The sequence below is a fragment of the Hordeum vulgare genome, chromosome 4H (genome assembly GCF_904849725.1).
Source record: "Hordeum vulgare subsp. vulgare chromosome 4H, MorexV3_pseudomolecules_assembly, whole genome shotgun sequence".
Taxonomy (NCBI): domain Eukaryota; kingdom Viridiplantae; phylum Streptophyta; class Magnoliopsida; order Poales; family Poaceae; genus Hordeum; species Hordeum vulgare.
Window position 1 is genome coordinate 176,873,342 of NC_058521.1, and position 72,089 is coordinate 176,945,430.

At 46.2% G+C, this 72,089-nt stretch overlaps 1 protein-coding gene, 2 long non-coding RNA genes and 1 other non-coding gene across 5 annotated transcripts; all 4 read right to left on the reverse strand.

The window, feature by feature from the left end:
* Nucleotides 1-9,716: 9,716 nt before the first annotated feature.
* On the reverse strand, nucleotides 9,717-12,492 carry LOC123448332. Of its 2 annotated transcripts, XR_006631700.1 has the most exons (5): nucleotides 12,414-12,492; nucleotides 11,736-12,244; nucleotides 11,395-11,637; nucleotides 10,634-11,310; nucleotides 9,717-9,932 (listed from the first exon to the last, which is right to left on the reverse strand). It is a non-coding gene; the product is annotated as an uncharacterized LOC123448332 (long non-coding RNA). The 2 variants fall into 2 exon arrangements; XR_006631699.1 differs by having other exon boundaries at nucleotides 10,634-11,637.
* A 1,218-nt stretch (nucleotides 12,493-13,710) lies between these two features.
* Nucleotides 13,711-48,493, reverse strand: LOC123448334 (GTPase HflX). The gene is made up of 13 exons (XM_045125173.1): nucleotides 48,061-48,493; nucleotides 47,687-47,829; nucleotides 44,397-44,513; nucleotides 43,076-43,190; nucleotides 42,465-42,602; nucleotides 15,688-15,783; nucleotides 15,489-15,602; nucleotides 15,301-15,369; nucleotides 15,135-15,205; nucleotides 14,946-15,039; nucleotides 14,535-14,660; nucleotides 14,353-14,442; nucleotides 13,711-14,031 (listed from the first exon to the last, which is right to left on the reverse strand). The coding sequence occupies exons 1-13, from the start codon at nucleotides 48,445-48,447 to the stop codon at nucleotides 13,912-13,914; spliced, it is 1,680 nt and encodes a 559-aa protein (XP_044981108.1). The 5' UTR covers nucleotides 48,448-48,493; the 3' UTR covers nucleotides 13,711-13,911.
* On the reverse strand, nucleotides 16,029-17,767 carry LOC123448335. Its single transcript, XR_006631701.1, has 2 exons — nucleotides 17,679-17,767; nucleotides 16,029-17,105 (listed from the first exon to the last, which is right to left on the reverse strand). It is a non-coding gene; the product is annotated as an uncharacterized LOC123448335 (long non-coding RNA).
* On the reverse strand, nucleotides 24,877-25,015 carry LOC123451588. Its single transcript, XR_006632426.1, has one exon. It is a non-coding gene; the product is annotated as a small nucleolar RNA Z247 (small nucleolar RNA).
* Nucleotides 48,494-72,089: the final 23,596 nt, after the last annotated feature.

A 72,089-nucleotide genomic window follows, 5' to 3' on the forward strand; every position in this document is an offset into this window, starting at 1 on the left:
GCGGTACTACCGCCAGGGGTAGCGGTACTACCGCCAGGACCCCAATCTACCACGACCTAACTAGGACATTTTTAGGGCTGTCTCAGGGGGAGCAGTACTACCGCCAGGGGTAGCGGTACTACCGCCAAGACCCCAACGGTACTACCGCTGCAACCAGCGGTACTACCGCTAGGTAGCGGTACTACCCCCAGGACCACAGCGGTACTACCGCTGGCCCGTACCCCTTGGACTATATAAAGGAGGGGAGCCCGTTTTTTCCTGCCTCTTTCTTCTTCCTCGTGGCTCCTCCATCCCCAACCCCGAACTCCCCCTATTTGGATCTCTATCCGTGGAGCCCCTTCTCTCCGTTGAGTTAGAGGGTTTGGTCCACTTCTCCTTCCTCCTCCAAGTGCCATGGACCCCGATAAAGCTCCTGCCTTCCTTCTCTTGGTTGATGTTTTCGTGTTCTAGGATTAGGAGCATTGGTGGTTTGGATCCATGTCTTTGATATTGTGCCTTGTTCTTGGATGGCATGAAGGAGATATTCGAGGGGAGTGTAGGTCCTATGAATGTTTGCTTTTATATTTCCATGCCCTAGGATTTTCATGTTTTAGATCAAGCACTTCTTCTATGTTTGGATTAGATCTAAAACTTGCATTCTCTTGACTAGGCATGTCCTTATTTAGATGGTACTTGTGATCCTCATGTGGTTAGGGCTGTGGTGGAGTTCTTAGTGATTATACACAGCCCATGGCCCTCCTAAATTCCATGTAGCCATCTCTATGGGTTCTTTTCATGTTCAGATCTGAAAATCAAACCCCAGCGGTACTACCGCCAGGGGTAGCGGTACTACCGCCAGGACCCTAGCGGTACTACCGCCAGGGGTAGCGGTACTACCGCCAAGACCCCAGCGGTACTACCGCCAGGGGTAGCGGTACTACCGCCAGGAGGGTACTCTGTTTCTTCTATTCATTTGCTTGGCAATGAATGCTTACTTTTATGCCTCTTCTTGTTCATTGCCTTGACTCCTTCTGTCGCTCTTTTTCGGTGTGTGTTTTGTGTCACAGGTGGTGCTCGCCGCTCGAACCCCCCACGGGACACACAGTCAAAGCATTATCGCAATCCAGAGGCTCCAGAGGGTTCCGCCACTTCAGGTCTGCAACCCAAAAAGAAGGCCTTCAAGAAGGCCGCTCACAAGGACAAGGGGGTCAACGTTCGCACCATGCCCTCTAAGGATTTTCTGCGGTTCCGTAACCAAAACCACTATCTCCAAGAGAGGGCTGTGATCAGGAATGTCGAGCATGTTTGGGCAACGGATCACTGCAGGATCTATCATGACATCATCAAGCATTTCAAGAAGAGTTTTGTTCCAGTTCAGTGGATTGACTTGGCTCACCTTCAGCGGAACCTGGATTACTTTGGTAACGCTCTCTCTCTGATTGACAAGCTGGGCATTAAGGAGATCATCTCCTTCAAGAAAGACTTTGACCCAAATGTTGTTGCCCAGTTCTATGTCACCGTTCACTTCTCGCCTGATGATGAGCGCTCCCTGGTTTGGATGACTGGGACTCATAAGATGACAGGGTCCTGGCGTGAATTCATGGAATTTCTCAAGGTTGATTTTCAGGGAGATGACACTCCACTTGGGTCACGTCCTCATGCTGCAGCTCCCACTGATAGGGCCTCCGCCAAGGAAAGGTTGCAGCAACTCTATGTGAAGAAAGGTGTGCTCCCCAGGCATCTGGATATCATGCATCGGATCTTCCGCAACACCCTCTTTCCTCACATTGGCAACTGCGACGAGGTACACGGCTCTCTGGCTGAGATGCTTCTGCTCTGTGAGGAGGCTATGACTAAGGAGTCTGCCCCTCTCGATATTTCTGATGTGATGTTCACTGAGCTCTGGAACTGCATCATGACGCGCAAGGTTCCCATCTACGGGCCCTACTTATTTGCTTATATCCGTCAGAAGTGGCAAGACACCTATCCGCTTGAGGAGTTCGACATTCAGGCTGACTACTTTGTGCACGATCCTATCAAGCTTCGCGTCAAGGACAAATGGGCCAACCCATCAACTTCATCCCAGCACATGGACACTGACACAGAGACTGCTGCTGACAGAGGAACCGCTTCTCAGTCCCGCTCTTCTGCCATGCCATCTTGGGCCATGAAACTGCAGGATAAGATGAAGACTCTCTTCTGTATGCAGGCTAAGGGACAGTATCAGACGCACGTGGCCCAGAAGGAGAATCGTCAGAGGCACAAGCGTGTCCTGAGGACACTTGACGTTGACATCTCCAGCGGATCAGAGGACGACATCACTCCAGAGTCTGCTTGGATGCGGGCTCAAGGTTACCAGTGGTCTGATGTAGAGGAGGAGGACAATGAAGAGGAGCAGGACGATCCGGATGCTACGGACGAGTTTGGGGATGATGAGGATGAGGAGTGACCACCTGTGTCGTTAGGTGTGCCCCTTTTTGGTGTCTTGTGCCAAAGGGGGAGAGAGTCTAGGAGCTCGATTTGCTTTGAGAGTTGAACTTTGCTTAGCTTGGCTTATCTTTCGTGTTTGCTTCGAACTTGGTTTGCTTCTATTTTGCTATCTTTGCTTTGCGTGACGTGAGACATGAACTAGTGTGAGATTTATTTCCATCATATGTTGTGAGTCATATGCTCCTTATTTTCATATATCTCTATCTTTTTGTTCACATGTTATTCACTGTGCAAATCCGGTATTGTCATCAATCCACCAAAAAGGGGGAGATTGTTGGGGCATAGTTTATGCCTAAGTAATTTTGGTGATTGATGACAGTACCGCAAAGGACTAACCGTGTGTGTTAAGATTTCAGATAACACACGTCAACGGCACAAGACGACTCACCCCCTCTTTCATGGAACAGAAGCACGGTGTTCTCTACGATTCTCTTTATTTGAGTCATAGGAAAGCCGTACTATTAAGAGGGAAACCGTAGTGGAAAGATTTGGGTGGAATCAATCTTGCACGCGCACACTACACCTCTTTTCCCCCTTGCCGGCAACTTTGGAGTGGCTCCCGCCTTTGTGTTTCTCTCTTCTTTGCAAATGGTCCCCCAGCGGTAGTACCGCTCGCCCTAGCGGTAGTACCGCTAGAGTGCTAGCGGTAGTACCGCTGCAGCGAGCGGTAGTACCGCTCGCTGGCGGTAGTACCGCCCCTGGTCAGCGGTAGTACCGCTCCAGGTGCTTAGTACCGCCTTCCTAGCGGTAGTACTTGGACGGACCTTTTTGCGAAGACTTTCTTGGCGGTGGTAGTGCCTATGCACTACCATGGGCCTAGCGGTAGTACCGCTGCATCCAGCGGTAGTACCGCTAGGCACGGGCTATGAGTGGGAAAACGGTTGGATTCCCCCCCCCCCACACACACACTATATAAAGGGTTCGTCTAGCTGTGGAACCTTATCTCTTACCCTCCCAAGCTCCATTGTTGCTCCCTAATCTCAAAAGTGCCCGATCTCTCTCCCTAGCCAATCAAACTTGTTGATTCTTTAGGGATTGGTTGAGAAGGCCTAGATCTACACTTCCACCAAGAGAAAAGTTGATTCCCCCACCAATCCCTTGCGGATCTTGTTACTCTTGGGTGTTTGAGCATCCTAGACGGTTGAGGTCACCTCGAAGCCACATTCCATTGTGGTGAAGCTTCGTGGTCTTGTTGGGAGCCTCCAAGCTTTGTGTGGAGTTTGCCCCAACCTCGTTTGTAAAGGTTCGGTCGCCGCCTTCAAGGGCACCTATAGTGGAATCACGGTACCTTGCATCGTGCGAGGGCGTGAGGAGAATACGGTGGTCTTAGTGACTTATTGGGGAGCATTGTGCCTCTACACCGCTCCAACGGAGACGTACTTCCTGTCAAAGGGAAGGAACTTCGGTAACACATCCTCGTCTTCATTGGTTCCATTTGTGGTTATCTCTAACCTTTACTTTGTGTATGCTTATGTTGTTGTCTATCTCTTGCTTGTCTTAGTAGCTCTCGTTGTTAGCTTCATTATGGTTCACCCCATTGTTGTTATATTTGTGAACCCGTATGTTGTTTACCCTAACTTGCTAAGATTATTTAAAAAGTGGTCGTTGCCTATTCACCCCCGCCCCCTCTAGTCAACCATATCGATCCTTTCAGACACGGCTATTCGAATAGTTAATTTTCATCCTAGAGGGGTGCACCACAGGTCCCGTCACGCTCGATAACACTCTGGCCGGACACACTTTTCTGGGTCATGCCCGGCCTCGGAATATCGACACGTCGCAGCCCCACCTAAGACTCAACAGAGAGGCCAGCCCGCCAGTCTAACTCCTAAGCACAAAGGGTTCATGGGTCCAGTTCCCCTTCGCGCTCCTGCACATGGCGTGGGCGGCCGACGTCAGTCCTAGCATCCCTTAATCACAAGCGCGATGCATCTCGGGATCACTCGGGCGCGCGCCGCTACATTGCTGACATCTGAAAAGCTTCGGCTGATACCGCAAGGCCGAGTACCCATAATTCTTCCCGCGTAGCCGGTTAGTGCGAAAAGGTCTCCAACCAACCCAGATCAAATACCCAAATCCATTATCATTTTAATTAGGCCAACACCACAATCTCGCGGGAATCCACCCGACTAACATCTAATCACCAATGATCCGAGTAACATGGTCGAGTAACTGTGTGGTTGTAACATCGGGGGGAATCCAAGGTATCACCCTCGTTGGATTCCGAACGATGTATCCGTCAAGATGGGCTTAGAGGAATCACCCTCGGGGGTCCCACACTTGAGGGGTTGCACGACAAAGGCATCGTCGGGAATGGTGAAAGAGGAATCACCCTCGATAACCACGACCGACTAGCTATTTTACAGACATATCATCAGGAGTACATAGCGAGGTGTCACCCTCGGTACCCGATAGTATCTCTGTAGCTCGTACAACTAAGGGGGTGTATGTGCTGTGTCGGGTCTGGCTCGTAGATCAAGGATCGAGATTTCAAAACAAGCGGGGCAACTGGAGTACGGGGTCAGAAGGGATGACTGCTCCACCTATACTAAGCAGATTAAAGGTACAGTGTTGAAAGTAGCAGTTCATCAAAAATAGGCTATGCATCAGATATAGGAGCTAACTACAACAGTAGCAAAATACTAATGCAAGCAGTAGGAAGAAAGACATAGGCGATATAGGAATGATCAAGGGAGGTTTGCTTGCCTTGCTGCTCTGCGGCAAAGGACTGACCGGCAGGGTCGTAAATGTACCCTGCAGCAGCGTCAGTCTCGGGGTCTACCGGTAAGAAGAGGGGGAAGAAACAATAAATAATAGCAACGGTGCAACACAATGCATGACATGGCAAGATGCACGCTAGACATGAGCTAACGCAGCAACAACCGTCATAGACGGGTCGGAAGAATATCTCACGATATTTTCTAGGTCTCGGGCTACTACTAGTCACATGGAAAACGATGAAAAAGTTCCATGTTTGCTATGCTAGGGACGCGTGACACACGAATGGACCGTGTATCCGGGTTCGTCTCGTTCTGCTAATCAACTTTCATGTTGAAATTATTTTGATCTGACTTATCGGATTATTTTATATTAATTTTTAAAGTTTTATTAATTATTTAGGAATTAAAAACAGATTTAATTAATTTAATTAAATGCTATTATGACATCAGCATGATGTCACGCTGACATCAATAGTTCACTCGTCAACTCACGAGTGGGTCCCATGCGTCATAGACACAAGTTTTTAATTAAGATTAAATAGTAATTAATCAGATTAATTTAGTGGGGGACCCACGTGTCATACTCTAATTATTCTAATTACACAATTAATTAATTAACTAATTAATTAATATATCTATATTTTTTAATAAAACATATTCTTATTTTTATATTTTCATTTTCATTTTTCTTAAAAGAGGGTGTGGGACCTTCGTGTGATAGACAGCGGGGTGGGTTGGCCCCACTAATAAGTGGCTTAGGCCACATACACAATTTACCTACATACACGTATTCATACAATTAACGTATTTCTCCACATACCTACATACATACGTGCATCTCAGACATACAAAATACGTACGGCATCTAATACATACATACGTCTTTTTTTATTTTTCCTTTTCTCATCTCATCTTCTAACTCTCTATGTTAACAACACAGGCTCAACAACAGAGAGAGATACATCTCCCTCTACCCCTACTCGATCCTAACGACATTGGAACGGAGCGTCATTTGCCGGAATGGAACCGGGACGGCGCGAGGAAGGAGGCGGTGGGAGGATCCCGAACAGGGGCTCACCGACGTTTACGAGAGGGTCCGGTGAAGCCGGAGTTCTCGGGAGGCGGAGGAGACGGCGAGGAGGAGGACGAGGCGGTGACGGTGGTGGCGCGGTTCCGGTGAGGATGGGGCCGGTGATGGAGCTCTGGTGGGGAGGGGCCCCGGGGATGGGGACGCCGTGGGGAGCTCCGGCCGGCGGGATGGAGGGGCCACCGTGACGGGAGCTTCCAGGGGAGGGGGTCGTGATGGTGAGGGGTGACGAGCCGGATGGCGGGTACCGGCGGGAGGGGAGGGCCGACGTTGGGGTCAGGGTGGACCGAGGGTAGCGAGGGGGGAACAGGGGCGATTCCGAGGGGAGGAATCGGCAGGAGGGGGCGAGGTGGAGGTAGGCTCCCGCGGGAGGGAACCGACGGGAGGAGCGCAGGGGAGGGGGCGAGCTCGGTGGGGGCAGATCTGGGGCTCGTCGGTGGGATCTGGCCAAGGGGTCGGTCGTGTCGTGGGGTGGGAGGTTGCGGTAGGAGCGGGGGTTCGGGAGAGGGAGAGGCCGAGGGGGTGTGCTCGGTGGGGGTTGGTGGGGGGCTGACCTAGAGAGAGCGGGTCGGGTGGCAGGGGCAGCGCGGTAGGTGGGGATGAGGGGCTCGGTTGGTGAGCGGGTGCTCGTGGGGTGGCGGCGGCCGAGGGGAACGGGGAGGGATCGCTAGGGTTTGGGCGGGTGTGGCCGGCTGGGCCACTTTGGCCCAGTCGGCCAGGGGCTCGGTTGCTTTTTTTCTTTCTTTCTTTTACTTTCTCTTATTCTATTATTATTATTTTATATATATATCTTTCCGTTCTAAATATATAGGACTTTTAATATTATTAAAAATGTCCGATTCACTTTTATAACTTATTAGGGAATTTCAATGACTCTCCCGACATTTTTACTTAACATCACAAAACGTTTCACGTTTGACTTTATTTTTAAATTTCGAACTTGACTTGGTTTTCAACTAACATGAGATCAACGATAGAATTTATGATGACGTGGCTTCATTAGCGTGGGATTATTGTCGCTTGACTACAGGGGTTACTGTAGCACAAATCCGGGGATGTCACAGAATTTCCTTCAATCACTCGAACCCCACAAAATTGTAGCACGGTATCAGGCGAGTCTAGCACTGAAAAAGTCAGAGGGAATTCGTATGGACAGTCTTAATACCCGTATGAAAGATGCCATTCATAATGGTACAAAGGAGGCAATTGGCAAGCGCAAGCAAACACAATCAAAATACTTTTGGTCACCTGACCAGTGGAATGGTAGAAGCAAATGTGTTAGAAAAAGTAAGTTAAAGCTAACAACTTTGTAAATTACTTTCTGGCCTAACACGTGCGTGTAACTAAGCTATTGTATGTGCATTTTTATAGGTTTATTTGGTATAGGAGATGTTATGATTAGCACGGATCATATCACACAGAGGCCTCGAAGGTTTATATCCACACATTATCAAAGTCCTCCAAGCATCGTAGGCAGAATGTGGTTATCATGCCGGGTATAGGAGGGGAGTCGTGTACGGCAGAACAACTTCAAGCCGTCATTGATCATGAGTGGTTGAATGGCGTTGTAAGAATTTGTATTCTTGACTTCCCTATGTTAGCTTATTGTGTTTACTGATTACTCATATTCATATTTGTGTTATGTTATTTTCAGGTTATCAATTGTTATTTGAACCACGTGCATAACCATAGTCATTTTATTGATCGTCACATATTATCGACGTGGGTGTCGCACTTCCTTCTACTTCGCGCTTCAAGAAACAAAAAGAAGTCGAAGAGGAATAGTATTGATCATTTCACAAAAATCAAAAATTGTGTCAAGAGTAATTGATGAGTATTTTGTGAAAGACAAGGTATGTCACTTCAAATGAGCCTTTGCATTACGATAATATTTGTATGTACATGTTCATAACTTTACTGTTTCGTAGGCATATTTTCCTTTTAATTTGGACAATTCACACTGGACAACTGTTGTTATGCACAATAAAAGAAAGAGTTTCCAGTCCTAGATTCTTTTGGTAAACTTAGCGAAACAACAAAAAAAGATTGAGACACTGTAAAGTGTTCAGCCCTCATTTTAAACATACAAATTATTTTAGAGATCAGAAATTGCTAAAGATACGAAGGAGGTAAACTTGTCTATAAACGGGGATTATCCCGATGTCTCCTCTTGGCCAATCAACAAGTATGATATGCCGGAAAAACATGACATGTAAGCTATTTTTTGAATGCATAACTAATTATGTGCCATCATTTTCTGAATCATGTTATAATTTCAGAGTCTCTTGTGGACTTCTCGTGACACAGTGCGTCCTACTCTAGGACGGAGAGGAGTGGAAATTTTTCTTTAACCAAGCGGAGGTTGATTCTATAAGAGGACGCATTGTCGTGGAAACTATTTTTCAGAGAGCAACACAATGGAAAGGGTGAAGGAAAAGATTATTAACATCATGGAGAAGGAATAAGTAACGCCATCGCTACTTTGCAAATTTTGATTTTGTAATGCCGCTTTTTCGGTTTTATTTTTCTACTAAATTATGTTTTTGCCTCGTAGATTATTATGCGTTTTCGGTACTTGATACAGTTTTATTATTGTAATGATGGCACGCTGTTGGTTTTTGCCACATATATTATTATGCCTATGTGGTGATTGGGACAAATTTATTTTCAAAGTATGTTGCAGAATTTTCGTGATGAAATTGCTACTGTTTTTATTTCAACTGATTATGCATGGCTTTAGTTTTGAAGTTATTAAGTCTATTCTGTATAAACAATAAGGCCCCTCTTGCCTTGTACCTTAGTTCAAAATAATGCCCAGCCGATGGCAGCTGGACCCGTAGTAGGTAGAATTATCCACCCAAATCAAGCCTAACTACACGGGCGGTCATATCGGCCCACTACAGGGCCAACAACTCGGTCCAACGGGGGATGGAAGGATGTGTATAGCAAAGGATTTCAACACCACTTCCACGCCCCGGTGTTTAAGCCGGTCCACCGCACCGTCGGCTTCGGAGGTGGGACTAAACTACATGCGCGGACGCCGCGGTGTGCACGGGGCATGCCACGTCCGTGGGCCCTCACCCCCTCGCGCGACGTCTCCCCCGCCAACTGGGTCGGCTCATAGTCCACCCGCGCGGTCGCACCGCCCCCCGCGCTTGCGTCGCACCCGTGCACTCGTTTAGTACCACCTCGGAAGCGGGGTGACACTCCGAGCAGATTAAATAGCCAAGCGCGGTGGAGTTGTTGAACTCCTCTATTACACATCCTTATAGCCCTGTTGGAACGTGCTGTTGAGCCCGTAGTGGGCCTATTTGAATGCCCGAGTCGCCGTTAGGCTTTGATTTGGATGGAAAATTTTAGCTATTACAGGTCCAACTGCTGGTTGAGCCCTTTTTTAAAGGCCCGAATCTGTACAATCAATATATTCATTAAGCATTAACTAACAAAATAAATAGTATATTAAATTGTAAACTCGTTCACGCAAACAAAACACAAGAATATTCAATACACGTCATAGATGTTCACAAGAATGTTTTAAGAAACATAAACAAAACACTTATAAAGTTTTCTGGCACCGCACACATGTTCACACAGATTATTTCGATATGACTCGTGCAAACAAATTTCTACTTCCCGATCGAAGCCACTTCAGATTCCTGAAAGAAATACAAATAACTATGTGAGAAAATATAGTTGGTAAAATCTATTTAGAAACATGATAAAAAAATGGTAAAACTTATTTCTCGTTGAGACTACATCTCGCCTTGTTATGACCTCGCAAATGACACGCACTGCATAAGAAACCACTTTTCTTCTCTCTAAAATCTTTTGGTCTACCATTTTTCGTAACGTCGGGCCCCGCTTTGACCGTCTTTTCTTAGGTGCACCTTTCGCCAAAAAGTTTTCAGGATCAGTAATACCAGGTGCACCTTCTTGCGCCTGAGTAGCCTACTTCCTAGCCATAGCACACCTTCTACTTCCTATAAATTCGTCCTCCGAAAAAAAAAATCTTCGCTATTATGTTGTCCAGACATTTTATCAACTCATCGAACAAGAAGGGATCATTTGATGCAACATGGGCAGCTTCTGCATTTTTATGGTAATTTGACTATACTGTTCCCTCTCAACTGGCCCTGACCAACCCCATCCAAACATATCACTCTTGCGCTGCACAGACAACCCATCTCTCGCATTTTTGAACAACCGATGAAGGACATAACACTTTGGTATTTCAATTAAGTTCAGTTGATGCAGAACAAAAAGAATGTGTTTGCATGGCAGCCCTTTCTGAACCATCCTAAGACAAGAGCATGATATAGTTTCTTCTAAATTAACTGGTTGATAAACAACATTGTACCTGAACTTGTGGTTATCCTTCCATGTCACGATGAATGTCTGACGCTCAATACCCACGAGCGTCTCAAATATCTCCAGTTGTCCCATCTTTTCGAAATCATGTTGCGGGATGTAGAAATTAGCAGGTGTGAATACAGCAGCAGTATGCTCCTCAATGGCCTTATATTCAGTAACGGGCGATGGTACTTTCTGGTTAGCATCACAGTCATCGTGCGCCTCATTCTCACGAAGGTGAACTATACAGTTCTCGTAATGCGCTACTAAATAAACTATTGTCATATGGTAATCCAGGTGAAGGTGAAGGCATGAGTTCAGGCTTTCGCTCCTCTGGTTACTTCGCATACCAAGAAAAAGCCCATCTGAAAGATATGAAGATGCCCAAAGTCTCCTCTTCCTATACATTCTGTTAAGCCAATCTTCAGTTTTATCCATCTTCCATTTATTGACGAAAGCAGTCCATCTCTAAAAGTTTGCTTGAGAGGTGGCATAGTACAAGAGCGACCTGAACTCATCAAGTGACTTGTAATGTAGGTGCTTTTGCATATTTTTCTAGATATACCATGAATAAATACGATGGAACAAATCCGAAAGGACAGTCCATATCGCTCGAATCATTGCAGCGTCACCGTCTGTGATTATTCACTTTGGCTTCACCTGACAGTTTGCCCTCATAAATGTCTGCAGCAACCACACATATGTCCCTTCAGTATCGTCAGAAACAATTGCACAACCAAATACTATGGTGCAACGGTGGTTACTTACACCGACAAAGGGGATGAACGGCATTGCCATATCTGTTCATCTTATATGTGTTGTCAAAGACAACCACATCTCCATAGTCGTGATAGTCCCTCTGTGACTGTGCATCGCACCAGAACATAATCTTTAGTCACCCTTCATTATCAAGCACATACTCAAAAAAAGTCAGGGTCCTTCGCCTTTCTGCTCCTTATAATGACAACTGTCGTCTCAGCATCACCCTTTGCAATGAGCTTCATTTTCTCTCTGCAACACAAATTATAAATGTCCCGCCTGATAAGCCCACACTTATCGTATGAACCATATCTGTTGACGAAGTTGTCCATTATTATATGCTTTCTTACCTCATCCGCTTCCAATGCCAATATCTCTGCCCTCTTGTCATCTTCAATCCGTCTGTGTGACCACAAAAAACAAACCTCGTCGGGGCGAGCCATCGCGTGGTTGTGATCATCCACGAATGACGCGACGAATCAAACTCCACATTCTTTGTTCAGCTTGACCACCATGTGCGCACCACATTCGCAACGAGTCTCAGGTCTAAGCCTGCGCTTGCGGCCCTCCATGGTTATGAATTTGCTATGCCTTCTTCCCGCACTTGAGCAAAGAAACTATCGGTACCGTATAATTCCTGAACCATCTTTCACTCGTTTCACCTTCTATTTTCTGATGCTAAACCCACGCTCTTTGGCCTGATTGTTGTAGAATATGTATGCATCCCCTTGCGATTGAAATGTCATAGCTTTGATCTTCCAATGTGTCTCCAACATCTGTTGTTGCCTTTGAGCATCCTCATTATCCATATCTGCCTCATCGTGATCACCGCTAGTACCATCTGACTCCTCCTACAAAACTACACATGAAACTATGTCAACTATTATCATTTATCTCATACTCCCTCCGTCCCAAAATAAGTGTTTTAACTTTGTACTAGCTCTAGTACAAATTTGTATTAAGCTTGAGACAGTTATTTTGGAACGGATGGAGTACTATTTTGCGTTGTACAACATATATGAACGAACCTGGCTCAAATTATCTCTGAATGATTCCTGAAAACTATTTTGCACATTGTCAACATCCACATCTTCCCGCAAATTAATAAACAAAGACAAATAGTTAGACCTGTTGTACAGTTGCTAATTCAAAAATGAAATCAGAATACACGCCACTTACATTTTCATTATTTGCACCATATTCATTATTACCAAAATCCTCCCAAGGTAAGATATCATATGACGAGCACGAATCGTTCTCACTGGTGTCATCATCTTCGTTAACAATATCGTTTCAGTGTTACTCACCTTATCAGTATAGTTTTCATCCCACATGAATTTTGTTCCTTCCTCCATGCCAACACCTAACTCGCGGAACTGCACAACACATAATGTTCCTTCTGTTAAAATTCACAACCACATGAACTAAATCACTACCATTCATCGTGCTAGGTTTAGATGCCAAACCTTGGTTCTAGCCCGGTGTACACGTCGCCGGTCTAGGACCTTCATGGAGGAGAGCTCCAGCTTGGTTCTAGCCGGTGGCGACGCGGAACACAAGGAAGCCATAGGTTTTTGGCCGGATCCATGACGGGGGACGACGGCGGTCGGTCGCGGCGGGGCACGACCACGGTCGGTCGCGGCGGAGGCGGCGTCGTCCACGTCCGAGGCATCGGGTGGAGGGCGGTGAGATGCGACAAATGCGAAATGCGACAAATGCGAAATGCGAGGAAGCCACGGTTTTTTTTTGGCCGGATCGGTGACGAGGGGACGACGATAGTCGGTCTCGACAGAGGCGGCGCCGTTCAAGTCCGCATCGTTGGACGAGGGCGATGAGACGCGGCGTGGTATGATGAGATGCAACGACGCTGTTGCACGCCTCTGGCGGTGATCGGCCAGTTCGAGAAAATGGACCGGGAGGAGCATGATCGTCAGACGGGCGCAAAGATCACGCACCTCTCTGTCCTGTTTTTCCATGTACGCGGCTGCCCGCGAAGATCATGCAGCGATTTTTTTCATGCGGCTGGTATATGTACGGCGGCCTACATGATGGGTATACATTTCTCTCCTATGACCATTCTGTCCTTTCGTATGACCATTCCGTCCATCTAGGTTTCTTAACGGGGTTTATCGAAACGGAGCCCTAGAAAAAACCATCCCACGTCTCCTTGTTTTTTTTTGTTTCCACTACCAACAAGGTCCACACGCCAAGCCCATCATTCAACCACTCAAACTGGATCAGATTTGGAAAAATATTCGTGCACAACATCAATGCCATGCACACACCACTCAAACATTAGTCTCTGGTGAAAGAAACACGAAACCGTTCCAGAAAAATGTTTACACGGAATATAAAACTGGTTGATGTCGTACACTGGTCTAACTCATATACAATCAACTGTGTATTTTTCTTTATTGTTAACGAAAACTAACTGTGTACTTGCTGCCCAACAAAGGTCAAACGGGAAACAAGATGATCTCTCTTACTTACTCGTACTAAACTTTGTACATCGCCCGCCAACAAAAACTATATGACGGCCGATGATGGACTCGAACTGGAAAAGGGATGCTGCCGCAACGGCGTGAGAAGCCTCGCAAGAGGTAGAGGCACATGTGCTTTTATCAACGTGCCATTTTCCATGTACTCCTGCAGGTAAGATTTTATTGCGCCAGGTAATTGAAATCTCAAAGTTTGCATCATCCTTTCTTTAGAGTTATGAAATTTACATGTTGGGTTTGGATAGCAACCCAAGTACCTATACTGACCCATAATTATAAATAAGTGATGGAATCTTTAAATTATGCATATTGAATTCATGCTCCAGCCAACTCATCCAAAAGTCCAAACTGATGGAGGGAGGCGGGCAATATATTTCAACGACACAATGATCAAGTAGAATTGGATTGACCTCCATATTTAAAAAAACAAGTTGCTGCTTCGCTTTCAATAACCAAACAGGACACTCACCGTTCTCTCAACAATTCCAACCTTATGTATGTCATTTAAAAGATCCCCTTTGTTATACGGAACAAAAGCTTCAATGAGCACCAGTGAGTCCTGCACAAGACGCATACATAGGCGTCATTCACCTCAGATAAATTAAAGACACACCACATGCCTCAAAAGTGCAGAACCGGAACAGCTCATACTTTCAACTTTGCTTGGATTGCATTGCAGAGCTCTTCCAAACCATCACCATTCATGGCGGATATGCAGATTATCCCTTGTTTCGCGGCTTCCTCCTTCACTCTCAATGGGTTATCGGTATTGTCAATCTGCATGCCATACACTTACATTTCGGTCAATTCATGAACATATTAATTAATTCAAAATACTATGTATCCAGATCTTTAGTACTCCCTCCATTCCTAAATAATTGTAGTTGGGAAGAACTAGACTAATTCTTCCCAACTACAATTGTTTAGGAACGGAGGGAGTATATACTAATTTAATTAAAAATGTCTTGGTGCACCAAAATAACATTTGACATTTACTGACACTTGAAATTAGCTTAAATCAATTAAACTGTTGTCAGTACTAGGTCACTTCTAACAACGAACCTTATTCCACACAACCAGCTTCGGAACCGAGTCTATATCCAGCTCTTTCAGTACTTTGTCAACAGCACCTATCTGTTGTTGAGCTAATTGATGGCTGGAACAGAAATGACACAAACGCTATGATACCTAAATAGATGCATTACAATGAATCATAATGACGAGAATATCTCTTATATTTCAGTTGCACACCTGATATCTACAAGATGAACAATAATTGATGATTCTGATATCTCCTCTAGTGTTGCTCTAAATGCTGCTACCTGGACAAGCATCAATAGTTAACGCTCAGAGGATCATAAAGGAGAGGAGGGTCACAATAAAGCTTGTTCACGAAGGTGATGTCTAGAAAGCATACCAGCATAGTGGGTAGCTTCTGAATGAACCCAACAGTATCTGTTAGGAGGAACTCAGTGCCGCTCTTCATCTGCAAAGTGGTGCATCACTTATTAGACGTCGTACGTTCCACAGACACTTAAAATTGCCATATATCTACGTTTCCCTACATATTGAGGTTATTAAGATGTCAGTTTCTTAGCAACATACCAAAACCCTCCGTGTTGTTGGGTCTAGTGTCGCAAATAATTTATCCTCAGCGAGCACATCAGCTCCAGTTAAGCGGTTCAAGAGTGTGCTTTTTCCAGCATTTGTATATCCCACCTGATTTTTTTGGAATCTTTATCTATTAATAACTAATAACAAAAAGGAACTTCTATTAGACTCAACAAGAATTCCATGGTTATACCAGAGAAACAACAGGAATAGGCACCGACTGTCGACGGTTGCGATAAAGCTTTCGATGTTTTCGGACAGACTCCAATTCTTTCCTCAAAGTGCTTATCTACAAAAGATACTTAGGTCGAGAATCATCAATTCCAAAAAAAACAAGAGGAAGTGCAACTAGAGTAAGTAACAAAATTATATACAAGTTTCTCAGGCATTAAAACGAGGAATTCGTCCGTAACTAGTAAATGGTTGCAAATCATCATTTTTTCTACACAACAATGGTCAAAGTGACATGTAATTGACCAATAGGTGGTTACAAAATGATGAAGTCATACACATATTACATTGCTCGTGAAAGAATAGCTGGAAGCGCCGTGCCTTGATCTGGCAGGCGGTTGCGTGTTATATAGCAGGGGCCCGATCCCTGAGAGGCATACAAACTTGGAGTACACGGCAAGGATCGAGAGAGATCAAGATAATGGGAGATAAAGGAGTTCGGTTCTATCTCTAATAGACCAAAAGTTAAACTGAAACTACCCTGGATACGTGTTATAGTTCCCACGTTCCAGGTATAGATAAACTGTGTTTAACACTCTCCCTTAATCACAACTTTGTTAAGTTGAGATTACGTTTAAATTCCTCAAAATTCCTTGTCAGTAGAGCCTTAGTAAAGCTATCAGCCACTTGGTCTCGTGAATGCACAAAACGGATTTTCAACTGTCGATTTGCAACTCTTTCTCTAACAAAGTGGAAATCTATCTCAATGTGTTTTGTCCTTGCATGAAACACTGGGTTAGCAGATAAGTATGTGGCACTAAAATTATCACACCACAAACACAGAGCCTGAGTGCATTTTACACCAACTTCTTTTAACATAGACTGTATCCAGATAATCTCTGCAGTGGCATTAGCTAATGCCTTATATTCTCCCTCTGTACTGGATCTAGAGACAGTAGCATGCTTCCTTGCACACCATGAAATAAGGTTAGGTCCAAAGAAGACAGCAAACCCACCAGTGGAACGTCTATCATCTGGACAGCCTGCCCAGTCAGAGTCTGAAAAAGCACTGACAAGTGTGGATGAAGACTTGTTGAAGGTTAGGCCAACATTCATAGTATTTTTAATGTATCTTACTATCCGTTTAGTAGCAGTCCAATGAGCAGTAGTGGGTGCATGAAGAAATTGACATACTTTGTTAACAGCAAAAGAGATATCAGGTCTCGTGAGAGTCAAGTATTGAAGTGCCCCCACCAGACTCCTGTACCTAGTGTTGTCCTCTTGATTCAAGATCTCCTTCTGCAAGTGACAATTTTTCTGTGCTAGACAAGGGAGTTGATGAAGGTTTGCATCCTTGCAACCCAACCCTTCTTACCAAATCTGTGGCATATTTTTCTTGAGATAAGTGAAGGCCATCTCCATGTTTCTTAACCTCAATCCCTAGGAAGAAATGAAGATCACCAAGATCCTTAAGAGAAAACTCAGCACTTAAGTCCTTCAATAATCCTATCACTACCTCATTAGATGAACTCATGACAATAATATCATTAACATAAATAAGCACAAAGACAGATGTATGTGACTTATTATAGATGAAAAGACATGTATCAGATTTTGAAGGCCTAAAGCCAAGAGCTTGCAGTTTTTGACCGAGACGTGAGTACCATGCTCTCGGAGCCTGCTTTAACCCATAGAGAGCTTTATCAAGCTTACGCACATGAGCTGGTGCATTTTTGTTCTCAAACCCAGGAGGTTGTTTCATGTAAACTTCCTCTTCCAGAATACCATGAAGGAACGCATTCTGGACATCTAGCTGTCTGAGACTCCATCCCCTCGATACAGCAATGGACAAGACCAGATGTATAGTAGCGACAGGACTAAAGGTGTCCTCATAATCTATGCCATACCGTTGCTTGAACCCCTTTGCAACTAATCTTGCTTTATAACGATCTATGGTGCCATCAGATTTTCTTTTAATTCTGAAGACCCACTTGCAGTCAATTAAATTTTTACCTTTCCTTGGAGGAACAAGATGCCATGTCTTATTTTTCTGAAGTACCATATATTCTTCTTCCATGGCCTTTCTTCACTTTGCATCAGCCAGTGCTTCACTGAGAGTAGCAGGTTCACCTGTAGAACAAGCTAGACCAATTTGGTTTTGTAATTAAATGGTTTAAGTACCCCTTTTTGTAACCTCATACGTGGTGCAGAAGATGCAGCAGTCGGACTGGGCACAGAGGATCCGAAGCCATGCCCCGAGGCAGATCCTCCTCGTGCACCAAAACCGGGCTCGGTACGCCCACTGGGATCTTCTGCGGCGCCAGTGCGTAGCAGATCCACCGTGGGGGACGCAAAGGATCCCGAGACAGGTCTGTCGTCGGTGTCGATGTCCGCGGCAGGTGCTTCGGTCGCATCATTGAGCAATGATTGCGCCGGATTGGAGTCAACACTGGTCGGCCCGCCCATGGGAGCCGGTTGGCGTCGCACGTAGGTCTGTGGCCCACCAGACGGCCAACGACTTGGAGGAGGCCGCATGTCGGGTGCAGGATCGGGGCCGCCGCCGCCGTGCATGCGCAGGTACAGGTGACGCGGTTTCTGGCTCCATGGCGTCCTCAGATCCCGGAGTGGATCTTCTGTCCACCTGTGGCAGCGGCAATCCCGAGGGGAATCTGCCTCCCAAAGGGGGGCACATAAAATGCTGCCGAATTTGGAGCAATTTCGTCATAGTTTTGAGCATCCAAGACACCATCGGAGACACCATTTTCTGCACTGGTTGCACCTGCATCAGGACAAGACTCATGCACACGGTTATGAGGATTAGTCAACTGTTGATCAACACAATTATTTTCCCATGATCACTATGGACAAGATTAGGTGGCAGAAGTAGTATTTCTTGGCGAAGGAGAGCACCGGCATTAGGATGAAGGGTAGCAAATGGAAACTTAGTTTCATCAAAGATAATATCGCGAGAGATGGAAACACGGCCGGTAGATACATCTAAACACTTCACCCCTTTGTAGAGGGCACTATACCCAACGAACACACATTGTGTGGACCGAAACATAAGCTTTCGGTTATTATAGGGTCAAAGGTTTGGCCAGCATGCACAGCCAAAAACACGAAGAGATGTGTAGTCGGGTTTGGTTTGAAGAAGTCTTTCCATGGGAGTTTCATAATTGATGACACGGCTAGGCAACATGTTTATGATGTGCACGGCAGTGAGGAAAGCCTCATCCCAAAATTTGAGGGGCATGGATGCACCAACAAGAAGGGATAGACCTGTTAGGAAAGCAACTTATGTTTATTGAAGGCCCAAGGGGCATGTATATATTACACAAGACTTGAGGTGCAAGGAAAGTAAACATAGACTAATAAGGACTGCTAGACTCCTAGACTAATACTAATACTTCCTAACCCCCCCCCCCCCCCACACACACAAATGCAAAGCATATGCAATAGCATTGCATTTGAAGAAGTGTAATACTAACAAAAAATGATAATCCAAATCCGCGTCTTGAGAGTGTCGTCGTAGCATGAAGAGTCTTCAAAACTTGTCGAGTCGCCGAAGGAGATAACGAAGAGATGGCACATCAGAGGTAGACACCGCATCACTTGAAGATACAAGATAAGTATCAAGAGAAGATGGGTTGTCAAAAGAAGATGACACATCAAGAGGAAGACACCGAAGAGATGGCACATCAGAGGAAGAGACCGCATCACTTGAAGATACAACATAAGTATCAAGAGAAGATGGGTTGTGAAAAGAAGATGGCACATCAAGAGAATAAAGCATTGTGCAGAAAATCATAGTCCACGACAACCGTCGGTGAAAGAAGCTCGGCGGATAAGGCACGATGGACGTAGATCGACAATGCAAAAGAAGTCCAAAAAATCCTATAGAAAACAACAAGAGCAAATAGGCCACAAAAGTTGCATAGAAAGGATTAGGACCAAAGAAAAGGCCGACGGACTAAGGTATGGTGGACTCGCATGGCATGAGAAAACACAAAATATCAACGGATTTGGTGGACGCAGCGGAAAAAATAGAAAACTAGAAAACACACACTAGATTAGGGATGATGGCAGCGGAAGAGAAAAAATAATATCATGGCGGCGAAGGCCAACTCCAACCAGAGTGTGCGTGAGACGGTCCTAACTGTTGGAAATATATGCCCTAGAGGCAATAAGAAAATGGTTGTTATCATATTTCCTTATTCATGATAATCGTCTATCGTTCATGCTATAATTGTATTAACAGGAAACAGTAATACATGTGTGAATGAATAGATCACAATGTGTCCCTAGCAAGCCTCTAGTTGGCTAGCTCGTTAGTCAATAGATGATCATGGTTTCCTGATCATGGACATTGGATGTCATTGATAACGGGATCACATCATTGGGAGAATGATGTGGTGGACAAGACCCAATCCTAAGCCTGGCACTAGATCGTATTGTTCGTATGCTAATGCTTTTCTAATGTCAAATATCTTTTCCTTCGACCGTGAGATTGTGCAACTCCCGGATACCGTAGGAGTGCTTTGGGTGTATCAAACGTCACAACGTAACTGGGTGTATAAAGGTGCACTACGGGTATCTCCGAAAGTGTCTGTTGGGTTGGCACGAATCGAGATCGGGATTTGTCACTCCGTGTGACGGAGAGGTATCTCTGGGCCCACTCGGTAGAACATCATCATGAGCTCAATGTGACTAAGGAGTTAGTCACACGATGACGTGCTACGTAACGAGTAAAGAGACTTACCGGTAACGAGATTGAACAAGGTATAGGTATACCGACGATCGAATCTCGGGCGAGTTCTATACCGACAAACAAAGGGAATCGTATACGGGATTGATTGAATCCTTGACATCGTGGTTCATCCGATGAGATCATCGTGGAGCTAGTGGGAGCCACCATGGGTATCCAGACCCCGCTGATGGTTATTGGCCAGAGAGGTGTCTCGGTCATGTCTGCCTGTCTCCCGAACCCGTAGGGTCCACACACTTAAGGTTCGATGACGCTAGGGTTATAGGGAATTGTTATACGAGATTACCGAAAGTTGTTCGGAGTCCCGGATGAGATCCCGGACGTCACGAGGAGCTCCGGAATGGTCCGGAGGTAAAGATTGATATATAGGACGGATGGTTTCGGACACCGGAAGTCTTTCGGGCATCACCGGTAACGTACCGGGACCACTGGGACCACTGGAGGTGGTCCCGGGGGACCACCGAAGGGGGGTGACGACCCCGGGAGGCTAGATGGGCTAAGTGGGGAAGGGAACCAGCCCCTAAGTGGGCTGGTGCGCCCCCCACCCAGCCCATGTGCACCAGAAAAAAGGGGAAGGGGGGGAACCCTAACTAAGGTGGGCCTTAGGCCCACCAGAGGGGTGCGCCACCCCTCCTCCTTGCCCTGGCCGCCACTCCCCCCATCTGGGAGGGCTGCCGCACCCCCTAGGGTGGGAACCCTAGGGGTGGCACCCCCTCTGCCCTTCCCCTATATATAGTGGGCACTTTTGGCCTTTGGAGGACACGGTTTTCCCTCTCCCTCGGCGCAGCCCTGCACTTCTTCCTCCTCCTCTCTGCCGGCGCTTGGCGAAGCCCTGCCGGAAGACCTCGTCTCTCCACCAACACCACGCCGTCGTGTTGCTGGTCTTCTTCCCCAACCTCTCCCTCCTCCTTGCTGGATCAAGGTGCGGGAGACGTCACCGGGCTGCACGTGTGTTGAACGCGGAGGTGCCGTTGTTCGGCACTAGATCGGAATCGCTGCGAGTACGACTCCATCAACCGCGTTCTAGCAACGCTTCCGCTTAGCGATCTTCAAAGGTACGAAGATGCTCTTTCCCCTCTCTCGTTGCTGGTCTCTCCATAGGAAGATCTGAACATGCGTAGGAAAATTTTGAATTTATGCTACGTTACCCATCACTAACTGTGTAGAAGATGGTTGCTCAGTGCGGGAGGCCTGAGTCAGAATACCAGCAGTACCCGTCGAGGAAGAACCTGAAGCAGCGAGCAGACGCTTAAGTCGCAGAATATCCTGCTCAGTCAAAGCGATGGCTGAAGCTGTCGAGGTAGATGACGAAGTCTCTGTAGATGATGATTGCGCCTGGCGCAAGTGTTTCTTCTTCGTGTAGCAGTGGGACTCAATATGACCATCATTGTTGCAGTAGCCACCATGTGGACGGGGGCGACCTGAGCCTCCAGAAGGAGTGGGCAAGAGCGGCGGAGCACTCGAGTGAGAAGGGGTCGGTGCAGCAGGAGGCGTAGAAGTAGCCCGAGCAACGAGCACCAAGGGAACCTCCAGCAAACCAGCACCACGTAAGCGAGTCTCCTCAGCACGAATCTCAGAAAGCGCCTCCATGAGAGAAATACGGCCACGAGCAAACAACTGAGCACGCCGAGGCTCAAACTCCTTACGGAGCCGAGACAGGAACTCGTAGACGCGATGAAACTCCAAGTTGGCCTGCACAGCCTGGCAACAGGGGCAAGTACGACAACCAGCAGTGCGGAGAGAATCGAGCTGGCGCCAGATAGCAGAACTCTGTGCATAGAAGTCATCAACAATAGAGTCATCCTGCTGAAGAGCATGCTCCTGAAGAACCACGGAAAGGTATAAGGCATCACCAGAGGGCTCATAGCGCTGACGAAGGCGAGTCCACATCTCAAATACAGTAGGAAAGCCCAAAAACTCAGAGGCAAACTGACGTAGAACACTAGCAGTGAGAACAGCTGCAGCACGAGCATCATCATCAAGCCATTGGGTGTAAGCGGACAGAGCACCGTGATACACCTGAAGAGCCTCCTCATAAGCCAAGACCTTCGCATCATAAGCACAGATAGCAGCCTCATCAGCAACCTTAGCTGCATCCTTCGTAGTCTGAGGAGCATCCGCAGGAAGAGCAGGAGGAATCGGCGGAGCGGGAGCCACAGGAGGAACCGAACATGACGGACAGCAGACCTCGCCAGAAAGAACACCCCAGAGACGGATGCCACGCATGTGAATGCGCATAAAGCCAATGAACTCGGTGTAGTTACTACCATCGAAGATCACCGAACAACGAGGGACAGCAACATAGCCCGATGCAGTAGACATCTTCTTTTTTCTTTTTCCTTTTTTAATTGTTTTTTTAAATCGCAGTCAACCTCTCGATCTGAGACCGCGTCGATGCGATCTGGAGGCAGGGCGGAGCGAAGCGGCCCGATCTGATGGGAGACGCGTTCGAGGCAGCTCCAGAGCGGCAGCAGAAGGGATCCACCAGCGGCTGGAGCAGTAGCAGGAGGGACCCACCAGCGATTGGAGCGGTAGCAAGAGGGACGCGTTCGAGGCGGGTCAAGGACGCGTCAGCTGGACGCGGCGAGAGAGGATTCGATCCCGAGGCGGCAGCTGACGAGGAGACCGGCTGGAGGCGCGCGAGAGGATTCACCAGCGGATTCACGATCGGGAGCAGAGCCGCCCCCTGCCTCGAGTGGGACCGGCGGGACGCAGCAGACTGGGGCGGGCGGGCAAGAGAAAATCGGCAGTTGTTCCCGTCCTGGATCGATTCCGTCCTGGAGCGACGAGGCAGACGCTGAGCCGGATCGATCTGTTAGCAGGACGCGAGGGGAGCCTCCTGGAGCGATCTGTACGACGCGAGCGGGACGAGGGGAACGGGGTGGGCTAGAGACGCGGCTGCAGCACGAGCACGACGCGGGAGGAAGCGTCAGCGAGAGAGGCTGCAGCGAGAGCGTCATGAAGGAGGAAAAAGCACAAGTTGCGCGTGCGGAAAAAAACCTAGGGCTCTAATACCATGTTAGGAAAGCAACTTATGTTTAATGAAGGCCCAATGGGGCATATATATATTACATAAGACTTGAGGTGCAAGGAAAGTAAACATAGACTAATAAGGACTCCTAGACTCCTAGACTAATACTAATACTTCCTAACAAGACCAACATCAACGATGTATCGATGCTTTCGTTCGGCCGACCCATTTTGTTGATGGGCATGTGGACAAGACACATGGTGGGAGATACCAATCCCTTGGAAGGAGTTCAATTGTTCATACTCCCCTCCCCAATCAGATTGGACAACAAGGATTTTGCTATCGAATTTTCGTTCAACGAGTGCTTAAAAATTAAGGAAGACTTGAAACATATCGGATCTTTTCTTGAGAAGATAGATCCAAGAGTACTTGCTATGGTCATCAATGAAGCTAACATAATACGTGTGTCTACCAACAGAGGAGGGAGCAGGTCCCCACACGTCAGAAAAGATTTGTAATGGCTTTGTAGAAACACTAGTAGATATTGGATAAGGTAACTGATGACTTTTCGCTCTTTGCAGGAATCACAAATTATTTCAGTATCACGCTCTCCAACATATGGAAGCTTATTTTTCCTAAGCACTCGTTCAACTAAAGAAAAAGTTGCATGTCCTAATCGATCATGCCACCTTGATGAAGATAATTTAGTGGCACTAAGAACTTGTTTATTGGATCGCCTAATCTCCGGGATCAAAGGGTAGAGCCCTCGAACACATCTACCTCGATAGAGCACCTTCCTCGTGACCTGATCCTTGATCAAAAAGAAGAAGGGGTGAAACTCTAAGAAAACATGATTGTCAATGGCAATGCGATGAACAGAAAGGAGATTTTTAGAGGCACTAGGAACATGCAAGATTTTTCTAAGATGGATTTTGCGATGAGGGGTTTTAATAATTGAGTGGCCAACGTGACGGATCTTCATACCTTCTCAACTAGCAGTGTGGATGTGGTCTTGGCCACGATACTTCTTCTACATGGTCACCTTCTCTAGTTCACCGGTTATGTGGTTGGTAGCTCCACTATCAACGTACCAGTTCATGTCCACTCCATAAGATCCTTCAGCTAGTCCGACCACCTTTTCATCTTGGGACGAAGTTTCATCCTCATCAAACATGTACCAGCAATCCTTGGCGAGTGGCCAAGTTTACCGCAGATTTGACACTTGATGACGTCGGAGCGGGATTTGTTGGAGTTGGAGGGGCGGCGATCTTTGCTGTTGGTGTAGGAAGATCGCCCGCCATTGCCACCGTTCTGGCCGCGGGAAGAGTTGTTGGTGTTGTTCCCGCCGCCGGTGTTCTTCCCCTGGTTGCGGGGTGGCGCGCGATGACGAGATCTACCGCCGCGACCACGTGTGGCCATGTTTGCGGAAGATTTGACGCCGCCGGAGTTTACTCGCTGGAAGAGGGCCACCCTCTGATCGAAGTTGCTCATCTGAGCAAACAAATCATCGAGGGAGACCATGGTGGTGCGGGCATCGAGTGCGGACACCAGGGGCTAGTATTCCATGTCCAGTCCAGCAAGGATATAGGAGACAAGCTCTTCATCTGGAATCAGCTTGCCGGCTGCAGCGAGTTCGTCAACAAGGGACCGCATCTGGGCGAAGTAGGTCGCCACCGTCTGGTTCCCCCTCTTTGCATTGGCCAACGCAATGCGGATGTTGTTGACGCGGGACAGCGAGTGCGAAGAGAACATGTTCGCAAGCGCCGTCCAAAGCTCGTTGGCCTAGGCGATCGATGTCACCTGCACGAGCACCTCTTTCGACTGGTTATTCAGTAGATATCCAAGTACCTGCTGATCTTCCCTGACCCAGATTGGATGAAGAGGATTTGGGGTAGTTTCCTCCTTCCCATCTTTGTCCTTGGTGACGATGACCTTGGCTGGTTCCGGCATGGAGCCGTCAACGTAGCCGAAGAAGCCAGCTCCTCTGATCTGCGGCGTGATCTGCGTCCGCCGAAGGATGTAGTTGTTGCGGGTTAGCTTCTCGGTGATCTGGCCGGAGAGGGCAGCAGCGGTGGAGCTAGAGGAGGCCATGGCAGGAGAAAGGATGGTGGAGGCTATTTGCGGCAGCTAGATGTAATGGAAGGGAATCTCTCTGATTACCATGAAAGAACAGCTGGAAGCGCCGTGCCTTGATCTGGCAGGCGGTTGCGTGTTATATAGCAGGGGCCCGATCCCTGAGAGGCATACAAACTTGGAGTACACGGCAAGGATCGAGAGAGATCGAGATAACGGGAGATAAAGGAGTTCGGTTCTATCTCTAATAGACCGAAGGTTAAACTGAAACTACCTTGGATACGTGTTATAGTTCCCACGTTCCAGGTACAGATAAACTGCATTTAACAGCTCGAACTACTTAATAAACAAGAAATGGAGCATCTCTGACTATGTTCTCGTTACATATATTGAACTGTATACACACACTGATACAATTTACTTGATAAAAAAGATGTAAAGTGGTAAAAGATGAGATCAGATTCCATGGCACAAAAAAAGGTACAGAAGAAGAACATTATGTTGGCCCAGTCTGCGCTGTCGGCTACTTTCCGACGACACGCCATGACAAACAACAAATGATGATGACGAACGAGCTCGCTGATGAACTCGATGAATTCAGCCGGTTCCTCGACGCATGCTAGAAACCGTCGCCCACTCCTTTTCACCTGTACCGGGTCAAGCGTCCGAAGAGTTTTCTCTAGATATGGGTGGAACACCGACTGTAAAAGTACGGCTCCAGGTGGTGGTGTCCTTTCCTCCATTACTCGTGGAGGCGACGTGTTGTTTTCTGCTGCGTGCGTTTCTTTTGGCAAAGCAAAAATTCCAACCCGAGTTGACCTTCCTGACCTTTCACGTGAACTCGGCACCAATGCAGATTGGCCTCCTCCCTCTGGGCCAGGTTGGGCAGCCTACATGCATGAGTTGCAGCTTCATGGAGCTTCTCTTGATGAGCCAACTCTATCTGTTCCATCACTTAGAGCTCCTCCACGCAGGCCAGCAGCAGCTCCCGCCTGAACTTGGCACTTGCTGCTGTTCTTCGGTCTTTCTGGCCCATCTCTTGAGCTCCTGCCTTCAGGCGTCCCAAACGTAGCACAGGGGCCACGGTTGCCACTGCTAGCTTCTGCGCACATTCTACTTTTGCATCAGCATCAACAAAACTACAATCCATGTCTGTAACATCGAAACAAATTTCAGGATTACGTCTCGCATCAGTAGCTTCGATACGAGTTTCGGAAATACCCCTCATGTCTGTAACAACGTTGCTTTTCCACGGCCGAGCGCATGCATGTCATACCCGTACATGGGTGCGTAGTCGCTGTGGTCAATATGGGCCAACCCAGATGCACATGGACCAACAAACTGAAGCACTTACCTACAAATAGAAGCAACAACAGCCAAGAGAAGGCATCGAACAGAATAGAACCAAGCTTGGTCTTCTTCTTCCACGTCACGTCTCCCTCCCCTCGTGTCCATACGAGCTATTTATCTCTTGCTCTTCTACCCTTGATTCTGTGCTCTTCTCATCCTTGATTCTCTCTCTGGATTGTATCCCCCTTGGTGAACCTTGGTTTAGTGAATCTATTCATACACCGGGAACACTTGTACCCATTGATTTCGATTGTTCGGTATCGATTTGTACGCCCTGATCTAGGGTCGTGACAATTGGTATTCAGAGCCCTTCGATCCACCTGCAGATTTCTCCACAAATCCCAGAAAAATTTCACCAAATTTTGTGTTCCTCTCCTCGGCTCACCATCTGTTCGTCAAAATGTCAATACACCCAGAGGCGAGCAGCAGCTGTGTTTTGCATGTCACCATCACGGCATCACCAATTTGATCTACAAGGTAACAGAGGAGGTACTCGATCAGCTATTTGATGCCTATGGGGTGCACGACCTGTGTGTCTTGCATGAATCCATGTACATGGAGGTGTTTGTGGAGTTCCAATCATGGCTGGAGGTGAGCCAAGCTAAGGCTGCACTCCATGGACGGTGCATCTATGATGGGTGCTGCCTTCTGGATATCCAGCACACCCCACAGTCCATCAGCATCATCACGCTGCCAAACTCAAAATCGATTGTTGTCAATTTCGATTGTGTGGAGATGGCGAATCATGTGGAGCTGGAGCCAGTCGTCTCTGCACCAACTCCATTGGTTTCAACTCCTGCGCGGCACTCCGTAACAATCATATCCATGGCTACCGGTGAGTCGCCACCACACGATACCGCATCATGGACCGTCATCGATGTCGCGAAGACTCCCGAGGCCGAGGCCGTCCTTCCTTCTTCCACCAGTTGCATCAGCATAGTGAACGCTAGCTTTTTGGTGTTATGTCTCCACAACAACTGCGACAAGCTGGCATACACCTTCATGGTCCGTGCTGCTCCAAGTACAACTCGTCAGGTGCAAGTGCATTGGACCACAACTTGGCCATTCCTTTCTCTGGACAGGTGCCTAGGTGATAGTCGTGTGCCACGCCCATTGCCATGGTTGTTCTTCATGTGTGATTGGCTAAATTGGCGAGCTTTTCCATGACCAACACCTAAAGGTGAAGGTACTTTGCAATACTCGCAACCGAAACCACCTTGGATTTTGAATGCACAGTCTATACCACATGTTGCAAATATTTCTAGAACACCTATATCGGTGCAAGTTATGGATAATCACCAAGAGTTTGAGCAGGAGATGGACACACCCAGATGTTTGGATCATGGAGTAAATGGAGATGGATTAGTATTTATTGTAATTCAATCAGGACAAAGCAAATGGAAGCTACTTCTATCAAGAGAGATGCTACAGGGTACTAATGTTGTACTACTCATGCCATGGGATCCTGGGTTGAGATACAGATCTGGTCATGAGCTTGAGAACAATCTTCAGAACACAGAATTCTTCAGTCAGGGAGTGGGTGTGTCATCTGGTTCGGATGTCCTAGAGGTCATTAAATGGGGCCAGGGGAAGCAAGCAAATGGTGGTCAGGCATTCACATGTTTGTCGGCAGAATATTTGGGCTTATTAGCAAATTTCATGTGGTGCTGGGCTGTACTAGTTTATGGCCAAACGAAGTGAAGATGGAAAAGTATGACAGTGAAACTGGAAACTTATCTATTTTCCTATGCCAGCAACTGAACAATGGACTAAAGGCTGGCTATGTGTACATTATGGAGGATGACTTGGAAACACGGTTGCTGTCAGTTTGCCTTGCACCTGTGCAAGTTCTACGTTCATATGGTCTGAGTCTTTCACTAAAAGAAAATGCAGAAATATACATCATGCTAATGGGGATGAATTTACATGATCATGGTAGCATTACACAATATGGAGTGGAGCCTGCGCGTGGAATAGGCAGCAAGGATCCTGATACGGAGCATCCCGTGATCATCCCCATGGATGCACCTCAAGCTACAAGCGGTCCCATGACAAGAGCCCGCGCACGTGCCATCGAGACGCAGGTGACATCCCTCCTTAATGACTATTCCTTTGATACAAAAGGAATGTGGGTGCTGCCTCAAGCGGAAACTCTGTGCATGCTTAGGTACCAGGATCAAGGTCTCCAAGACACTATGAAAATGGACTCGAAGACGAACGAGCGAGAAGACCAATGGAAGGACAAGTCTTCCGGAGACCGGAACTTCCGGCCCATGTGCTGCTCAGCAACAGCGGGCTTCGACAACTTTCTGTCCAGCCCGGAACCCGCCCGGAACCGACCCGGAACATCCGGCCCCTGCTCGTCCCCGGTGCCACGAACTGCGTTAACGCTCGGGAAAGCCCGGAACCAGCCCGGAGCCTGCCCGGAACTTCCGACGACCGGAACTTCCGGCCTGACCCAGAACTTCCGGCCTACCTGCACGCAGTCACTCGGGTCCGAGTGCCCATGTACCCCTTTCGGCCTCTATTTTCGACCTAGACTATAAATACTCTTCCCCTACCTTCGTTTTAGGGTTAGCTCATGTTTTGACAACCTTTTGTTGAGCTTAGCTCCATCTACTATCCTCCTCCCATGGAGATGTCCTACATGTGAGAAGATCCATAGTGATGCCAAGGCCCCTATCTAGGGAAGATCCCCTCGTGGATGCAAAGCCCATCTCGTATGAAAGACTATCTTTACGTGTATCCTTTCGTTGACCTTGGATCGTGTATCCCCATGTGTTTATGTTGATCTAGTGGATGTGTGATTTGAGGATTGTTCTTGAGTTCTTGTGTTTCTCTTGATTTTTTTCCTCTCTTTTCCCCTCCAAGTGTGAAAAGATCGACCACCACGGGTGTGCCCCGTACTATATTGGTATCATGAGCCAGGTTGATTCACACCTTGGAGTCTCATCCCCCACTTTCTAGCCATTTTTTGTTTGATTTGACCTAATTTCGAAAAATTCCCCACAAAAATAGCCATACCAAAATTTCTTGGATTCGTTGGGTTTGAAGAGATTTTGTTGATTTGAATACGTGGATTTTGTTGTGGACAAGTGGATCTAGCTTTCCATCCAGCCAACTTTCATCAATTTTTCTTTTTCATAGCAGGATTTGGGTTTCTCTTCCAGTTTTTCCGCCCAAATCTCAGATCTGGAAATTAGGGTTCATCCCCAGTTTCCCGACACCCGGAACTTCCGCCTCCACTCGGAACTTCCGGCCACCGGACCTTGCGGCAACCCCGAACTTCCGGCCACCAGAACCTCCGGCCAACCCGGACCTTCCGGCCTACGCAGAACGTTATCGCTTCCGCAACCACCACCATTTTCTTCCGCAACCCATTCGCATTTGAGATTTTGAGTCGCAAGCCCCGCCACTTCCTAAGGTGTTTCGGCTAATTAGGAGCGGTTCTACATCAACATCGCCGCTCATCATCGCCCCGGATCTTCGCCAACCAACTCTTCATTAACACCTCACCGTAAGCAAGGACGGTAACTGCGACGACACTCTTGACATATACCCTTGCCATTGCATTGTTACCCCGAGCCTACTTGCGTAACTTGCCTATCGAGACTAGCCATCGAGTATTGCGGGCCACGCTACTTGTGCACATTAGTGATACATACGCCGCATAGCTTCAATTGCATGCAAACACCATAAGTATCATATTGTGGTGTCATCTAGTATCTTCTGTGTTTCAATAGTACTCGCATACATAATTGCTATCTTGGTGTGCACGTTCCGCATACACCAGAAGTCTGGAGAGTGGTGCAATATCTCTTCAAATACAGAGGTTACATATCTCCATTATGAAGCTCAAGATCAACTAGTGTTCGCAGCAGTTTATAGTTGTTGGCATCTTGGGAGCAATAGCATTGAAATTTTTCACATAATCCGGCTTCTCCATGTGCATAACGAGCTATACAATTGCTTGGATTATCTTTCATTGATCCACTTGACAAGCCACCTCCAGTACAAGCAATGGGATCCAGGTGTCGAGCAGGTATTTGAAGCAGGCGTGAGCGCAACAGCAAAGGGTGATTGTGATTGTTCAGCATCTTCGACAGGAGGCACTTGTTGAGCATCAGCTGGAGCTACCACATGAGGCGATCTCAGCAAGCCATTGCTTGGGGGCAAGCAATGTTTCTTGGAGCGGTAATGTCATACCCATACATGGGTGTGTAGTCGTTGTGGTCAATATGGGCCAGCCCAGCTGCACATGGACCAACAAATTGAAGCACTTACCTACAAATAGAAGCAACAACAGCCAAGAGAAGGCATCGAACAAAATAGAACCAAGCTTGGTCTTCTTCTTCCTCGTCGCGTCTCCCTCCCTCGTGTCCATATGAGCGATTTATCTCTTGCTCTTCTACCCTTGATTTTGTGCTCTTCTCATCCTTGATTCTCTCTCTGGATTGTATCCCCCTTGGTTGAACCTTGGTTTGGTGAATCTATTCATACACCGGGAACACTTGTACCCATTGATTTCGATTGTTCGGTATCAATTTGTACACCCTGATCTAGGGTCGTGACAATGCAATGAGCGCTTCATTCGCTCCAGCAAAGATAGCACTTACGTCCATAGCATCGGCGTAAGCTTCGGAATCACCTCTGATGTCCGTACCGTCGACACGAGTTTCCGAACCATGATCTTGAGAGAAAACTTTTTCTTCATGGAGCGTGACAATTTCTTTAGCCGACGCTTGAACAACTGGATTCTTCTCGTCCACGAATTCACACATCAACATCAATGTCGCCTTCATCTCCAAGCTAGGCCATGAGCGCCTTCTCCTTAGGGGAATTCTTACATACCGAGTTGAAATGCCCGAGCAGATTACAGTTGTGGCAGAGGATCATTCTGTTATATCCACTAGATCGACTGGGCTAGAGAGATCCGGTAGTGGAGTGAAGGAGATGGAACATACCTTCACCTTGAGTCGAGGAAGTCCCCGGAGCCGGCCATGGTGACGGTGGTCGGTGACAGCAGAGAGATCGACGGCAAAGTTGCTGGCGGCGCCGGTGGGCTTCCCAGCGCTTCCCTCTAGATCGGATTAGGGTTAGGAGTGGTGAAACAGTGGCAGCGGCAAACCTCGTCTCATGTGCCATGGTCCCCACCTCCTCTAAATAGCACTGCGCGACAAGGGCCCACCAGCCTTGCTTGGGCTGGACGCCCCCGATCAGGGCGTGAGTCAAGGCTCCAATGGGCCGTTGGGCCCATTGGGGAAGAGATCAATCTAACATTCTCCCCCTTGATCTCATCATATACTTTTAACTTTACTCGTTTCATAACAGATCAATACATAGGGCATTTTTCATCGTCACAGCTCAATTGCCGATAGAATCAAACAGCCACAACATACCTCTCTGTTTTTGAAACAAATTCTTTAACCTTGGGCCCTTTATTGTCCGGAAATCTTAGACTATACCATAAAACCCATGTCGACTGTGTGTTCTCCGAACACACTGGGCGGTAAGCCTTTAATAAGCAGATCTGCAAACACTTGTCTGTTGCTTTTATGCTTCAAGCATTTCTACATAATTCCAGACTTTCTCCTTTACAACACATAACTCTGTGTCAGTGTGTTTGGCATCAACACTTGACTCGTTGTCATAGGAGCGAAAAACTTAAAATGGTTATCGCTGTTGTCAACCATTATCAACTCCGGGTACAGGTCTCCTTAACCATTTTGCCTGTCCCTCAGCCTCATATCAAGCTATAACATATATTTGCATCACATTGATGATAATTGTTTCATTCATTTGGAGATTTTCCACACAAAACTCCAAGTATGAAAGTTACCGACAATTGTGGATTTCGCTATACATTTCACAAGTCCTATCTTTGTACTCATAATCTTTTGAGAGCACTTATTTCTTTCAGGATGAGGCCGATATCTTTGACTCCATTCCATTGATCTATGTATGGACTGGACATTGCCAAAACAACCCAGATATATACGTGAACTGTGTCAGGGTAATATATTGAGCTTCCAACAGCTGAAACATATGGTACCATATCCGTTTTCAATCGTTTCTCATCAACTTTTGGAACACCATAGTTTCCAGTTCCATTACCCTTTACTATAAGAACAGGCGTAGGTTTTCTCGCATGCATACTTCAGAGATCTTTCTTAGCATGTCCATGCGACATTCCTAATACCCCCTTTTATTCTTTTCTTGGTGAATCTTGATACTTATAACGAGAGACACTCTACTGAGAATACTCTTTTGAATTTTGAGGACAAGAACTTCTTTTCTCCTCCTGCAGTAAATTGACATCACCACTAGCAAGTAGGACGTCATCCATATGCACAGGAATTAGGAAACGAATTTCCCATTCTATAACTTTGCATGAATACAATTGTCCTCTCATTTTCTTTAACCCAAAATAACATCTGATTATTTTAACTTCAAATGCCACTGTCTAGAGACTTGCTCTAGTCCATAAAAGACTTCTTGAAGCAGTATTCGTTGTGATCTTTACTTTCATCTGATGTTACTCAGATCATGATGTCGATCATGATGTGCCATTAAAACTCATTGTAATCTACTCATTCTCTTTGCACAAAATCTTTCAATTTAAGTCATGCTTTACACCTTTACATATTTCCTTTGGAGCCACATTTGCCTTGTAGACCCTTTAAAGCCTACTGTTTTGGCTCCATTGCAAATTACTTATGAGTCCCAAACATCGTCGGGATTCACCAATTTTATTTCATCTCACATAGTCTCTTATCATTTAGACAAACATACACTTCTCAAAGCTCGATTGAGCGCTTTAAATGAGGTGGAATCAACCTCCATTTGAATTTCACTAACATAGACTTTATATTAATCAGAAGTATCTGATTTTCACATTCCTTGAGACCATCAGTATCTCAGGTACTGGCACTTCTTTCATATGGGGTTGTCGTTGCTCTGTCATTGCCAAGAGGCAAATTAATTCTATAGTCACCCATTTCCAAGAGGCAATAGGTTTTATAGGGACCTGTATCACAAGATCCATGTTTACTCATTCATCCTTTATAGAGCTAACAACAGGTGTTGTATAGGTCACACAACATGCTCCCCCAGATTACTCCATCTTCACTAAAAAATGGCGTATCTTTAAACTTTATCATTTGGGTTTATTCTGTTAAAACTTTCTTCTTTATGGCACTTTAAGCACCATTTAGTATTCCTTCGTCTGCTTTCGGAACTATAAAAGATCCAGGAATACAACTATTTCTTTTCTTTAGGGGTATTATAATGACTGTCGTACTCCCCTTGACAATCACATTCTTCATTAATGGATCACTTTAGATGCATAATGTGCATCACATTATCTAAAGTATAGGGGAGTCATGAATACAATGTATTTCATATTTCTTTCTCCCCCTCGAAATGTGGCAAGAACTTTTCTGCCACAATTTCGAAAACCATTCATAACTCTTGTGAATTGAGGAAACTTCAATTATCTAGATCATTCATCTTATTACTTCATGCAAAATGAAGTTATCTGTTAACTAGTATGGGGGTACTTTTTCCTCATTTCATTTTAGAAACTCAACAGAGTTCTTTATAATTGGTACTTTCGCAAGTCACACTTGCATACATTCTTGTCTTTAGGTTCGTCTGCAACTTTTATCTGTTAGGAAGTAATAGTATTAGTCTAGGAGTCCTTATTAGTCTATTAGTATTAGTCTAGGAGTCCTTATTAGTCTATTAGTATTAGTCTAGGAGTCCTTATTAGTCTATGTTTACTTTCCTTGCACCTCAAGTCATGTGTAATATATATATGCCCCTTGGGCCTTCAATAGAGATAAGTTGCTTTCCTAACATGGTATTAGAGCTTAGGTTATTTTTTTCGGGCGCAGCAACTCGCCCTCTTGATCCAATCTCGCGCTTTTCTTGCGTGGTCGGCGCTGCCCAACCCCTATCCGGCGGCTCCCTCGACGGCGGCCATGGCGGACTGGGCGGGGCTCCACGAGGACTTCCTCCTGCTGTTCGTCCCGCGCCTCCCCTCCCTCGACCTCCGCGGCTTCCCTGTCGTCTGCGCCTCCTGGCGCGCCGCGGCCGCCGCCTCCAGCCGTCGCCTCTAGCCGCTGCCGCCTCATCCCACTGTATCTCGCGCCCCCAGCCGCCGCCGGATCCCACCGCCTCCCTCCTTATTTCGGTGGATCTTGCTCGTGGCAGGGGATGGCGATGGCGCCCTGGTGCCTGAAGCCATACTCGCGCTCGGCCTCGTCGAGGAGGGCCCCGAAGAGCGGGTGCTTGTCGTCGTCATCATCAAATTCGTCCTCCGGACAATTCTCCTAGCAGGATGTACGCCGCCGTCGACTTCCAGGTCGCGGGCCCCGCTGCTTCCTAACGGCCGTCGGGATGCTGCCTGCCTCGAGCAAGGACGTGGCGCCCTCCTGCAGCTGTTGCCGTTCCGCCTCTAGTTGCGTCCCGAACGTATGTCTCTTCCCCGTGGACGTGCACGAGTCTCTTCCCGGAGCAGCTGGTAGCGTGCATGCTGGTTTGCGTGCTCCTCTGTCTACTTTCGCATGCACACCATGCTGCCCGCTGGTGCTAGCTACCACTTGGTACAACGTGGTGTACGCTACCTACTGCTAGCTACTTCCTGTTGCTACTATGCTCTCTGTCATCTTCCGTTGTCATTGTTTCTAGTTTTTCAGTTTTTTTCCGCTGCGTCCACCAAATCCGTCGATGTTATGTGTTTTCTCATGTCATGCGAGTCCACCATACCTTTGTCCGTCGGCCTTTTCTCCGGTCCTGATCCTTTCTATGCAACTTTTGTGGCCTACTTGCCCTTGTTGTTTTCTATAGGATTGTCTGGACTTCCTTTGCATTGTCGATCTACGTCCATCGTGCCTTATCCGCCGAGCTTCTTTCGCCGGCGGTTGTCGTGGACTATGATTTTCTGCCAATGCTTTACTCTCTTGATGTGCCATCTTCTTTTGACAACCCATCTTCTCTTGATACTTATGTTGTATCTTCAAGTGATGCGGTGTCTTCCTCTGATGTGCCATCTCTTTGGTGTCTACCTCTGATGTGCCATCTCTTCGTTATCTCCTTCGGCGACTCGACAAGTTTTGAAGACTCTTCATGCTACGACGACACTCTCAAGACGCGGATTTGGATTATCATTTTTTTTAGTATTACACTTCTTCAAATGCAATGCTATTGCATACGCTTTGCATTTGAGGGGGGGTGTAAGGAAGTATTAGTATTAGTCTAGGAGTCCTTATTAGTCTATTAGTATTAGTCTAAGAGTCCTTATTAGTGTATGTTTACTTTCCTTGCACCTCAAGTCATGTGTAATATATATATGCCCCTTGGGCCTTCAATAAAGATAAGTTGCTTTCCTAACATTATCCTCTTTGGATTTATTGAGTGCTTAATGACCGTTACACATAAGGTGTACGGTCGATACTAGGAAAGCATAATAGCTACTCCATACTTTTCTTCCATAGTGGGACACATTAACCGCACATGAGTCATCATATCTTTCTCCTGTCATAGAGGATAAGTCCTTTGCCCAAATTTCTCCCGCCATACAGGATTTTTGACATAATACTATGTCAACTTTATCTAGTTACGCAGGTATTTTCCCAGACTTTTCCCGCCATGCGGGTTTTATCATAATCATCTTTTCCCGCTATGCAGGTAATTCCCTGTAAGGGGCATAAATGCCATAACGGGCTCTTTTGACTGCACATTCAATCATCAAATTCAGAAATAAATCTGAATTATCTTTGACACACATGCTTGATCCGACGTTGGTCAAATTAAACATGCATGTTGCTTGTTTCGTCTTGTTAGGAAGTATTAGTATTAGTCTAGGAGTCCTTATTAGTCTATTAGTATTAGTCTGGGAGTCCTTATTAGTCTATATTTACTTTCCTTGCACCTCAAGTCATGTGTAATATATATATGCCCCTTGGGCCTTCAATACAGATAAGTTGCTTTCCTAACATGGTATTAGAGCCTAGGTTTAGGTCTCCTGACACTGCAACTCGTCCTTACGATCCAACTTTTTTTTCTCCTCTCGATCGATCTGTTCTGGGTCGATCTCGTCTTCTCCCAGCGTTCACAACAGGAGGCCCCCGATCGAAGCAGTCGCTTCCCTTCAGCCCGCCAGACGATCTCCCGATCGAACCCCGCGGGCCTCCCCGCTCTATCTCCCTCGATCGAAGCCTGGGAACCACCTCGTCGTCGTCCAGTTCGTCCAAACCCGGTCGAGATCGGGGCGAGGAAGCAGGGGGGCAGGGCAGCGGCAGATGGGGAAGGGACGACGGGGAAGAGGGAGGACACGACGGCGGCTAGAATGCGGGATTGGGAGACCCATGGCTCGGCACGACGCACTGGATCCCGCCAGCCCCTGCTGGATCTTGCGACACCGCCGCTCTGTCCCGCCGCAAGCCCGCTCTCTCCTCATCTCTCGCCGCTCCAGGTCGCGCCGCCGGACGGTGGCCCTGCTCCTGGACCACGCGGAGGGAAACCACGGGGCCGATCTCCTCGCACGCGTCCCGGAGCTCCTTCTCGCTCGCCTGGTACTGGATGTTGCCCACGAACACCATGCTGCCTCATCTAGCCTGTCCACTGTCGACTTCCTGGCCGCCGGCCCCGCTGCTTCCCTCCGCTGCAACGTCTCCTCACAGCCCCGGGTGGTCGCAAGAAGTCAACCACCCTGCAGCAGGTCTCCCATCCAGATTGATGCGCTTGCCTGCAAGATTGGGGTGCTGCTACGTTCTGCTACTATCTACTGTGTTTCCTGTTGTGCGTTGCTGGTAGTGCTACTATCAGCCACGTGGTGCTGCTAGTCACACCATGGATCTGGTTTCCATAGTACAAAAAAAAAGTACAATGTCTTCTGCATACGCGATGGATTTTGCATCTTTGTGTCGTGTATGCTTCCTAGCTTTTAGCTTCCTTGTTTTCCGCTGCGTCCACCAAATCCGTCGATGTTTTGTGTTATCACGTCATGCGAGTCCACCATACCTTTGTCCTTCGGCCTTTTCTTCGGTCCTGATCCTTCCTATACAACTTTTGTGGCCTATTTGCCCTTGTTGTTTTCTATAGGATTTTCTGGATTTCTTTTGCATTGTCGATCTACGTCCATCATGCCTTATCCGCCGAGCTTCTTTCGCCGACGGTTGTCGTGGACTATGATTTTCCGCGCAATGCTTTATTCTCTTGATGAGCCATCTTCTTTTGACAACCCATCCTCTCTTGATACTTATGTTGTATCTTCAAGTGATGCGGTGTCTTCCTCTGATGTGCCATCTCTTCGGTGTCTTCCTCTGATGTGCCATCTCTTCGGTGTCTCTTTTGACAACCCATCTTCTCTTGATACTTATCTTGTATCTTCAAGTGATGCGGTGTCTACCTCTGATGTGCCATCTCTTCGTTCTTTCCTTCGGCGACTCGACAAGTTTTGAAGACTCTTCATGCTACGACAACACTCTCAAGACGCGGATTTGGATTATCAATTTTTTTTAGTATTACACTTCTTCAAATGCAATGCTATTGCATACGCTTTGCATTTGAGGGGGGGTGTTAGGAAGTATTAGTATTAGTCTAGGAGTCCTTATTAGTCTATTAGTATTAGTCTGGGAGTCCTTATTAGTCTATGTTTACTTTCCTTGCACATCAAGTCATGTGTAATATATATATGCCCCTTGGGCCTTCAATACAGATAAGTTGCTTTCCTAACACATCTCAATCATGTTGACTGAAAAAAAAACTTCTTCATAGAGAGTACATGAAAGACATTCGTCAACCAAGACTCTCAATGATCTATCTCTTTTCTTTTCTTGAATTAATATCCAAGAGTTCTTTTCTTTTGAAGCCATTCTTTAGAGAGAACATACTCCCTCAAGTTATGACCTTTCTTGTTCATCTTTCGGGTCACAAGTACCCAAGCCATTCGCTTTCACGAGTGAAAGCATGAAAAACTTTTAGTCTAAGAAAACTTAGCCAATAAACAATAATAATGAGCATAAAAAATAACCCTACGTTGGTCTGGTTAAAAAATATGCACATTAAACCTTTTAAAACTTTCTTTTATAGTCTAAATCACCGTTGTGGCAGAATTAGAATAAAACGTCATCCTTCTACATTAATTCCATATCACCGTTGGGCAGAAATGGAAATAATGCATATAACTCACACACAATGTGATGATAGTATTTCTGTTGGACAACTTTGCTAAGAAATAATCATCATAGTCAACTATATTGACGCAGGAACAAGAAATATACATTTCTCTATCTGTTCCCTGAAAATTGATCACTTTGATACAAAAGTTATCAGAGATTTAAGCTTTGAACATAAGATGACTCATAGAATTATAGTATTGTTATCATCAACGTTGGTCAGAGAACAACAATACCATAGTTTAACTTTAAAACAAACATCTTTCTTTTGTCATAGCGGAAACTATCTGATTCTTATTTCACCCACAGGGGAAAAACATTGCTAAAAACAGTTCTTCCAATTAAATTTTCCCGTTGGTTCCAATTTAATTGGAGGATTAAACTTCTACTTTGCAGCGGAAAAACGTGAATATAAAATTCATGAACTTTTTCTAACTTTACAGAAGAAATATTCTGTTAAAAATGAAAATTCATGAACTTTATTTTCCTTTTATAAATTCCACGAACTTTTCTTTTTCTGAAAAATCTCCTTTTATTTTCAGAAACATTTATTTTTCTTTGCAGAAAAATTAATATTACTTTTCTGTCTATTTTTACAGAAACTTTTAACTTTTTCTTTTCTATTTTATAAACATAATTTTCTTTGAAAATTATGCATAGAAAAGACTATTTTCAAATCTGCCCAAAACTGGACAGTACAGCAACCTTAATGAACTGCAGCTTGGCCTGGCCTTGGCCCAGCGCGCGAGTCCGGCGGCAGAAGCTAGCCGGCCCACGGCCTGCTCGGCGCGCCGCGCCTCGCAAGCCAGCTTGGCCTCGGCCTGGTCCGCCTCCACGTTCGGCCCAAAAGGCCCGCAGGGAGCTAGGGTTTGCTCCCTGCCGTTGATTTAGATCCGACGTCCCCCCTTGGAGATCGGTGGATCAAAAACGTGAGCGAGCGAGGGCCTGAGGGAAAACCCTCGGTCATTCCTCCTCCCCCCGCGCCGCTCGCTCTCCTCTGCCTCACGAGCGTGCTCTCTCTCGCGGCTCTCTCGACGCTCCAGCGGCGGCGGCCGCGCGCGCCGCATGTCACTCGCCTCTTGGCCTCTTTCTCTTGCGGCGCTGCGCCGCTCCCCTCGCGCGAGGTAGCAGCGCAGCAGGTCCGGCCGCCGGCGGCGGAAAACCACCGCAGCGCCGCGAGCCCCCTCCCTTTCCCTCTCTTCTTTTTGTGACAGAGATGAAACGAGCGTGATGCGCCGTCCTCTACCCCTTGCAGCGCCCGACGGCCACCTAGATGGGCGGAGCGGCTGCGCCCCTGCCGGCCCCTTCGCCGGTCGCGTGTTCCCCTTGCGGTGAGCGCGCCGCCTTCGAATGGATCGGTGGTGGTGCTCTTTGCCCCCCGGAGGGAGTAGATCTTTCTGCCTTTTCTTTGCATTTTTTCTTTTTTGTTTTCTTTTTCGGATCAATCCGATTTCTTCTTTGCCTCCGAAGAGGTGTGTTCTTCTTCCCCACACCTCAGCTTGCCGATGCGTGTGGGGATCGAGTGGAACAGGCGCGGCCGGCGCTCTTTGCCGGAGAGGGCTCCGGTGATACTTTGCTTTTTCTCTTGATCTGGTTCTTTGCCCTCTTCTAGGGTTCTTAGTGGGGAGGGGATCTTAGTTCTTTTGCTACCGAAAATCCAACTAGGACCAAGTGGCATCTGATACCATTGTTATATCCACTAGATCGACTGGGCTAGAGAGATCCCGTAGTGGAGTGAAGGAGATGGAACATACCTTCACCTTGAGTCGAGGAAGTCCCCGGAGCCGGCCATGGTGACGGTGGCCGGTGACAGCAGAGAGATCGACGGTGAAGTTGCTGGTGGCGTCGGTGGGCTTCCCATCGCTTCAGCGCTTCCCTCTAGATCGGATTAGGGTTAGGAGTGGGGATACAGTGGCGGCGGCGAACCTCGTCTCATGTGCCATGGTCCCCACCTCCTCTATATAGCACTGCGCAACAGGGCCCACCAGCCTTGCTTGGGCTGGACGCCCCCGATCAGGGCGTGAGTCAAGGCTCCAATGGGCCGTTGGGCCCATTGGGGAAGAGATCAATCTAACACATTCCTCTTGTCAAACTTTTTCTTCTTTGGCTTCTCCGACTGTTTGTCGGTGCCCTGTGCGGGGCAGTACTTTCCATCGCTACAGACGCCTTGTCAAAATTGTTCTCCTTGGAAACCATCGTCTGCCACTAAGCACACGTAAGCATCAGGTACTCATCCTGCTTTGCATCACTGTAACTCAGTTTCATCCGCTCATCATGTGCCTTGAAGCGACCAACCAAATCATCCAAAGTGAGAGTCTTGAGATCAATGCATTGCTCTATCGCTGACACAATGGGCATGTAGCGCGGTGGAGCAGCACGTAGGAACCGCCAGACCATGGAAATGTCCTCCAAGACCGTGAATCCCGTTTACCATTGTGGCAACCCTTGTTATGAACACGTCCACAGTCTCATCTTCTCCCATCCTCGGATTCTCGTAACTTTTTAGCAAAGTTTGCAAGTTCGCCTCGCCCACACGCGAGTGCCCTAGATCCAATATCTTGAGGGTGTCCCATGCCTCCTTCGCCGATGTCTTCAAGATTAGATGATATTGCACGTCCACCGGCATCACCGAGCAGATGGCCGTGATTGCCTGACGATCCTTTAGATACAAGGCACCACCCTTCAGTTACTCGTTGCCGCCGGGGTTGACGGCTTCCCAGAACTCATTGGCCTCGAGCGCCCACACCACAAAGTTTTCACGGTCAAATCATGGATACTCCGATCTGCCGAAGCAAAAATTACTTTGGACGCACCGGAGTACTCCGCCGGCTGCTTGGCCTTGTCATCGTCCGACATAATCTCCTGTTACTATAAGATCCACCTTGCTCTAGATACCAATTGTTGGCCCAGTCCGCGTTGTCGAGTACTTTCCGACAACATGTGATAACAAACAAAGAACGACGATGACGAACGAGCTCGCCGACGAACGAGGCAAAGTTCCTTTACGTCAAGATTCACCGTAGTATAAAGCTGACCACCTGATCGTCATTGATCCTTCACTGTGCATGTACTAATTAAGTACTAGTACCGCTAGCCAGGACAACACACACGTACACTAGCAACAAATGCGAGCACTTGAATTGATTTGATCGCCACACGTACGTGTCGTACGGGTGATTTATTTATTGCTTCACGTCTAATCTGGTTCAATTTACAGGGGATACATAGGTATATATAGCAGCCAGTCGTAGCTAGCAAAACTAGTCCTATACCTATAACAGCTTGGTGATTGCACCCGTCCGAGCCGGACAAGGCCACTAATCGTGGTTAATTCCAACACATTATTCCTCTATTAAACAATTAAATGTCCTCAAAGGATTGGAGTATTTTGAACCTTAGTGGTTTTGTATTTGGCAGTTCACATATAAATTACATTACTATAAGAACAAGAATATTACTTGTGTTCTCAAGATGCGCTTGTCAACTTCAATTTGTTTCTCACCCATACCCTTGACTTGGCCTCCTGACTGCCGCTCAAGGTGAGTCCACAGCTTTGTCAACCTAGGAAGTTGATATTCCATTTGTGCCAAGGTGACCTAAAAAGGAAACATAGGACTTGTGCATCAGTTGCAAAGCAAATAAAGTTACTTTCAACTGTAAATATATCTTAAGTAAGTCCGCACATTAAATGTTTATGTAGAAATTAAGTCTAATGATGGTACAGAGTTATGTACATAACTTCAGATGTTCACAAATAGCAATATAGTTCTAAATATCATGTCATCAAAATGGTGATGAGCTGGTATAACTTTGTCTCCAAAATAGTATGCCAGAGAAATGTTTTACCTTATGGCAGCCTAACAGCCCAGCATACCCACTCAGCATTCAGAAAGTAAAAGGGGCAAGGGGCATACACTACTACACCAGTAGAGTATTGAAAAGATCATTTTTCATGTTATCCGAATACTGGTGAGAAGTCATAACCTCAGAAAATATCTTATAGGATCGCTTAATTCAGCAGTCACAGAATATCTTAAAGGACAGCTTAATACATATATGTTATGTATACCTGCAGAGCAGCTTCATGTGTCGCTGCCCTTTGATTAAAAATGTCCAGAATAAGAGCAGTCCGGTCACAAACTCGAACACCTCCTCCAAAGGACTTATCCAAGTTACGCAGCTGTCTGTTTAAAATTGAGCAAAAAATCAAGGCATATACTCTCGGGATAAGATTGTTGAAGTGTATATGTGGATTGACTAGCCTTCTCCATCAATTCGGACTTTTGATTACATTGGCTAGTGCATGAAGGTTAACATGGTATCAAAGCCTAAGGTCTTGAGTTCAAGTCCTTGCTTTCGGAATTTGTCCAAAACTTATTGTTGACTTGCTGCGTCACACGTGAGAGGGGTGTTGAAGTGTACACATGGATTGCCTAGCCCTTTTCATCAGTTCAGATGTTTGGTTGCGTTGGCAAGTGCATGAAGCTTAACTAAGATAACTAGACTTCTCTTTTTTTTCTTTGTATTTAACCACAGAGCACAAAAGTGAAGATAGAATGAGGCACTCTAAGGGTATGTTTAGTTCATACCATAGCAATGCCCTACCAAAATTTGCCAACAATTTGCTAATTCCTTGACCAGTTATTGCCCCAAAAGTTGGCAAGATTTGTGAAAAGAGTGTGAGAAAAGTCAGCGTAAAAAAAAGAGTGTGAGAAAAGTTGGCAAGATTCCATAGGCAGCCAAGATCTTGGCAACCAACCAAGCAAGAGTCAAAGTAAAATACCCTACCATAATTTTGGTGGGGTAAAATTGGACACCAACCGAAACCTAAAAGGCAAACCAAATAAAACATAGGGTGGTATTCCCTTCGTATGGAAATGTAGGGAAGAGTTTGACCATGCAAGGTTTAAAATTTGACCTTATAATTCTTGTACAGCATTTTTTGAACTATTACAACAGACAGTCATAAAAGGTACTCCGGTCCTTTTTACTCCGCGTATTAGATTTCGGTCAAGTCAAACTTTGCAAAGTTTGACCAAATTTATATTAATAAATATCAATATCTACAAAACCAAATATATACATTATGAAACTACATTTCGTAAAGAATCTAACAATATTGATTTGGCATGGTGAATGTTCATAATTTTTTCTATAAGTTTGGTCAAAGTAGAGATACTTTGACTTCGGACAAAACTTATATGCAGACTAAAAAGGACCGGAGGGAGTACTTTTGAATACAAGTCCAATGATATCAATTGTGTGTAACAAACCCACATAAATTTTCAAACGGAGAGATTAATATTTCTCTCATTTCAACACAGAACAGTTCTTTGATCGCAATAGCTTCTGTAGATAAAATAAACATGTTGAGTCTTGTGTGAGCTTACCCAGCAGACAACTCATCATCGAAAATTATAGTCTCAGCATCAAGGGCCTGAACTGCACTCCTAATTTCAGCAACCTTCCCTGAACCAATATAAGTCCTTGGATTTGGACTTGAAAGCCTGATGAAAAGCAGAAAACATGAGACCTAACTGAGAAAAAAAATATGTACAACGTGCCAAGCATCTCCAGCAATAGTCCCTACAGGCTAGATGGGGGAAAATCTTTTATCCCAATTGGATTTGATAAACCTGACACAAGGACTGGATGTGTTTTGCTGGAATCTCACTACATCTGGATCCTTCATAGTCGACTCTATGTATGCACGCATTCAAAGGTTTAATGGATTTTTTGTTCAAAAGGAGGATGACCCATCAGAATGATGCATGCAGCCATATATTATTAATAATGCAAAATCCAGCAGCCGAACAATCTCGACCCGAAAATAAAGCGAAAAACAAACCCTGAGGCCATATACCTCGCGACAGTAACTCCTCCAGATAGCCACTAACCCTATTTTACAAGACACATCAGAAACGAAAAATACACAACTTCTAGGCTACGTCTTCAAGAAGGAATTGTCGCACGTGTGTCGATGATGGCGACTCCACCACAAGATTGAACTCTGGATTCTCATCCCCAAAGCCAAACTTTAATCCAGCACCTTCAACAAGGAAATGACGCAGGCGCGTGTCGACATAACCCGATCAGAGATCTTGTGTTTACACCCTAGGTGCATACACTCGTCATTGAAGTAGTTTGTACCATCCGCACTTATCTGTCTACCGATAGCCGGATACATCTGAAGAAGACAATGGAAGACAAAGACGTCCCATACCGCCTTCCTCCCGCTACTGTCGCACCACCTTCGATCCAACAACAGCAGACTAAACATGACACCTCCGCCAGAGCCACCGTGCATCACCTGCTGGTAGCAGGCATGACTTGATGTCTCTGAACAAGACATCGTGCGTAGCATCCGCCGGTAGCGCATCCACCGGTGGCTTCACCTGCTGGCTACAGGCACTATCCGACAACTCCAAAAGAGGCATATGTGTCATTTGCCGAGCCGCATCGGACCCGATCTGTGGATGGGGGGAACGTTCCATACCACCACCAGCCTCAGAAAGGCCTTCACCACCTCGAGATCCAGACTCCGAGTCACACACACGTCCCCAGAGTCCGCCGCCATTAAGGAAGAGGGGCCGCCGCCCCGATTTCGGGCACTACAGGGAGCAACCACCGTCGCGCCCATCGTTGTCGTCGCACATACAACGACAATTGCCGCCGCGATCCCGCAACAAGCGTCGTCGACGCTGGAGGAAGCTCAGGCCGCCACACGCGTCCTGCGACGTCCCCGGGTTTGGGATACCAAGAGGTCCTACTGGATAATAACAAGAAAACTTGGAAGTCAAAGATTCTGCTACAAGTTGGAACCTTCATATGGTATCTTGGAAGGGAGTTGTACCAACCAAAGACAACCTTGCCCGTCGCAATTGGCAAGAAGCAATAAGTGTAGTTTTTGTACTCATGCCTCATGACGAGACAATCAAACACCTCTTTTTCCATTGCAAATATGTACGGCAATCATCCAAATAGCATCAAATTTGTATCCACCCACAAGTGTTGCCAATATTTTTGGTCATTGGTTGGACGGCATACCAAATAGGTTCAGAACGCTAATAGGGGTGGGAGTGTAATGTCTAATGTGTATGCTTTGGCTATGTACGAAATGACTTTGTTTTTAATGGCCAAAACGATTCTCCTTTGCAGGTTATTTCCCGCTGTACGCACTCGCTTCACACGTGGTCTACTCTAAACCGAAGGAGTACCAACAGCTTTTCAAGGCGGTGTGTAATCAGTTGGAGCGGGTGGCCAGGGAGATTTTGCCTCAACATGGGTGATAGCATAATCTCCGGATCGGTCCACCACCTCGTTCGACATAGGCATAGTGTCGGTCCTACATGATTGTATTGTTGCCGATTTGTCGGGTTTTTTTATTATCTTTTGTAAGAGTGTTGTTTGGTTGTGCGCATCTTGATTATGCAGAGGCCGGGTGTTGCTCATCATGCTTTGTATCCGCTTGATGCTATATTTTGAGCTACTAAAAGCGCCCTTTATCGGAATCAGGCTAGATGGGGGCTAAAACCAATTTCTTGAGACCCAAAAAAATGCCTCCAACTCCAGCAAAAGCCTCCATTTTGACGTGTGGGACATGCTGGTCACTGGCACAACCTTTTCTTTTTCCATTTTCTCCCGCGTTTCTCCTCACTCATCTAGTGCCGGAGCTCGGAGGTGGTGATGGCAAGACAGCTCAAAAGGTAGTGGCGGTGGCGTTCAGGAGAGGCAGGAGGAGATTGTCCGCCATGTCAGCAACTTAAGAAGTTAAAATGGGGGCTGTGGGGGCAGCCCCTATTACTGGAGGCTTGGGAGGGGGGCTCCCTATTTCGGGGCTTGAGCAGGGTTTTTTTCCTCCGGCCCCAAAAACTGATTTGGGGGCCTGACTAGGGGCATTGCTGGAGATACTCTTAGGATTAATGCACCTAGAAAGATGATCTAGATTTTTCATTCATTTTGGCAAATGAGCCCACTGGATTTAACAGCAGATTAAAGTTTGTTGTCTGCGGTATGTTTTCACTTCATAGGCTCAAACAATAAGATAGAAATATTAGTACTCCCTCCAATCCTAATTAATTGATGCACACTTAGTATAACTTCAATACAAAATTGTACTAAGTGTGCGTCAATTAATATGGATCGGAGGGAGTATTAGATTGGGGCTGGATTAACCCAATCCAGGCAAACTGTGGTCATATGACAACCAATAATTCAAGATTTTGCAGGCTCAGTTGGTCCTATAAAGTTGTGTAAGTTAGATATCTGAGCATGCTGGATGAAATTGAGCATCTCGGCGCCTGCTGGAAGAATCCATTGCTACAGTTCTGTCTGATAATATGATTGTGCGACCTGCTATCAGGTTTGGAACTCCTTTTAGTATAATAACTATACTAATCATTCATCAATTTTATGTTTGCACATGAATCGCCAGCAATGGACTCGGACTTGTCACGCCAAATATTCTCCGCATGTCCTCAAACACGATGTAGACAAGACAAAACATGGTTCCTGGTTCCTACATTTGGATGGCAAACGGAAGGATCTTTTAGAAAGAAGAGAAAAACAAGCCGTTTTGGGAGTAAATATAGATACGTTGTGAATGGGTTACTCGGACATAGCAGGGTCCACCTCAACAATTGAATGAGAATCAGTTAGGAAACGGGGGTCTGGAGCTTACTTTTGATAGGTCGATCCGAGAACCATGAGTCCAGCAGTATCAGCTAACTGCTCGAGCTCCTTAAGCGATTCCTCTATGCTGAAGTTATCTCCTGTGGCCCTCTTGCACTCGACTCCAACTAGGTAGGTCTTCTCTTGAAATATCTGCAGCAATTTTTCAGTTTCAGTCCTTGGACCACCCCATAGATTCAAATAACAAATGGAGTTATTTTCTGGAAAGTAAGAAAACAGGGCCGTGTCCAGTGAATTCGCTAGCTGCATGTATTTGTCTCATCCTCATTTTCTCACAAGCATCAGCGATTCTTCTTGTTATTGCTTTTTCGTGCGGGGGCAATTCATGATCCTAGAGCAGCTAAGCAATACGAAGCCGTCTACCTCTTTGCCGTTGATGAGCTTGAACCGGGCGCGCTCCGCCGCGGCATCCTCTTCCTCCTGCTGCTGCCGTCGCCTGCTCTTCGGCTGTTCCTGGGCCTCCGACGGACCCACAATATCAGCCTCCCCATCTCTTCCCTCCCTTTCACCGCCGTCTTCTATCTCACCGACACCACTCTCATCCTCGGCCTCGGTTTCCGCTGGTGCGGGGGTTGCTGCCGCTAGCAGCCGCTCGTCGAGGGCCCGGACCACGCCGCTGCGGCGTTGGCGTGGCTGGGAGCAGCGGAAGGAGACGTGACTCTGGCAGCGTGGGCTCGAGGCAGCGGTGGAGGTGGAAGGGAGGGGGAGGGAGGCGGCGGTGAAGGATAAGGAGAAGCCAGCGGCTCTCATGGCGTGACGTGACGACGCTTCTCTCTAGCTCGTTCCAACTTCCAACAGCCTGGATTGGGTGAGGAAGTTGCGTCCCGTGATAACGTGGACAATTCTCAGCCATTGGATTGGATGCCACGGGACAATGTACCGACAAGTGTGAATTTTTTGTCAGAAACCACTGCCCACACTAATTAACAGAAAAGATCATCCGGATCAAATTGCCGGAAAAGATCATGTGAACGTGACGGCAGGCGCACCAGCTAACATGTGACACATGTCGCCACGTGCAATGGCCGTCACAGGGCCAGGCGACACGTGTTGCGTTACAGGCCTAGGCGAACGACGACGAAACGAGATCGATCGGTGGTGTCTGCCGCCACATAGACAGACGACAAGCTCTGAGCCGGTGTGCCTTGTCGCCACGCGGTCAGGCAGCATGCACATGCATGCAACAACGCTCCGTGAGGTTGGCCACTTTCTAAGCCATCCAAAGTTCATTGCAACTGTCATACATGGTGTGAAAATTATGCATTTATTGATGGTGGTGGTGCAATGGTACAATTGCTTCTGGTGATGATTTCAGTACATCATGATGACGTGTCCGGGACGATCTCATGGAAAGCAAAGCAAGCAGTGGATGGATGACACCGAAAGAAACAACCAACAGTGATACAGTACCTAGCTAGCTAACCACATAGTACTACTACTAGAATGAGCGTTGTTGCATGCATGTGTATGTTGCCTCGTTGTGTGGCGATATGGCCCACAGGCCCACTGCCTGTCGCCTCGCTGTGTGCGGGAGGGCCCATCAGTCGATCTTGTTCCGTCGTCCGCATGGGCTTATAATGTAGCGCCTGCCGACACTCACATCAGGTCCCTTGTGGACTGCCAGACCCAAGCATTGACTGATTTGATCAAGGAAAATAAGTTACTTCATAAGAGCTAATCGAGGCTTACACAAGGACCTCGATATCCTCGATGATGGTTCTCAAATCAGAACTCAGTTACATTTTGACGTAAGAATTCTATGTGGGCACGAATGTCTTGACATTGTGTTCATATGTCTTATAGTCGAACTCATGATTCAAGGGTTGCTTGTGTAGTTCATATCTTGAGACTCCTGCATCATCATCTTTTCTTCTCAGGTATCTTAAGCCTAAGGTGTCCTCACACCAATCAGATCTAAATCTCGGGCAGATATGATGGTTGGAACATTTTCCAATAATTATAACTTTGGTCTTATGTAACCCGGTACGGTGATGTCTGGTCTAGCACACCGGGTCGAAGGACCTATTGTTATAAATTCTTCCATATGTAAGATTCGCCATTCTTCCATACGGAAACTATATGACTTGTTTTATAAGTTAATTTTGATGAAACCTTTATGTACCCAAAGTCCAACCTTTGTCTGATGACCATGTCGATGCTACCTCGAAGCACGAATGTGGTACTTCAAATGTTAACAGGAACATTGGAAGCGCAATGCTAGATCTTTCTTGATCGATTATCCAACCCGTATGGTATCGGTAAACATCATGATTCTTCTTCCTCTTTGTCTAAATGGTTATGTATTTGATGGCCTATCATGTATACCATACCCTATTTTTCCTCGGGAATCGTATACTTTAATACTTGTGTGTGTGAACACATTTTCCTTCCCATTGGTCTGTTTGACCTTTCTTGTGGCATAACTTATGTAAGCAGCGTTGATTCCCTGCTTAGGTAAAAACCTCGGTATACAACTCTGTCAGTAAGACCCTGTTACTATTATGGATAACATTCCGGTAGCCGCCGGTGGACGAGAACTTTGCCTATTGGTCCGCCTCGTTCCAACGAGCAGGAAAATGGTTATATTCGTCCCCCACCCTTGGTACCTATGTTGTTGCCAACATAACTGACAGGTTATCCTCTAACATGTCTTGTTACCAAGACCGTATAAGATGTCGCCGCTCTGCCTATTCTTGGCCCACATGGTGAACCCATACCTAAAGTTCCACATGATTGAAACCTGACTCTCCTGTACATCCTTGACTCCAAGGTATCCTTTACACTTGGCTTCGTATGAAATTCCCGAGCCACCGTTAAATGGACCGATCACTCTTTCGTCCGGATATATCCAACATGCTGAAGATCAAGTCCACATTATCCATGACAATCTGAAGGCTGCTCAGTCTCGTCAGAAGAGTTAGTATGACCGTCATCATCAAGATATGGTCTACCAACCTGGTGAAAAGGCTTATCTTCGTGTCACACCAATGAGAGGTGCACATCGTTTTGGGATCAAGGGCAAGTTAGCTCCTCGCTATATTGGTCCTTTCATTGTTCTCGAAAGGCGTGGAAGAGTGGCTTATCAATTGGAACTGCCGGCGAACCTTTCACAGGTTCACGATGTCTTCCATGTGTCTCAACTCCATCGCTGCTTCAAGGATCCTATTCGAGAAGTGGATCATGATATGCTTGAGTTGCAACAAGACCTCTCTTATAAAGAGCATCCGGTTCGCACTCTCGACCAGGCTGAACGTCAAACTTGTCGCAAAGTCACCAAGTTCCTTAAAATGAAGTGGTCAAATCATTCTGAAGATGAGGCCACTTGGGAACACGAGGATCATCTTCGTGATGAATACCCCGAGCTTTTTTCCTTCTACCTCTTAATTCTCGAGACGAGAATTCTTGTTAGTAGGGGGAGAGTTGTGACATCCTCAGATTTTGCTACAGTAATATCCCACGCTAATGATGGCACGTCACCTTGATTTCTATTGTTGATCTCGTGTTAGTCGAAACCGAGTCAAAATCGAAATTTAAAAATAAAGTCGAACGAGAAAAGTTTTCGAATGTTAAAATAAAAATGTCGGATGAGTTACAAAAATTCCCTAATTATTTATAGAATTGAAACGAACATTTTTTGAAGTTATTTAAAACCCCTATATATTTTAAACAGAAACCATATAAAAATAAATAAATAAAAGTAAAAAAGGCAAACAAATAGAAAAAAACCAAAAGGCGTGGCCCAACTTGGCCAAAGTGGCCCAGCCGGCCACCCCCAGCCCACTCCACCCACGGGGTATAAAGGCCCCCCTGGAACCCTAGCTCCAGCTCCCCTCCCCATTTCCCACGTGCCGCCAGAATGGAACGAGGGGATCCCCCTCGCTCCTCACCCCTCGTCAGCCCCACCAACTCCCCCAGATCTCGCCGCTCATCTCTTTCGCTCGCAGGATCCCATCAAGCGCACCCCTCTCCTCCCGTCAACTCCGTCTCTCTCGCTCACCCTCCCTGGCACCGATCTCCCAGGCCTGCGCTCACCTCGCTCGCCCCGCTCCCTGCTCCACCTCGCCATGGGCTAGGCTCGCCCGTCCCTCTCCCCCTTCGAGCTCCCCTCTCCCTGGCCTCGCGCTCCCCACACCGTGCCTCCCTCTGTGCCCCACCGCCGGCGCTCCCACCACCCCTCGCCACCAGCGCCACCCACCGCGCCAGCTGCCGCCGCGCCTCGCCGCCCTCCCTCACCCCGCAGCGCTCGAGCCACCGTCGCCCCTCCGCTCCCCCGCTCGGAGTCGCCCCGCACCGGAACCGCGTCGTCCCGCGCCGACGGCGTCGAACCCCGCCCCGCCGTCCCGCGCCGACAGCGTCGGATCCCACCCCCCCCCCCCCCGTCGTCTACATCGACGCCGACACCGCCCCGCGCCACCGGAACCGGTCCCTCGTCGCCCCCTCCACCGGATTCCCCCTCCCGCACCACCTCGCCGGTCGCCTCCTCCACCTCGCCGGATCCACCTCGGCTCTCGACCAACGACCGACGCCCCACACCGAGCCTCGGCATCCCCGGCAACGCTGGTGAGCCTCTGGGCTCCGGCCTCCTCCCGTTTCGCCCCTCCGGCTGCGTTTGCATACCCCTGCATGCGGGAAGAACACCCATGATGTTTTGGCAAAATTGTATGCAGGTGTAGATATGTGTTTATGCACATATATATGTATGTAAAAATGCATGTGTATAAAAGCATATGAAAGTATGTATGCATGTATAAAAGATTTGTATGTATGTATGTATGCATAGGTGTATAATGTGTGTGTGTGTGGCCGGTGGGTCACTATCATGTGGGGCCAACCCCCACTCCCACTGACAGAGAGGCACCATACCCTCCGTTAAAATAATAATATAAAAAATAATATTTAATAAATAGTTCAATTAATTAGATATTTAATAAATGAATTAATTAGGTAATTGTAATTATTATGAATAATTGAAATAATTAAGTTAATCTGTTGATATAGATAAGTATTTATCCTAACAAAATATGAAATGTGGGTTCCTCACTAAATTAATCTGATTAATTATTAATTAAACCTTAATTAATAATTGTGTCAATGACACGCATGACCCACTAGTCAGTTTGACGAGTCAACTGCTGATGTTAGCATGACATCATGCTGATGTCATAATAGTATTTAATAATTAATAAAATATGTTTTTCATTCCTAAATATTAATAAAACTTTAGAAATGAATATAAAATAAACCGTTAGTCAGATTAAAATATTTTCAACATGAAAGATGATCAGTAGAACGAGACGAACCCGAATAAGCCATCCGTTCATTTGTCACGCGTCCCTAGCATAGCAAACATGGAACTTTTCCATCGTTTTTATCTGATCGGTAGTAGACAGAGACCCGGGAAATATCATCTGATATTTTCCCGACCCGTCTATGACGGATGTTACTGCGTTAGTTCATGCCTAGCCTGCTTATTGTCATGTCATGCTTAGTGTTGCACCGTTGCTGTTATTTATTGTTTTCTTCCCCATCTTCTTACCGGTAGACCCCGAGACTGACGCTGTTGTCGGCTACATCTACCCTCCCGACGACCAACCCTTTGTCGCAGAGCAACAAGGCAAGCAAACCCCCTTGATCATCCCTATATCGCATATGTCTTTCTTACTCATACTTGCATTAGAATTTTGCTACTGTTGTAGTTAGCTCCTATATCTGATGCATAGCCTAATTTTGATGAACTGCTACTTTCAGTACCGCACTTTAAAACTGTTTAGTATAGGTGGAGCAGTCATCCCCTCTGACCCCTTAGTCCAGTTACCCCGGTTTAACGTTAAGTCTCGATCCCTGATCGACGAGCCAGACCCGACACAACACTTACCCCCCCTCCTTAGTTGTGCGGCGCTACAAAGATACTACTGGGTACCGAGGGTGACACCTCGCGAAGTACTCATGATGATATATCAGTAGTACAACTAGTCGGTCGTGGTTATCGAGGGTGATTCCTCCTTCACCACTCCCGACGATGACTCTGTCGTGTAACCCCTCAAGTGTGGGACCCTCGAGAGTGATTCCTCTAGGTCCACCTTGATGGTTACATCGTTCGGAATCCAACGAGGGTGATACCTCGGATTCCCCCTGATGTTACAACCACACAGTTACTTGACCATGTTACTAGGATCTTTGATGAATAGATGTTAGGCGGGTGGATTCCCGTGTGTTTGTGTCGATGACTTAATTAAAATGATAATGGATTTGGGTATTTAATCTGGGTTGGTCGGAAGGCCTTATTACGCACTAACCGTCTGCGTGGGAAGAATTATGGGTACTCGATGTCGCGGTATCAGCCGAAGCTTTTCAGATGTCAGCAATGGAGCGGCGCGAGCCCGAGTGGTCCCGAGATGCATCGCTCTTGTATTAAGGGGTGCTAGGACTGACATCGGCCGCCCTTGCATCGTGTAGGAGTGCAGAGGGCAAGTGGGCCCATGAACCCTTTGTGCTTAGGAGTTAGACCGGCGGGCTGACCTCTCTGTTGAAGCTTAGGTGGGGCTGCGACGTGTCGATATTCCAAGGCCGGGCATGACCCAGAAAAGTGTGTCCAGCCAGAGTGTTATCGAGCGCGTCGGGGAATATGTTGTGCACCCCTGCGGGGAAGAACTTATCTATTCGAATAGTCGTGTCCATAGTTACATGACGACTTGGAGTTGTGCCCTGATCTTATACAACTACAACTGTTACTTAACTGGATTTGCTGCCGTGAGGTTGCTTCCTCGCAGGGAGTCGAGGGAGGATCTCTGGGCATGACCTCATATTAATTTGCTGCAACAATATGACTATTATTTGTGTTACCTTGCTCTACTCTCGTCTATTGCTGCAAGACCCTTGAAGATGCTAGTCTTCGATAGGACTAGGCCTTCTCTCTCTTTCTCGCATTGCTGCAGTCAGTCCACTTATAAAACCCCTTCTTTGATACTGATGCATACTTAACATAGTTCTGATGTAAGACTTGCGAGTATTTTGGATGAGTACTCACCGTTGCTTTGCTCCCCCTTTGCCCGCTTGATAGGATGTTGCGACCAGATGATGGAGCCCAGGAGATGGAGTTTCCTGCCGATGCCTGCCACCCCGTTGGTGACTTCTTCATGGAGGCCGCTGAAGACCAGGAGTGGTTTAGGAGGTTCCCAGGCAGGAGGTCTCGCCTCGTTCGATCGTGTTTCTTTTGTGCTAGCCTTCTCTAAGGCACCCCATGTTTAATGTCTGTACTCAGATATTGTTGTTTCCGCTGACTCGTGCGTTTATCGAGCTTCCGTATTCTAGCCCTCGAGGCCCCTGACTTGTAATATGAAGCTTGTATGTTTTTTACTTGTGTCTAGAATTATGTTGTGATATCTTCCCGTGAGTCCTTGAGTTTGATCGTACGCATTTGCGTGTATGATTAGCGTATGATTAAATCGAGGGCGTCACATTGTATCAACGTTTTAGGAAAAATAGTTTGCCATGCTTGGTTTTCGGATGAGCGGAAGACCGCTGAGGGGCGATTTTGGGTTCTCTACGACGAGTCTGAAGACGAAGTCGATCCTGAAGGTGAAGGTGGTTTGGTTCATGGATCATTCTCGCCCTCTCATTGGGCCTATGACTACCACGACGTGGGACACTCGGCACAGGAGGTTGGGGCAATCCTACAAAGGCCATGTCAGTTGTAGAGACTTAGGTTTGGCTTGTGCAACTCTCAATATTGATTGGATGCACCACACATGTATATGTAAGGTACAAGATGGGACTCAACCTCAACTATACAAGGAAGTAGAAGGTGGGCCTATGACACAATATACATGCACAAATATATACTCAAACCCCTACAGTCTAAGCGTTGCCAGAGACACAAAAACTGTAACGAAACTCCTTGAATGTGGAAGTAGGCACTCCCTTAATCATCACATTAGTGAACTGTTGTGTGGTCAGAATATGAAGAACCCGGATGTGACCAAGGGTGACCTGTTCACGCACAAAGTGGATATCAAGCTCGATGTGCTTTGTCCGACGATGATGTACGGGATTAGCGAAAACCGGAAAGGTACACAGCAGAGCGGCGACGGTTGCACGAGAGATGGCGCGGCGGCGGCGACGGCTAGGTTAGAAATGTGGAGGAAACTGATATCATGTAGAGACTTAGATTTGGGCTGTGCAACTTTCAATATTGATTGGATGCACCACGCACATATATATAAGGTACAAGCTGGGCTTCGACCTCACTTATACAAGAAAGTAGGAGATGGGACTATGACATACTCCCTCCGTACCTAAATATAAGTCTTTTAAGATATTTCATTAGGTGTCCACATACGAAGCAAAATGAGTGAATCTATACTCTAAATTATGTCTATATACATCCGTATGTAATGGTGAAACCTCTAGAAAGACTTATATTTAGGAACGGAGGGAGTAATATGCATGCACAAATATTATACCCCCTCCGGACCTAAATATAAGTCTTTTAAGATATTTCACTAAGTGTCTATATACGGAGGAAAGTGAATGAATCTATACTCTAAAATATATCTATATACATCCGTTTGTAGTTCATTAGTTGAACTTCTAAAAAGACTTATATTTAAGAACAGAGGGAGTACTCAACAACGGATAATTGGTGCGTAGGGTTGTGGGTCGGCGCTCTTCAAAGCCCTCGTGTGGACCTCTATCCATGGTCAATCGTTCGACAGTCACACTCGCCGATTTTCTCGATAGTTCACGGACCAAGGTAATCCCTTGGAAAAGGAAGGTAGTAAGTTGCACCATGCAGTTGTGCATGCTAATCATCAAAGTTTTCATAATCTCGGGAGGGATGCCTCCCTCGTGGATGGACATGAGTTGTCAAGTTCAAATTCGTAGCACGTGGGCCCGGCTAGATGATGATGGGGCACATGCGGCCCATGAGAATATGGATGCAAGCCATGACTTTGTGGCCGGAATCATGCATGGGATGATGTCGGTAGTTTCCTTCCCTGGAGCACCACGTGATTTGCGTTCAGGCTTTTGATGGCTACATATTTTACGCATTTTAGAGCAAATTTGTTGCATCGTATCTCTGTGTTATGTCCTATTGAGCCAATTATATGTTTATATTATGTGATATGTCTCAAACGTAACTATAATGCTTAATTATGCAATGCTACTATTATATATATATATATAGTCTAACTTATTAATTTAGCGTCCACTATGAGTCCTTGTTTTTTCGCTTGTTTTTGGTTTCGTGGGAAAACCATATCTAGGAAGATGCAAATACAATGTCGATTCTCGACAATTTTTTCTTGAGTATAAAGGACCCTAGAAGCTTCGAGAAGCCACGAGAGAACCCACCAACCAAGCACAAAGGAAGGTGTCGCGACACCTGGTCTTATGGACCCCTCGCTTCTCACAATTCTTGAAACACTCGGCGTGATCGACGAGAGAATTTTATCGCCACCGCAAACCATTGTTCCGAAATGATCCCATCCGGAGCCCTGTTCCGGAGCTTACTATAGGATTCAAAGTATGTCTAGAGGGGGAGTGATTATACTACTTGACCAAATAAAAACTTAACCTTTTCCCAGTTTTAGTGGTTGACAAGTTTTAGCAATTTTACCAAGTCTAGCACACCCTACATATGCAAATCTACGAGTATAGGATCGAAAAGTAAAAACATGAAGTGTAAGTAGGGGGTAGGGATAGAAAGATCAAGCGCAATGAAGACACAATGATTTTTGGCATGGTTTCGATAGGTGGCTTCAACCCATAAAGGGTAACGGCTACGCGATCCACGGAGGGCTCCACCCATGATGGGTACACGAAGAAGCAACCCTGTCTATTCCACCATGGCTTACGTCCACAAAGGATTAGCCTTACTCGGGGTAGATCTTCACGAAGTAGGCGATCTCCTTGTCCTTACAAACTTCTTGGTTCAACTCCACACGATTTGGGGGCTCCCAAGCGACACCTAACCAATCTAGGAGACACCACTCTCCAAAAGGTAATATATGTGATATGGATGATGAACTCCTTGCTCTTGTGCTTAAAAAGATAGTCTCCTCAACATTCAGTCACTCTCTCACAGAAATTGGCTTGGTAGAAGAGATTGATTGACTGGAAAGCAACTTGGGGAGGCTAGAAATCAAGATTCATATGGTTGAAGTGGAAGATCTTGATCTCAACACATGAGTAGGCGGTTCTCTCTCAGAAAATGAATGGTGGAAGTGTTTGCTTGTTCTTAGTGCTCTCTCTGCGAATGAGAGGGAGGTGGAGGGGTATATATAGCCATCTACAAAAATCCAACCGTTATAACATTATTGCCCAACTCGATGGAACCGAAGCAAAAACTCGGTTGCACCGACTAGTGCAAAATGTTCTATCTTTTGGCTTTTCGGTGAGACCGCTATACAACATCTCGATGGGTCCAATTTGGTTGTCCTCGACACTTCATTACTTTGGTGGCATTGATTTGTAAAACTCAGAAATTCTGAATTTTAGCAAATGAACACCAGAAGGTTGGTCACTGCTTTTTGTTGTACCGAGATAGAACTTGGTTACACTGAGTTGCTAGGGTTTGACATTGTGTTGTGCCTAAGGAAAAATCGATATGACCGATTGGGGAAAGTTGGTGGCACCAAATTTGACTTCAAGATTTTGGACAGAGTATATTGTGGGAGAAATGTTAAGGCTTTTAGTGGCTAATCTCTAAGCACTTGAGCAACCAGATCACCATAGATACCCCATCCCCTTTTAATAGTATTGGCTTTCCTATGGACTCAAAATGTGATTTCTCACATAAATATAAAATATAGAGTCTTGAAATTTTGGCCAAGTGATGTTCCAAGCATCTAGGGAATCTCCTCACAATCCTAGCCAATCCATTCATTGAACTTTTCCTGAAATATACTTGATAGATTCATTAGTCCAATGAAATATATGTTGTTATTTATTACCAAAACCACGTAGTGATACGTTGTGCTTTCAATCTCCCCCTTTCTGTTAATTGATGACAACATATAGATCAAAGCTTCGACATAAAATAAGTCAATGTATAGCATCATCGCTTTGAGAAGTATGTGATAAGCAAGAGCTCCCCCTAAATTAGTGCATTATTTTAAGTTTGTGTTTGAACGGAAATGCACAATCGATTACGATCTTGGATCACTCTTCCATGTCAGATACATCTTGGTGGTGCGCATAAATGGAATGAATGGATCACAATGTGTGGGGACCCCGACTTGTAGGTCGAGATCGCCAATTGCATGTGTACAGTGATCTCAAAGATCAATGCTCACTGAACACACAGATACTAAATAACAAGTATTACATCCATACATAACGTTTGATACAAATAGGGCCATTAGGGCCAAGTCATTACATAAATAAGGCCTCAAAAGCCGACACACCAACATACTACTGAAATGCGGATAACTTGGAGGATAATGTGAACCCATGCCATCTGCCTTAACCTCTACATGCATTCTGACTGGGAAGCGTCCTAGATCGCATGTCCGTCTCCGACGAACTCTTCTCCAAACTCCGGTTCTTCCATGTCTGGCCAATTAAATAACTAGTGGCAAGCCAATGAGTACTTTGAATGTACTCGCAGGCAACCCATGATATGGAACAAGGCAATACGAAATATGATATAACACTAGCATGTTGATCTTTGCAGAAAGCTAGTTTTTCCTAATGCAACAACATGATCAAGTTCTTGGGCTACAAGCACCACAAGCCATAGTGGTAACTGATGAACATGTTACATATATCAACATCAACTAAGGGCTAGACATCTCATGTCCATGCATCATGCCAAGCCTCGTGACTTAGCCCGATCATTGGGTTTCCCCGTGTCATCGTTTTTCCTCATGTTTACCCCCCACACACACTCACACTTGTTTTATGCGGAAACGACTAGACGTTGTTTAAGCAGCACCACCCAACTGTCCTTGAACATGGACATGGCTATTCGAATAGTTTTACGTTCTGCAGAGGTTGCGCGCTATACTCACGAGACTCGGGGAACTTCCGTGTCATCCACGACTCGCAGTATGTAACATACCCGAGGTAAGTACCCGAACAATGCTTTTCCCCTGACGACACTAAACAAATATTCCACTCGGTTGGTGCTCAACCCGCATGATGTACATCTTACGAGCCTCGCTCTAGATCGTATCATCCATGTAGGGACCAACGGTGTGCAGGGAACCTGTAAAAACAACATGGTCGCCCTACCTGACATGACCCCGTCACGAGAGTGACCACACCACTCTTGCCACTACTAATGCGGGCTCTCTGCTAGCATCGACCAAAGTAATTAACAAAGCCCCGTCCCATAAGGGGTATCGTGGTCGCGCATGTAAGGTTGGGACGGTCGACACATCTTAAATCTAATCCCATTTTCGAAACCACACACATCAAAACCTTTCTTGGTACACCACTTCTTTCTCAAGTTGCCATCTATCTCAACACCTTCACCCTCGGGCATTAGTGGCACCCGTCGGGGCTTTCAAAAAGCCTTCGAAATCACCTCTGTGTTACCATCACCATGCATATGCTCATCCTATGCAAAGCACTACTAGCAACCTATCAACTTTTTATCCGCGTGACCCTCATAGGTGGTAAGGTCATGCTCAATGCAAGTGTTAACATGGAACCATCGGAAAACACCATACCGAGGGGTTTAACGATTCAATCAGGATCACATCCATCGGAATGAAATAATAAACATGGCATGCATGAAAGTATTTTCTCAGACATGGTCAAAGGGCTGCTTGCCTTGGTCAGCAAAGTCTCCAGGGTCTTCGAGGTTTTCGGGTCCAAGTCCTTCGTCAACCACGTCATCTATCGTCGTGATAGTAATAACAATAATAATAATCACAACCAAAAACAAAACACACAATCCACTTCAGATCTAAAAATATTTACTTCTGGTTTTGGAGTGAAGAAGGTTTTGAAAACCATTTTAACGGAAGCTAAAATTACTCCATATTAGGTTTTAAAATAAAACTATGTATAAAAGTTTTTGTAAAAAATTACCCAGATAGTTTTATTAAATTCTACATATTTTTACAAGATTTATGGTGGAAAAATAATTGCATTTGGATGAATATTTAATTCTGTGGATTTATATAAAAAGGAGATAGAAAAAGAAAAGGAAAATGGGCACTGTGCCCAAGCCTGAGCCAGCGAGCAGCTGGGCCGGCCCAACTAGCCAGCGAGCCACGCAACCTAGGTGCGTGCGCCGTGAGGTTTGAATCTAACGCAAGGGGCCCTGCGGCAAGCGACTAGAGGGTGGGAGAGAGAGACACACACACACCGACAGGTGGGGTCCCCCTGTCAGGTCATCTTCTACCTCGGGACAAAAGGGGGGGATGCTCACCGGCGGCAGCTCCGGCAATGGCGATGAAAGGCGAGTGCAGGAATAGGTTCCTTGCACTCCCGCCTTTCGTATGGAGGTCGAAGGGGTGGCAAAGGTGGCTAGAGTTTCCGACGACGAGGAAGCCATAGCAGAGGTCTTGGAGGTGGATGATGCCGACGCTGATAGAGTGGAGAAGGTCGGGGAAGAGGCGGAGATGAAGCAGAGGTCTCCTGCTGACACGGTGAAGGCGAAATAAGCGCCGGAGCGGGCGTGTGTCCCGAGATCGACAGAGCCCCGATGCAGCGGTGCCTCGGTTGATCTCGAACACTGGTGCTAAAATAGCTTGAATGGATGCTAGGGTGGTCAATTGGAGGTGCGAGAGCGGTCCAAGAGGGGTGGAGAGAAGCTGGGGTGGCCTATTTATATGGGGACACGGTCCACCGAGAGTTGGTGCGCCGGCGAGGTCGCGACAATGGCTAGCAAGGGAGAGAAGGTCCAGGGGAGAGTTTGTGGCCTTTGTGGGTGCAGTCTATGCATGCAGGAAGGGTCGAGGGGGAGTGGGGTTGTCCCCTGGTGCTCGCAGTGGCAAGCTCAACCTCATAGCTTCGGGCGCGCGCGGGCACGCATCGCCAGGGCAGAAGAAAGGGGAAAGAGGAGGGGGCCTGCGCGGCGCTCGAGCCGACCGTTGATGCAGTCAATGTTGGACAGGCTGTGGAGGCGAAGCCTGGTCGAGGCTGGACTTGCTTGATGGAGGTGCGCTCTATGGCACGTCCAGAGCGCAGCTTTGGCATGCCACGACATGCTGGCGTGCTCTGGCGTGTGTACGTCGTGTCTGGTAGTGCTTGAGAGTTGAGGAGGTGCTCTGTAGGTGCATTGAGGCTAAGGAGAACAGTGGTGGTCAAAGAGGAAGAGGAAAACAGTTGCTGCTAGAATGAAATCAGGAAATAAATTGAGGATTTTGTCCTCCTACCATTGAACTAGAGCTGGGGCTCTCGGGTGCACGTGTGCGGCTACACAGTGAACCTGTGACATCACTTTGGACTGAAGGGGATGGAGGGGAAGGGGTGATAGTTGTTAATCTTCAAAATCAGCATAAGGTGTTTGATGTTGGTTTGTGGAAGTTAACCTACTCCAAAATAAGTAGAATTAACAGGATTAGATGATGGGCAAAAATAATAGGATTCACCAAGTTTGAGGTCATTTGAGCAAGGTTGACACTGTAGACTTGGAAAACCTAGAAATGGGCAGAAGTACAATCTTGTGGACAAGCATGGTCAAATCAACACCCACACATGCAAAACTTGGCGTGCCATCCTCATTTGGGGTTTTGACCAGTCCTGCAAAGTTTGGGAATAATTGGATAAGCTTGGCAATGTAGACTTGTTCAACTTGATTCTAGATAGGAGGGTTTATTGAATTATTAGGTGCACCAAACCAACTTGTATGGAGATGAAACTTGGTATGATCACCATCTATAACATGTGGGGCATGCTGGAATTTTCCTGGTATTTATTAAGAATATTTCCTTTGGAAATATTTCAAAAGCTCATAATAGGTAAAAATGGTTTTGAGGCATTTTGACGATTACCTTGAATGGGACCATGTTTTGAAACTCACATATATGGAAAATATATGTCTTTTGAGTTTCCCTAAATTTTCTCAAATTTTTTAAGGTAGGAAAATAGTTTTTCCTTGTGAAATACCATTTGTGGCCTCAAAAAAGGGCATTTAAGTAAAATAGGAAAATAACTTTTAAAATAATTATTTATGATTTGGGAATTTATTTTAATAATAGAATCAAAATAAAATCTTTGGGGCAAAACACTTCCCTAAATTAGGGGCTTGTAGTGCAAATCCAACTCGAGGGGTTTTGAATCTTCAAAAATAAATAAAAGATTTTTTGTTGAAATAATATTTTATAAAAATGGTCTTTGGTCCTATGCACATGGCATGGTCATTGGGCAAAGGTTTGGGGTCAAAGGTAGAAGTTTTTAGAAGGGAAGTTGTTTTGGCGAGCTAAATCACAAGTAAGCACACAAGCAAGTTGCAATCAAATCAATCATCACAATCACAAAGTTTTTAATTCACTCCAAATTTTGTAAAACAGAAGTGACAAAGTGGTACAAACATAGGGTGTGAAAAACCTACCCCCCTTACAAGAATCTCATCCTCGAGATTCCTAGGCTAAGCGCTAAAAAGATACGGGAGCTCAGATCTAAGGTAGTCTTCACGCTCCCATGTTGCTTCTGCTTCGGTGTGGTTGCTCCATTGGACCTTGAAGTACTTGACGGTGCGACTTCGAGTGTGACGTTCGATTTCATCCAGGACGCGGATTGGTCTCTCGTGGTAAGTAAGGTCTGGCTGAAGGTAGATGGCGTGATGATCGATGTCCTTTTAGAGGCCCGAACGGTTGGGAGTGTGGAGGCACTTTTGGAGTTGTGACACGTGGAAAATGTCGCGCACACCCGAAAGCTCGGAAGGTAGCTCCAGGTGGTAAGCAACCTCTCCTCGTCTTGCGATGATCTTAAAGGGGCCAATGTATCTAGGTGCGAGCTTCCCCTTGACGTGGAAACACTTTGTTCCCTTGAAAGGTGTGACGCGGAGATACATGTAGTCTCCTGTGTTGAGTTCCACTTCACGAGAGTGGGTATCGGCGTAGCTCTTCTGCTGTGACTTGGTGGTTTACAGACATTCCTTGACAAGTTGGACTTGCTCTTAGGATTTATGGAGGATGTCTGGCCCGAAGATCAGTCCTTCTCCGGTCTTAGACCAGTTGAGGGGAGTGCGACACTTGCATCCATACAATACCTCAAATGGTGCCATCTGAAGGCTGGACTGATAGTTTTTGTTGCAGGAGAACTCGGCGAAGGGTAAACAGTTCTCCCATTTGGTTCCATACGCCAAAACACAAGTGTGGAGCATATCCTCGAGTATCTGATTTACTCAATCCGTCTGTCCGCTAGTCTAAGGGTGGAAGGCAATGCCAAAGGAGAGCTTGGTTCCCATGGCTTCTTGAAATTTCTTCCAGAATCTAGAGGTGAACTGCGTGCCCCGGTCGGACATGATTTCCTTTGGAACTCCATGAAGACTCATGATGTGGTGGATGTAGAGGTTGGCCAACTGGCTACAATCATGGGTGGTGCTGACGGGGATGAAGCGGGCCGCCTTGGTGAGGTGATCGACAATGACCCAAATGGAGTCATGTGCTTTGCTTGATCTGGGCAGACTGGTGATGATGTCCATCCCGACCCTGTGCTACTTCTATTCTCGCACCATGAGAGGTTGGACCAGCCCAGCGGGTCGCTGGTGCTCAACTTTGACCCTCTGGCATATGTCGCACTTAGCGACAGACAAAGCTATTTCCCTCTTCATGCCATGCCACTAGAACCTTTCCTTGAGGTCTTGGTACATCTTGGTTCCTCCAGGGTGAATGGAATGTGGAATGTCATGTGCTTCTTGTAAGATCTGGTCATTGAAGTCAGCTTTGTTGGGAACGCAAATGGGATTGCCAAACCACACACCTCATTGTTCATCCACTCAGAATCCTGGGGCCTTGTATTCCTTGATCTTTCTTTTGATGCCTTCGATGATCTCGTGTCCCTTCCGGGCCTCCTTAGTATCGTCCATCAGCGTAGGCTTTGCTTCGAGGTTGGCCAGGAATCTTGGTGCAACCAGCTCCAACCTGAAGCTCTCAAGTTTTCATACAGGGCAGATAGCCTTTCCTTGACCATAGCGTTCAGGGTGCAGGCCTTCATGCTCGAGGCATCCACCACTATATTGGCCTTCCTGGGCTGGTATTGAATACTGAAGTCATAATCCTTAATCAACTCCAACCATCTTCGTCGCCTCATGTTCAATTCCTTCTGAGTGAAGATATACCTCAAACTCTTATGGTCGGTGTATATCTCACATCGCTTCCCTAGAAGGTAATGTCGTCACTTTTCAAGGCATGGAACACTGCCGCCAACTCGAGGTCATGAGTGGCGTAGTTCTCCTCATGAGGACGTAGCTGTCGAGACAGATATGACACGACTCTGCTTCTTGCATCAGGACACCACCGAGCCCAGTCCTTGATGTATCGCAGTATATCACAAACTCCTTGTGAATATCAGGGGTGGCTAGAATTGGGGTTGTCGTCAATCTCTTGTTTAGTTCTTGGAAGCTTTCTTCGCACTTATACGTCCATTTGAACTTCTTTCCCTTCTTCAAGAGTTGAGTCATTGGTCGGGCGATGCTGGAGAATCCTTCCATGAACTTGTAGTAATATTCTGGGAGTCCAAGGAAGCTTCAGACTTCCTTCACATAGGTTGGCGACTCCCACTTTGTTACGGATGTAATTTTGGTGGGGTCGACTGCCAACCCATCTGCTATCATGACATGACCCAAGAATCCAACTTCACGCGGCCAAAATTTGCATTTGCTGAACTTGGCATAAAGTTGGTGTTCTCGAAGTTTTTCTAACACCATCCTCAAGTGTTTCTCATGCTCTTGTTTATATTTGGAGAAGATGAGTATGTCGTCGATGAAGACAATGACAAATATTTCCAGATACTCCATGAAGACTTTGTTCATGAGGTACATGAAGTAGGTTGGGGCATTAGTTAACCGAAATGACATGACTGTGCACTCGTACAGGCCATACCTGGTTACAGATGTTGTCTTTGGAATGTCTTCAGGTCAGATCTTTAGTTGGTAGTACCCAGACCCGAGGTTGATCTTAGAGAATACCTTGGCACCATTCAACTGATCGAACAGGTCTTCAATATTGGGGAGCGGGTACTTGTTCTTTATCGTGACCTCGTTGAGGGAACAGTAGTCAACACAAAGTCTGATAGTCCCGTCCTTCTTGAACATGAATAGAACAGGTGATCCCCAAGGAGAGGCACTAGGGCAAATAAATCATTTCCCGAGCTGCTCGACCAGTTGTTTCTTCAACTCTGCCAATTCCTCGGATCCCATCCTATATGGATTTTAATAGATGGGTCTTGATCCGGGCATCAGTTCAATAATGAACTCGATGTCTCGGGCGGGAGGCATCCCAGGCAGTTCATCAAGAAATACATCCGGGTACTCGCATACCACCGACACCTGGTCCAACTCAACTCCCGAAAGGCAGTTAACCTGAGGGGCTTGAGTGGAGGCAGGTTCAGAAACATACTTGAATCCGACTCCTTGATCACTGGTCATAGTGATAGCCCTATTGGCACATTCCAACATGCTTTGGTGCTTGGCTAACCAATCCATACCAAGGACCACGTCCAAACCTTTCGACTTAAGGACGATGAGATCTGCAACGGAGTCTACCCTGTTAATGTTGATCCCAACTCCTCTACACCCTACATTGGTCCTCAATACTGTACCCGGGGTTTGTACCGACATATGACTATTCAAGAAAGTAGGATTCGAGCCACTCTTCATTGCATAGTTTTGGGTGACAAAAGAATGTGAAGCACCACAATCAAACAATAATATTGCTGGAGTTGAGTTGACGAGGAACGTATCGAGTAAGCAATCCGGGTCCTCCTGGGCTTCCTCTGCAGAGATGTGATTCACACGACCTCTATTGTTATAGTGCGTGTTGCGGGGAGCTTGGTTTCTGGTTGGTGCTCCATGACCTTGTCCTTGATTTGGCGCATTGGGCGCGGTGCATGAGGCTTCTTGTTGGGGCACTACCTTGAGAAGTGCCGAGGTGACCACACCCAAAGCAGGTTACCTGCCCGTAGTTGTTGGTCTTGCCCCCATTGTTGTTGCTCGGAGGGTTGTATGCCAGCTTGGAGTTGGCATACTTCTGAGGCTAGTAGCTTGACTGATGTGCAGGAGCTCTGGGGTGCTGGGGATGATAGCTTGGCTTTGCCGGGGCTGATTGCTGTCTTCTGGTTGCTGGAACCATCGTTGTTGATCAGCTTGCTCTTGCACATGTCTTCCATAGCACGGTGCTTGTGTTCAAGCATGAGGGCCTTGTTTACTAGATCATAGAAGGTTCGACAATCACAGACAACAAGTTGGTATTGCAGTGACTGCTGAAGCCCTTCCATAAAGTGTTCTATTTTGGCGGCCTCAGTGTTGACATCATCAGGTGCATGTCTCGATAAGAGGTTTAGTTTCTGCAGGTACTCCTTAACTGAGCCACTTCCTTGATTCAGTGTGGAAAACTCCCGCTTCTTGATAGCCATAATCCGAGAGGGAATGTTGGTAGTACGGAATCCTTCCTTGAATGCACCCCACACTACATGAATCAGCTTCTTTGCTGTCTGCCATCACAGACGACAAAGACTAAATCCCGGACGGCAAAGACAATACCACAGACGGCAAAGATTCTCACGGCCGGCAAAATTTCTACGTCAGCTTACGACGGCATGGTACCTTCTTTGCCGTCTGTCCCCCCAAAGCGGACGACAAAGCTCTTTGCCGTCAGCTTTCCATAGGAGCAGTCGGCAAAGTGCTTGAGACGGCAGCCGACAGGCGTTGCCTCCGTTAGGGGTTAACGGAGGCTTTGCCGTCTGCCTCCCCCTTATTCTTTGCCGTATGCCTCCCCCTTATTCTTTGCCGTCTGCCTCCTCCTCCTCCCCCCTCCACTCTTTGCCGTCTGCCTCCTCCTGCCCCCTCCTCTGTGCCCTCTTCTTTGCCGTCTGCCCACCCTGGAGGCAGACGACAAAGAGCCTATATAGACACCCCAGGATGCATAGCTGGGTGCCATGTGGCACCTTTGCCATCTGCCAGCTCATGGCACAGGTCTTTGCCATCAGCTGGCACACGACAAAGAGCCCATATAGTACCTATTTTTTTTGTTTTATATTATTTCACAGCACACACACACACAGACAGATATATATATATATATATATATATTTTTTTTGACAGCACATTTATATAATTCACCACACATATATGATATATAGTTCACCACACATATACTTGCCAACACATATATATAATTCACCACACATATATGATATACAGATAAATCAACGTACATCCCCATATATCTAAAGAACCAACATACAAAGTATTGCACTGTTTATCCATATATACATATAGTTCGACATTGTTCATCAACTCAAATGAAAACTAGATGATATACATATAAAGTTCATCCATCGACATTGTTCAACTCCACGAATGCCAGCTTCCATGCATGTAGTATATCCAATCTGCAAAAATGTGAATAAGAAAGTCAGAAGAAGAACAAAATATGATGTTTATGAGCTAATTATGTCATTTTAGCGGAAAACAAGCTAAGAATATAATATTCATGAGCTAACCAAGGTTCTTATGCCATTTTTAGCTTATTATGCAATTTTGGAGCTAAATGGGTTCATTATGTCATTGTTGGGGAAATTAAAGCAAGGATAATATGAAAGAGGAGAAGAAAGAGGAGGAGGAGGAGGAGAAGAAGAAATCAAGAAGAAGGAGGAGAAGGAGGAGGAGGAGAAGGACTAGAAGGTCCTTGGCCTTCTCCTCCTCCTCCTCCTCCTTCTCCTTCTTCTTCTTTCTTTTTCATTTTTCCTATTTCTTCTCCTCTTCTCCTCCTGTTTGAGCTAAATTACCTAATTATGTATTTTTGGAGCTATATGGGCTAATTATGTCATTTTAGAGGAAAACAAGCTAAGAATATAATATTCATGAGCTAACCAAGGTTCTTATGCCATTTTTAGCTTATTATGGCATTTTGGAGCTAAATGGGTTCATTATGTCATTGTTGGGGAAATTAAAGCAAGGATAATATGAAAGAGGAGAAGAAAGAGGAGGAGGAGGAGAAGAAGAAGAAAACAAGAAGAAGGAGGAGAAGGAGGAGAAGGAGAAGGACTAGAAGGTCCTTGGCCTTCTCCTCCTCCTCCTTCTCCTTCTTCTCTTCTTCTTCTTCTTCTTCTTCTTCTTCTTTCTTTTCATTTTTCCTATTTCTTCTCCTCTTCTCCTCTTGTTGGAGCTAAATTACCTAATTATGTCTTTTTGGAGCTAAATGGGTTAATTATCCCATTTTAGAGGAAAACAAGCTAAGTATATAATATTCATGAGCGAACCAAGGTTCTTATGCCATAGCTTATTATGGCATTTTGGAGCTAAATGGGCTAATTATGTCATTTTTGGGGAAATTGAAGCAAGGATAATATGAAAGAGGAGAAGAAAGAGGAGGAGGAGGAGAACAAGAAGAAATCAAGAAGCAGGAGGAGAAGGAGGAGAAGGAGGAGGAGGAGAAGGACTAGAAGGTCCTTGGCCTTCTCCTTCTCCTCCTCCACCTCCTCCTCCTCCTTCTCCTTCTTCTCTTCTTCTTCTTCTTCTTCTTCTTCTTTCTTTTCATTTTTCCTATTTCTTCTCCTCTTCTCCTCTTGTTGGAGCTAAATTACCTAATTATGTCTTTTTGGAGCTAAATGGGCTAATTATCCCATTTTAGAGGAAAACAAGCTAAGTATATAATATTCATGAGCTAACCAAGGTTCTTATGCCATTTTGAGCTTATTATGGCATTTTGGAGCTAAATGGGCTAATTATGTCATTGTTGGGGAAATTAAAGCAAGGATAATATGAAAGAGGAGAAGAAATAGGAGGAGGAGGATAATAAGAAGAAATCAAGAAGAAGGAGGAGAAGGAGGAGAAGGAGGAGGAGGAGAGGGACTAGAAGGTCCTTGGCCTTCTCCTCCTCCTTCTTCCATACTTGTTCTTCTTCGTCTTCTTCTTCTTCTTTCTTTTCATTTTTCCTATTTATTCTCCTCTTCTCCTCTTGTTGGAGCTAAATTACCTAATTATGTATTTTTGGAGCTAAATGGGCTAATTATCCCATTTTAGAGGAAACCAAGCTAAGTATGTAATATTCATGAGCTAACCAAGGTTCTTATGCCATTTTGAGCTTATTATGGCATTTTGGAGCTAAATGGGCTAATTATGTCATTGTTGGGGAAATTAAAGCAAGGAAAATATGAAATAGGAGAAGAAAGAGGAGGATGAGGACAAGAAGAAGAAATCAAGAAGGAGGAGACGGAGGAGAAGGAAGAGGAGGAGAAGGACTAGAAGGTCCTTAGCCTTCTCCTCCTTCTCCTTCTTCTCTTCTTCTTCTTCTTCTTCTTCTTCTTCTTCTTCTTCTTTCTTTTCATTTTCCTATTTCTTCTCCTCTTCTCCTCCTGTTGGAGCTAAATTACCTAATTATGTCCTTTTGGAGCTAAATGGGCTAATTATCCCATTTTAGAGGAAAACAAGCTAAGTATATAATATTCATGAGCTAACCAAGGTTCTTATGCCATTTTGAGCTTATTATGGCATTTTGGAGCTAAATGGGCTAATTATGTCATTGTTGGGGAAATTAAAGCAAGGATAATATGAAAGAGGAGAAGAAACAGGAGGAGGAGGAGAACAAGAAGAAATCAAGAAGAAGGAGGAGAAGGAGGAGAAGGAGGAGGAGGAGAAGGACTAGAAGGTCCTTGGCCTTCTCCTCCTTCTCCTCCTCCTCCTCCTCGTCCTGCTTCTCCTCCCCCTCCTCCTTCTCCTTCTTCTCTTCTTCTCCTTCTTCTCTTCTTCTTCTTCTTCTTCTTCTTCTTTCTTTTCATTTTTCCTATTTCTTCTCCTCTTCTCCTGTTCTTGGAGCTAAATTACGTAACTATGTGTTTTTGGAGCTAAATGGGCTAATTATCCCATTTTAGAGGAAAACAAGCTAAGTATATAATATTAATGAGCTAACAAAGGTTCTTATGCCATTTTGAGGTTATTATGGCATTTTGGAGCTAAATGGGATAATTATGTCTTTTTGGAGCTAAATGGGCTAACTATGTCATTGTTGGGGAAATTAAGGCAAGGAGAATATGAAAGAGGAGAAGAGAAACTTACCGTAGTGGTCATCAAGGAGGAGAAACACCCGGAGAAGGGTCGTGCGATGCCGCTCGGGAGTTATTCTGTAGAATAGATATTTTGCAATGTCTCAGTTAGCATGATGACACTCAATTATTAATACTAGTTTATAATGAAACTCACCGTGCCAATCGAAGAGAAGACGGGCATCGGCGGAGGGACTTGACCGCTCTTCTCGCACAGACCTTGAAGAGTGGGTCGTATTAGTTAGTAATGAAACAGACATTACACACATGATTTGGCTAATGTGAAAAAAAACTTACCACAAAAAGCTCGTACAACGCCCGTTGACCCGCCTCATTGCGGGACCTCTCGTCCTCAATCAATCGTGTCGTGGTCTGGTCCCTCTCATCAAGAGCAGCCTGACTTGCCAATCTCTCTTTCTCAAGAGCAGCCTCAAGAGCAGCCTGGCTTGCCAATCTCTCTTTCTCAAGAGTAGCCTGGTTTGCCAATCTCTCTTTCTGAAGAGCAGCCTGAAACACCATTCCTCGTTACCACACTAATGATCTATGGTGACACACATAATGAAATGGATGGAAGTGTTCTTAGTCCGTACAACTAACCTCGATGGCAAGTTCGACTGGCCGTGGACGACGCATTATCTCAGAACAGCTGCTCGACCGGCACGCCTTGATCTCCGGGAGAGTGAGTAATCTCCAATGGCTATCGAGCCATGGGGCCTCCCGCCACCAGATATCATCACCAGCTCTGGATCCAAAGGTTCCTGGCTAGGGTTAAAGTCATCCCCTTTCGTAGCCTTCCCCGCGTCCCTGTATGCCACGAGCTTCTGGTGGGATGATATGTTGGTGAAGTTATTGGGATTATCCAGGTCAGACTCAGAGAATGCCTTCGCCTTCTTGTACGAGGCAGTATGGGCCATGCCATAAAGGTCGTACAAGTGTGGCATCTTCGTCTTATTGTGATGCGCCTAAAAGAGAGGAACTAAATATTAGCATCAAGAATGAATTGCATGAATCATGAAGCAAATCACATACCCACTTTCGTCCAAACTGAAGTAAGTTGGCGCTGCCTTGATGGTGTGGCACACCAACCATTTGGCTACGCCGATCCTTCGCATTCTCGTGGACGGCTCGCCAGCTGCCTGTGCACCACTCATCAACCAACACCTCCCAACAATCCATCTTATTCGCACACCATCTCGGGGGCACCTGTAAGTTATTAGAAAGAATTT

Coding starts and splice junctions, on each gene's coding strand:
- LOC123448334 (XM_045125173.1), bottom strand. CDS start 48,447: ATGAGAGCCGCTGGCTTCTCCTTATCCTTCACCGCCGCCTCCCTCCCC. Junction 15,603..15,687: donor CTATTCCTGTTGTTTCTCTG/GTATAACCATGG, acceptor CAAAAAAATCAG/GTGGGATATACAAATGCTGG. Junction 15,040..15,134: donor GTTCATCTTGTAGATATCAG/GTGTGCAACTGA, acceptor TTTCTGTTCCAG/CCATCAATTAGCTCAACAAC.